This window comes from Nicotiana tabacum, chromosome 22, assembly GCF_000715075.1.
Source record: "Nicotiana tabacum cultivar K326 chromosome 22, ASM71507v2, whole genome shotgun sequence".
Lineage (NCBI taxonomy): Eukaryota > Viridiplantae > Streptophyta > Magnoliopsida > Solanales > Solanaceae > Nicotiana > Nicotiana tabacum.
In genome coordinates, this window is record NC_134101.1 from 172,661,322 (window position 1) to 172,733,410 (window position 72,089).

General features: G+C 40.1%; 3 protein-coding genes across 3 annotated transcripts; 1 reads left to right on the forward strand and 2 right to left on the reverse strand.

Moving 5' to 3' along the window:
* The first annotated feature begins 28,078 nt into the window (after window positions 1-28,078).
* Window positions 28,079-28,510, forward strand: LOC107777452 (uncharacterized). The gene is made up of 2 exons (XM_016597472.2): window positions 28,079-28,194; window positions 28,291-28,510. The coding sequence occupies exons 1-2, from the start codon at window positions 28,079-28,081 to the stop codon at window positions 28,508-28,510; spliced, it is 336 nt and encodes a 111-aa protein (XP_016452958.1).
* Window positions 28,511-29,231: 721 nt separating this feature from the next.
* Window positions 29,232-40,140, reverse strand: LOC107791840 (WD repeat-containing protein WDS homolog). The gene is made up of 5 exons (XM_075244278.1): window positions 39,947-40,140; window positions 38,629-39,362; window positions 37,593-37,694; window positions 30,000-30,635; window positions 29,232-29,684 (listed from the first exon to the last, which is right to left on the reverse strand). The coding sequence occupies exons 2-5, from the start codon at window positions 39,274-39,276 to the stop codon at window positions 29,520-29,522; spliced, it is 1,551 nt and encodes a 516-aa protein (XP_075100379.1). The 5' UTR covers window positions 39,277-39,362; window positions 39,947-40,140; the 3' UTR covers window positions 29,232-29,519.
* A 15,854-nt stretch (window positions 40,141-55,994) lies between these two features.
* On the reverse strand, window positions 55,995-59,276 carry LOC142176159 (uncharacterized). Its single transcript, XM_075243243.1, has 4 exons — window positions 58,388-59,276; window positions 57,487-58,270; window positions 56,588-57,045; window positions 55,995-56,317 (listed from the first exon to the last, which is right to left on the reverse strand). Exons 1-4 carry the CDS (start codon window positions 59,274-59,276, stop codon window positions 55,995-55,997), a joined length of 2,454 nt encoding a protein of 817 aa, XP_075099344.1.
* Window positions 59,277-72,089: the final 12,813 nt, after the last annotated feature.

The following is a 72,089-nucleotide window of genomic DNA, read 5'->3' on the forward strand; positions in this document are numbered from 1 at the left end:
TCGCGAGAAAGGAGCCGCGTTCGCGATGGGCTGGGAAGCGGAGCCTTCGCGTTCGCGAATAAAGGGATGCATTCGCGAAGAAGGAAAAGTGGTCAATGTCAATTTGTGCTTCGCGAATGTGAGGCTTTTACTGCGTTCCCGAAGAAGGATTTACCTGGGTAGATTATAAAATTTCAAAGTCGAGGGTTTAGCCATTTTTATCAAAACTAGAGTTTGAGAGCTCGGATTTGAGCGAGATTTTGAGGGGATTTTTAGACATATCAATTGGATAACGATTCCTTACTCCTTTTTGCTTGTAACCCATTAATCTAAACATGAATTTATCATTTAATTTCGGATTGGAGATGAAAATTGGGGAAAAGTTGGAAGAAAGTTCTTAGACCTAGACTGACTTTTGATTGGGAATTTGACCTTGCATTTGGATAATTTTGGTATACATGAACTCGTGAGAGCGTGAGAATTCTGAAAATATAAATTTTACCAGATTCCGAAACGTGGACCCGAGGGGCGTTTTGGTCATTTTACCTAATTTCGTGTATTAGCTTAGAATTTCTTTGTAGAATCAGTTACTTGAAGTGTTATTTACATTATGCAATTGAATAGATTTGGGTCATTTGGAGTCGAGTACTCGTGGCAAGACTGTGATTTCGGGTTGATTTTGAGCCGTTTCGAGGTAAGTGGCTTGCCTAACCTTGTGTGGGGGACCTTTTCCCTTAGGATTTGGTATATTTGGTAATGGAAATGCCTTGTACGTGAGGTGACAAGTGTATACTTGAGCTAATTGTTGGAAATCCAATTTTCATTAAGTAATTACTAATATGTTTCCTTTCCTGTTTTTATTACTTGCACTATTAAGCCTGTTGTTAGCTTAGGAAAGCATGTTTAAGTGATTTAATTGCTTTTGCTCAAACTGCCTTACCTAAATTCTGTGCAGCATGCTAGGCTAGAATTACTGGTTGCCTTAGTATGAAATTTGCCATTTCTGAATATTTTCCTGTTGCTGCTGTGTATTTACATTGGGACTACGGATGTGGGATTCTGGTAGCTCCTCCCCTTGTCTGCTTATTTGGGACTACGGAAGTGGGATTCTAATAGCTCCCCCCCCCCCTTGTCTGTTTATTTGGGACTACAGATGTGGGATTCCGGTAGCTCCCCCTTGCCTGTTTATTTGGGACTACGGATGTGGGATTCCGGTAAATTCCCCTGCACAGTTATATGGAACTACGGGACCGCACCCGGTAGATTCCCCCAGTACAGGATATTTATATTTGGGACTACGGATCAGGATTCCGGTAGATCCCTGCACACTGATAGTTGGACTACGGGACGGGATTCCGGGAGATCTTTCGGATATATATGATGGACTACGGGACGGTATCCCGGGAGATCCACTGGATAGATGTAATTGGGACTATCGGACGGTATCCTGGAAGGTACCCCGGTTGTTATCTCTGTGTTGAGTTGTATTTCCTTTCCGTGATTATTTAGTCTCTGTTCTAGTTGTTGTTGTTCTTTCTATTCTGTGTTATTTCTTACTGTTGCACTTATTTATACTATTTTATTCCACACTGTCAACCTTTATATTTTATTTAATCTCAGTAGGGCCCTGACCTTCCTCGTCACTGCCCGACTGAGGTTAGGCTTGGCACTTACTGAGTACCGTTGTGGTGTACTCATGCCCTTTCTGCACATGTTTTTCATGTGCAAATCCAGGTACATTCACTTAGTCTTATCATCCTTGAGGCGAGGCGCTTCTGTAGAGACTTCGAGGTATATCTGCCGCGTCCGCAGACCGAGGAGTCCCTTTCTATCTTTCTGTAATAGTATAGCCCTTCAGTGTTTCCCTTTTATTAGACAAATTCTGGAGTTAGAGCTTCTTATATATCTCTTAGCTTGAGATTCATGGGTTTTTGGGTTTTGGGAGAAATATATATTAGATTTGAGAGTTATATTTTGTATGTCGAGCGGCACTTTTAAACGATGTTTTATTATATTATTTCTGTTTTAAATTGCATTCTTCTGCAAATTGGTTTATCTTCCACGTTTTAGGCTTACCTAATCGTAGAGACTAGGTGTCATCGCGATGGTACACGGAGGGCTAACTGGGGTCGTGACAAGTTGGTATCAGAGCCAGGTTCATAGGAGTCATGAATCACAAGCCAGTTTGTTAGAGTCTCGTGGATCCGTACGGAGACGTCTGTACTTATCTGCGAGAGGCTATGTAACCGTTAGGAAATTTCCACTTCATTTGTTTTCCCTGACGTGTGAGATTTTTGACATCACAATCCTAAACCTATGTCTTCCATTCTCTCACAGATGGTAAGAACACGTGCTACCAGATATGATCAGCCACCCGCGCCCCTCTACAAGAGCCATCGGAGGTCGGGGCCGGGGTAGAGACCGAGGATGCGTACGCGGTGCAGCCAGAGTACCCGTACGAGCTGCCACTGAGGAGCCACCGCAGTTCCAGCCAGAGCCCAGGCACCGGATACGCCTACTACTACTACTACTCTAGCACTTCAAGAGACATTAGCACAGTTCTGGAGCATTTTTGGTACATTAGTTCAGGCGGGGTTGATTCAGGTTATACCAACTATTTCACAGATCGGGGAGGGGATCCAGACTTCCGCCACCCCCACTCCAGAGTGGCGAGTTCTCATTAGTCGGGTTCCAGATGTCATAGCGACACAGCCTGTGGTCCTAGTTTAGCTGGTGGTGAGGACCTCTCGCCGAATAGAGGACAGGTGGGTTCGGGAAATAGAGGATAGATGAGGTTAGGAGGGAGAGTATAGGGGAGTGGGTAGACCTCGTAGACTGGAGAGACCCACTGGTCTTTATTTTGGAGGAAGAGTACGACATGGTAGAGGTTTTGTGGGTCAGTCAGCTCAGTTTGCTTCTCAGATTTCACACAGTATTTCAAGTGTTCAGGGGTCTTGGAGTACCCATACCGCACAGTTCCCACTGCCACATCCTCCTAAAGTATGTTTTGAGTGTGGTAACATATGCCATGTGGTGAAGGATTGCCCTAGACTTGGGAGGAGTGCACCTCCACAGACTTCTCAGCCACAGCGTGCCCCGTAGAATTCTCAGGCCATGGTTACAGATCCATTTGCTACCCCACCTACTAAGTCAGCTAGATGTGGAGGTCGGGGAGGTAGAGGTCATCCTAGAGGGGGAGGTCAGGCCTGATACTATGCCCTTCCTGCCCGTATCGAGATTGTTGCCTCCGATTCTGTCATCACAGGTATTATACTGGTTTGTCACAGAGATGCATAGGTTCTATTTGATCTAGGCTCCACTTACTCTTATGTGTCTTCTTATTTTGCTCTGCATTTGGGTGTACCTCGAGATTTTTTGAGCTCTCCTGTTTATGTTTCTACTCTTGTGGGAGATTATCTTATTGTGGACCGCATTTATCGGTCGTGTTTGGTTGTTCTTAGTGGTTTTGAGACCAGAGCCGATTTATTGTTGCTCAGCATGGTAGATTTTGATATTATCTTGGGCATGGACTGGTTGTCGCCCCATTTTGCTATTCTTGATTGTCACGCCAAAACCGTGACGTTGGCTATGCCAGGTGTACCGCATTTTGAGTGGATGGGTACCTTAGATCACACTCCCAGTAGAGCTATTTCTTTCCTTAAGGCTCAGCGTATGGTTGAGAAGGGGTGTGACGCGTATTTTGCTTATGTGAGAGATGCCAGTATTGATACCTCTTTAGTTGATTCAGTCCCCATGGTACGGGATTTTCCCGATGTGTTTTCAGTTGATCTTCCAAGCATGCCGCCTAATAGAGATATTGATTTCGGCATTGATCTGTTGCCGGACACTCAACCCATTTCTATTCCTCCGTATCATATGGCTCCTCCTGAGTGAAGGAGTTGAAGGATCAATTACAGGAATTGCTTGATAAGGGTTTTATTCGGCCCAGTATATCACCTTGGGGTGCTCCTATCTTGTTTGTGAAGAAAAAGGATGGTTCTATGTGTATGTGTATTGATTATCGCTAGTTGAACGAGGTTACAGTGAAGAACCGCTATCCTTTGCCTCGTATTGATGATCTGTTTGACCAGCTTCAGGGCGCACGGATGTTCTCTAAGATTGACTTGCTCTCAGGTTACCATCAATTAAAGATTCGGGAGCCAGATATCCTGAAGACTGCTTTCAAGACTCGGTATGGTCATTACGAGTTCCTTGTTATGTCATTTGGGCTAACCAATGCCCCAACAACCTTTATGTATTTGATGCACAGTGTGTTCCGACCGTATCTTGACTCGTTCGTCATCTTCTTTATTGATGATATTTTGGTTGTATTCCCGGAGTCGGGAAAATCATGAGCAGCACTTGAGGACTGTGCTTCAGACTCTGAGAGAGAAGAAATTATATGCTAAGTTCTCGAAATGTGAGTTTTGGTTGGATTTTGTGGCATTCCTAGGCCACGTGGTATCGAGTGAGGGTATTCAGGTGGATCCGAAGAAAATAGAGGCCGTGTAGAGTTGGCCCAGACCATCCAAAGCTACAGAGATCCGCTGTTTCCTTGGCTTGGCGGGTTACTACCGTCGTTTTGTGGAGGGTTTTTCATCGATTGCAGCCCCTATGGCCAGGTTGACCTAGAAGGGTGCTCTGTTCTAGTGGACGGAGGAGTGTAACGCGAGCTTTCAGAAACTCAAGACAGCTTTGACTATGGCCCCAATTTTGATACTGCCTACAGGTTCAGGGTCTTATACGGTTTATTGTGATGCCTCGAGGATTGGCCTCGGAGGTGGTGTTGATGTAGGACGGTGGGGTGATTGCCTACGCGTCTAGATAGTTAAAGGTCCATGAGAAGAATTATCCGGTTCACGACCTTGAGTTAGCTGACATTATTCACGCCCTGAAGATCTGGCGCCATTATTTATACGGTGTGCCTTGTGAGATCTATACTGATCATCGGAGCTTGTAGCACCTGTTCAAGCAAAAGGATCTAAATTTGCGCCAGAGGAGGTGGTTAGAGTTGCTGAAGGACTATGATATCACTATTTTGTATCACCCAGGCAACGCCAATGTGGTGGTCGATGCTTTGAGTCGCTAGGCGGAGAGTTTGGGGAGTTTGGCTTATTTACCAACATCAGAGAGGCCTATGGCGATGGATGTTCAGGCCTTAGCCAACCAGTTTGTGAGATTGGATCTTTCAGAGCCCAGTCGGGTTCTAGCTTGTGTGGTTTCTCGGTCTTCCTTATTTGATCGTATCAGGGAGCGTCAGTATGATGACCCTCATTTGCTTGTCCTCAAGGACAAGGTTCAGCACGGTGATGCCAGAGATGTGGCTATTGGTTATGATCGTGTATTGGGGATGCAGGGTCAGATTTGTGTACCCAATGTTGATGGGCTTCGGGAGTTGATTCTAGAGGAGGCCCATAGCTCGTGGTATTTTATTCATTTGGGTGTCGCAAAGATGTATCAGGATTTGAGGCAGTACTACTGGTGGAGGCGGATGAAGAAAGATATAGTTGGATTTGTAGCTCGGTGCCTCAACTGTCAGCAGGTGAAGTATAAGCACTAGAGACCGGGTGGGTTGCTTCGGCAGATAGAGATTCCGGAGTGGAAGTGGGAGCGGATCACCATGGACTTTGTAGTTGGGCTCCCACGGACTTTGAGAAAGTTCGATGCTATTTGGGTGATTGTGGATCAACTGACCAAGTCCGCTCACTTTATTCCTGTATGTACTACTTATTCCTTGCAGCGGTTGGTGGAGATCTATATCCGGGAGATTGTTCGTCTGCATGGTATTCCAATTTCCATCATTTCAGATAGAGGTACTCAGTTCACATCACGGTTCTGGAGAGTCGTTCAGCATGAGTTGGGTACTCGGGTGGAGTTGAGTACAATATTTCACCCACAGACGGACGAACAATCCGAGCGCACTATTCAGATTCTTGAGGATATGCTTCGTGCGTGTGTGATTGAGTTTGGAGGGTTTTGGGATCAGTTCTTGCCATTGGCGGAGTTTGCTTACAACAACAGCTATCAGTCTAGCATTCAGATGGCACCGTATGAGGCTTTATATGGTAGACAGTGTAGATCCCCAGTGGGTTGGTTTGAGCCGGGTGATGCCAGATTATTGGGCACAGACTTAGTTCAGGATGCTTTGGAGAAGGTTAAGGCGATTCAGGATAGACTCCGCACAGCCCAGTCCAAACAGAAGAGTTACACGAACCGGAAGGTTCATGATGTTTCCTATATGGTTAGAGAGCGGGTTCTGCTTCGGGTTTCGCTTATGAAGGGCGTTATGAGATTTGGGAAGAAGGGAAAGTTGAGTCCAAGGTTTATTGGCCCTTTTAAGATATTGATGCATGTTAGGGAGGTTGCTTATGATCTTGCCTTACCTCCCAGCTCGGCAGGAGTTCATCCGGTATTTCATGTTTCGATGATCCGGAGGTATCACGATGATCTGTCACACGTGTTGGATTTCAGTTCAGTCTAGTTGGACAAGGATCTATCTTATGTTGAGAAGCTAGTGGCAATATTGGACAGGCAGGTTAGAAAGTTGAGGTCAAAGAACATTGCATCAGTAAAGGTACAGTGGCGGGGTCAGCCGATCGAGGAGGTGACCTGGGAGGCCGAGCAGGATATGCGCAGCCGTTACCCTCATCATTTCACTACTTCAGGTATGTCTCTATTCTCGTTCGAGGACGAACGAATGTTTAAGTGTAGGAGGATGTGACGACCCGGCTAGTCGTTTTAAGAATTTACGCCCCGATCCCCTATTAACTGCTTTCCCTGAGTTTATTTCTGCTATTTTGATTTGTCGGGATGTTCGGTTTTGAGTTTCGAAGAGTTTTGGGATACGTAGTCAATAAATGAGAGCTTAAGTGTTGGAAAGTTGACCGTAGTCGGAACAGTATGAATACGGCCTCGGAATGGAAATTCGATGGTTCTGTTAGCTCTGGTGGGTGATTTTGGGCTTAAGGGCATGTTCGGATTGTGTTTTGGAGGTCCGTAGCTAACTTAGGCTTGAAATGTCGAAAGTTGAATTTTTGAATTTTCGGTTCGATAGTGAGATTTTGATCCGAGGGTCAGAATGGAATTCCGGAAGTTGGAGTAGCTCTGTAGTGTTTAATGTGACGTGTGTGCAAAATTTTAGGTCATTCGGACGAGGTTTGATAGACTTTTTGATCGAAAGTGTATTTTTAGAGTTTTTGGAATTCTTAGGCTTGAATCCGAAGAAAAATAGGTGTTTTGATGTTGTTTTGAGCGTTCCGAAGGTTAGAACAAGTTTGAATGATGTTTTAGGATTGGTTGGCAGGTTTGGTTGATGTCTCGGGGGCCTCGGGTGAGTTTCGGGTGGTCAATCGGACCATTTCATGATGTTTGAAGTTGTAGAAAACTGTTGTGTGTGTTGCAGACCAGTTGTTCTTCGCGTTTGCGAGTGGACCCTCACGTTTGCGAAGGGTTAGGATGTGGAGCTGAAGGTTTGGACTTCGCATTCGCGAGGGAGGTCCTGCGTTCGTGAAGGGCTGGGGTCTTTGAACTACGCGCTCGCGAGAAGGGAACCGCGTTCCCGATGGGCTGGAAAGCGGAGCTTTCACATTTGCGAATAAGGGGACGCGTTCGCGAAGAAGGAAAAGCGGTCAATGTCAATTTGTGCTTCGCGAACGTGTGGCTTTGACCGCGTTCGCAAAGAAGGATTTACCTGGGCAGATTATAAAATTTCAAAGTCGAGGGTTTAGCCATTTTTATCAAACTAGAGTTTGAGAGCTCGAATTTGAGCGGGATTTTGAGGGATTTTCAGAGATATCAATTGGGTAATGATTCCTTACTCTTTTTTGCTTGTAACCCATTAATCTAAACATGAATTCATCATATAATTTCGGATTGGAGATGAAAATTGGGGAAAAGTTGGAAGAAAGTTCTTAGACCTAGAATTCGATTTTTAATTGGGAATTTGACCTTGGATTTGGATAATTTTGGTATGCATGAACTCGTGAGAGCGTGAGGATTCTGAAAATATAAATTTTACTCGATTCTGAGACGTGGGCCCAAGGGGCATTTTTGTTATTTTATCTAATTTCGTGTATTAGCTTAGAATTTCTTTGTAGAATCCGTTACTTAAAGTGTTATTTACATTATGCAATTGAATTGAATAGATTTGGATCATTTGGAGTCGAGTACTCGTGGTAAGAGCGTGGTTTCGGGTTGATTTTGAGCCGGTTCGAGGTAAGTGGCTTGCCTAACCTTGCGTGAGGGACCTTTCCCCTTAGGATTTGGTATATTTGGTAATTGAAATGCCTTGTACGTGAGCTGACGAGTGCGTACTTGTGCTAATTGTTGGAAGTCCGATTTTCATTAAGTAATTACTAGTATGTTTCCTTTCCTATTTTTATTACTCGCACTATTAAGCATGTTGTTAGCTTAGGAAAGCATGTCTAAGTGATTTATTTGCTCAAACTGCCTTACCTGAATTGTGTGAAGCACGCTAGGCTAGAATTACTTGTTGCCCTAATATGAAATTTGTCATTTCTGAATATTTTCATGTTGCTGCTGTGTATTTACATTGGGACTATGGATGTGGGATTCTGGTAGTTTCCACCTTGTCTGTTTATTTGGGATTACGGATGTGGGATTCCGGTAGCTCCCCTCTTATCTGTTTATTTGGGACTACGGATGTGGAATTCCGGTAGCTCCCCCTTGTATGTTTATTTGGGACTACGGTTGTGGGATTCCGGTAGATCCCCCTGCACAGTTATATGGAACTACGGGACTGCACCCGGTAAATTCCCCCAGTACAAGGTATTTATATTTGGGACTACGGATCGGGATTCCGATAGATCCCCGCGCACTGATAGTTGGACTACGGGACGGGATCCCGGGAGATATTTCGGATATATATGATGGACTACAGGACGATATCCTGGGAAATCCACTGGATAGATGTAATTGGTACTACAGGACGGTATCCTGGAAGGTTCCCTGGTTGTTATCTCTGTGTTGAGTTGTATTTCCTTTCCGTGATTATTTTGTCTCTATTCTAGCTGTTGTTGTTCTTTCTATTCTGTGTTATTTCTTACTGTTGCACTTATTTATACTATTTTATTCCACACTGTCAACCCTTATATTTTATTTAATTTCAGTAGGACCCTAACCTTCCTCGTCACTACCCGACGAGGTTAGGCTTGGCACTTACTGAGTACCGTTGTGGTGTACTCATGCCCTTTCTACGCATGTTTTTCATGTGCAGATCCCGGTACTTTCACTCAGTCTTATTATCCTTGAGGCGAGGCGCTTTTGTAGAGACTTCGAGGTATATCTGCCGCGTCCGCAGACCGAGGAGTCCCTTTCTATCTTTCTGTAATAGTATAACCCTTCAGTATTTCCCTTTTGTTCAACAAATTCTGGAGTTAGAGCTTTTTATGTATCTCTTAGCTTGTGATTCATGGGTTTTCGGGTTTTGGGAGAGATATATATATTAGATTTGAGAGTTATATATTGTATGCTGAGCGATACTTTTAAACGTTGTTTTATTATATTATTTCTGTTTTAAATTGCATTCTTCAGCAAATTGATTTATCTTTCGCGTTTTAGGCTTACCTAGTCGTAGAGACTAGGTGTCGTCACGATGGTTCACAGAGGGCGAACCGGGGTTGTGACAAAATCGCTTACCCCGATTAATTTTTTCAAAATCCCTCTCAAAATTTCCACAAACCGAGGTCTCTAGGTCAAAAGAGAAAGAATGAAATTAAACCCTCGAACTCACCCTTTTCTACCGCGTGATCTCGCTGATGCGAACCCTTAGCCGCATCTGCGGCTCCGCACCTGCAGAATTTTCATTGCATGTGCGGCTTTAACTTAAGCCATGAAGATCCACTTCTGCAAACACAAACGTGCATCTACGCTTCTGCTCCAGTGGACATAGGAGTGCTTCTGTGCAGCCGCTCCTGCGGACAATGTTTGCTCCTATGACCACATACCAAACTGGCCCAGTCCGCATCTACGACCAGCTCCTCCGCACCTGCGGGCTGGCAGATTTAGAAATCTCCTCGTATATGCGGTCACAGGCAAACCCACTCAAGGTCGCTTCTGCAATACCCTCTCTGCATCTGCATGTCCGCACCTACTATAGGTGCGATGACACCAGAACAGCAACAGCTTCAACAATCAACTAAGTCCAAAATTATCCCGATTCCAATCTGATTCACACCCGGGTCCCCCAGGACCCCATCCGAATATACCAACAAGTTCCAAAATACATAATGGACCTACTCGAGGCCAAAAATCATATCAAATAACATTGATTCTACGAATCGCAACCCAATTCAAACCTATTGAAACCATAAACATCAAAGTTCCAAAAGTAATGCGGATTCATATCAAACCAACTCCGATTGACCTCAAATTTTCTCACAAATCATAAATGACACAACAGACCTATTCAAAATTCTAGAATCAGAATACGACACTGATATCAATAAAGTCAACTCCCGGTCAAACTTCTCAACCTTCAAAATCTTCAACGTTCTAATTTTCTTCAGTTCGCCAAAACGACCTACGAACCTCCAAATAAATATCCGGATATGCTCCTAAGTACAAGATCACGATACGAAGCTAACAGAGCCGTCAAAACTATATTTTGGAGTAGTATACATCAAAGTCAAACTCCGGTCTACTCTTTCAACTTAAGCTTCCTACTTAGGGACTAAGTGTCCCATTTCACTCTGAAACTCACCCGAAATCAATACCAACCACCCAGACAGGTCACATAACCACATTATAACATAGAAGAGACAATAAATAGGGGAACATCTCTAAAATACTCAAAATGATTGGCCAGGTTGTTACACCATGATACCCATATTAATTGATGCATATTTATAATGGATTTGAGAATGAGTAATTAATATGATAGGTATAATAGAAAAAAAATTTATCTTCTCTTGATATGCTAAAAGTGACAAGTAAAAGTGAACATCTATTTTAGAATACTGGACAAGTAAAAGTGAATGAAGGAAGTACTTTTAATCAGTTAAGCCAAACAGACTCTAAGTACTTTTTTTGAAGATTGTACAAATTGGGTATAGGTTAAAAATTTACAAAAGTACATTCAAGTTAAATAGTAGAGTGAAAATAGGGCGATGCATGAAATATTTACGATGAAATATTTGTCTTCTTGAAATTCGTTAACTACTCTCGCTTCTTAGACTTGGGCTCTTCAACTTCAGGTCCAAACACTTGCTGGGCAGCTACCTATTGCAGTTTATTTAGACATTGGGCTCATAAATAGCATGGACGAACAGCTCATGTTGGCTTAGCTTTTTGGGAAACAGTCAAATATGTCGTTTTATAAGTAGCTTATTACAAAAACTGACTAATTCATAAAATATTACTAATATTAGCTAAATGTTACTAATATTAACTAATTAGCTACTTATAGCCAAAAAAGGTCAAATTTTTACTTTCTTTTGAGTAGGTGTAATTAGAATAGATTGGGCACATCTTAAAGAGTTTGAATCTCAATTTTCGGATGATTTAAGGAGTTTTGATGTGGTTAAATTGAAAATTCAAAGTAGAAGATGAACATGGAAAAAACCAATTATGTATCACATATGTATCAAATGTGTATCACATGTATATTTATGCATACCTATGTGTGAAATACATATGTTATACATGTTTGATACATGTGTTGCAGAATAGTCTTTTTAACTCAATTTTAACCAGGAATTTTGATGCCAAACCAGTCAAAATCACCTCCATTCTTGCTCAAATTTTGTATATTGCCTCATCTATATGCTACCAACTAATTCCAACCATATCCATCGGGAAAACAAAATCCTTTCCCCCCTTTATTTTTAATATTTTATACCATTGGTAATGAATTTTGACTCCAAACTAGTCTAACTCGCCTTCAAGCTTCATCAAATTTTGTATATTGCTCAAATTTTGTATATTTCCTCACATTGAAAAAAAATGTGCCTATATATTTTGAATGCTGTATATTATTGGTAATTCTTTTGGATATTTTTGATAGCATGACTTAAATGGCTAGTTGTTGGTAAATAATGTCTTTCTTTGGTACATTCGCATAAGATTCCCTAGATTTTTTCTGCATTATGAAAGACCAATGAAACATGAAGTTACAATTGCACAGAGTTGCACACCCGCACTAAATTTGGTCCCTCTAATTTTTGACAATCCTACTATCGGAGGGTGATTTTATACATGTTCAATTACACTCAAGTACACATTGATGGAAGGCTAGGAACACTTATTTTAGCTGCATTTTGCACTCTAATTACTGCATTATGAGCATGTTTAAGCTTAAATTATGGTGATTTATACTTATTACGTGCTTTATACTTTGTAGGAGATGATTCCAAGTTAAGAAGATGTTCTGGGGCTAAATTGAATAATTTTGAGCTTTGAGTTATGAGTAAAAGCCCAAGAACCGGGATCGCACCCGGGGCTCGTGGACCGGCGTTGCATACTAAATTTGGAAGAAAGCGTAGGGGCTAGAGAAAAATGTACTGGTGCGTCACATAAAGTGTGGAATTAAGTGTCGCATTAGTACAAAAGTTCGTCAAAAGTTTGAGAAGTTCAGAGACTTGGAGTTTCTGGGTCTGACAAAAAAATACACTAATGCGACGCATGAAGTGTAAAAGTTTACAGGTTTTCCCACTTCGGCTCAAGGATGGTAGTTTGGTCCAGGCACTTTCTGACTTGGTATAAATACACTAGAAGCACATTTTTAGAAAACCTTTGACCTTGGAAGCTTTTGGAGAGCATTGGAGGCTACAAGACACAAGATTTCATCATATGTCCATCAATTCAATACAGGAGTTTGGATTATAACATTTAATTCATGTTTTATTACTCTTTAGTTATATTTGTAATGACTTCCTCCATAATTAAGGAGTAGTTTCCCATAGGGTTTGACGGATATGGTATTTTGATTATTATTTATGGATTTTAACTCTAGTTCTTTGGTTGAATTCGTTTATGGAGCTTTGAATTATTTGCAACTTTATTCACCACTTTATTTAATCAGAAGAGGAATATTGTGGTGATTATCTTGCATTATTTAATTTTGTTTAATTTAGTGATTCTCTTAAGTAATCGAAAAGAGTTTGTTGAATTGACTATTAAGTCATATTAGGAGAATATTCGAGAGACGTTTTCCTGAAGACTAATCCATTAACACATGCTTGCATATTTTCACAATGCTAATATTAGTTCACCTCGTAGAATTAAGATTTAGTCGAGAGAGAAGTCTTGACGACACGTTTGAACTAATCATCGAGTGGATTCGTGAGAGTTAATAGAACATTATAGTGAATTTAACTAGAGTTAGGTCCCAAATAGCTATCTTGCACCTATCCTGGCATGACTCTTATTACTTCCATTGATATTTCAGTGTTGCTCAACTCTTGTCTTCCAGTGATCAATTGTTAATTGTTTAAGTTTTATAGTTAATTTTAGTTATTAATCATCCCAACCAACGTATTAATCATCTTGAATAGCATTAAGCTAGAAATTACTTGAACATTATTTAAATCCAATCCCTATGGAGACGATAATTATAACTATAATATCTTTGGCTAGAAAGCATTAATTTTGTGTTGTGTTTTCGCCCGTCAAACTTTGGCGCCGTAGTCGGAGCAGAGGTACCCAGGTTTCTCTAAGCGTTCACCAGGTGGTAGTGCGAATGCATGGTAGCAGAATACCTCCAGAATCTAAGGACATGGAGCTCCAAGTCTTCTCAATCAGCAGAGGCAACAATATCAACCTCCACAGTCTAGTTAGTCTAGCATGGAAGATATGATAAATGTCTTTATTATTAAGACATATGAGAGGCTTGAAACTCATGGCACATCTATCCAAGAACAAGGCGCAACTATCCGAGAACAGGGCACAACCATTCAAAGCTTGGAAAGATAGGTGGGACAACTTGTTCATCAATTGTATGAGAGGGTTCCTGGAACACTCCTTGCTAATACTGAAAGAAATACAAAAGAGACAATAAATGTGGTGTCTTTAAGGAGTGGGGACGTATTGAAGGACCCCATGGCAAAACAAAAGGATTAGTTCATTGAAGGACAGGTAGAGACTATGTAGGAGCGAGAAAATAACAACATTCACGAAGATGAAGTGATGGTAGATGATGGTCTGGAAAAAAAAAAGGGAAGACTAGAGCTTAGAAGAAGAAGAAAGATGGGAATGCATTAAATGAGGTGAATGAGGAAAGCAAATACATGCTTGCTCTACCTTTCTCTCAGAAGCAGAGAAGAGAGAAGTTGGACAAATAATTTGGGCATTTTCTAGATGTGCTCAAGAAGGTGCATGTTAATCTACCATTCATAGATGTGCTCTCTCAAATTCTAGTTTATGCTAAATTCTTGAAGGAAATATTGTCTAACAAGCGAAAAGTGGAAGAGACATCGGTTGTCAAGCTCACGTAGCATTGCAGTGCCATCTGCAAAACAATCTCCTTCAAAAGTGTGGAGATCCGATGAGTTTTACTATACCTTGCTCTTTAGGAAGTACTAAGTTTGAAAAATCTCTGTGTGATTCGGGTGCTTCTATAAATCTTATGCCTTTGTCTATTTTCAGGAAATTGGAGTGAGAGATTGGAGAAATCCTATCGATACTTGTGTCCTTGCAGCTGGCGGATCAGACCACAATCATACCTGAAGAAATAGTGGAAGATGTGCTAGTTCGGGTGGACAAATTTATCTTCTCTATGGACTTCATTGTGGTAAACATGGAAAAGAATAGGGAGGTCCCTCTGATTTTAGGGAGACCCTTCTTGGCTACTGGCAGAGCTATTATAGACATTCAAGAAAGGCAGTTCATGATCAGAGTGGGAGAAGAAAGGGTGTTCTTTAATTAACACGTACGATTGTGGACATAAATATGTTTTAACTACGTACGAACTCTCGTCACCGTGTATGCACGTAGCACCCACAACTAGTTGCACATAACAATAAATATCACCTAGGGGTAGTTTCCCTCTTACAAGGTTAGACATGAGACTTACCTCGCTCTGAAGTTCCATAACCAGCTCCAACGCCACGTTAACACCTCAAACCATTATTCGTCGCTCCAAAACTAGTCAACCAATATACAAACAATAAAAATATACTCTAATACTCATAATAAATCAATTTATAACAATTCCCAACTCCGCTCAAAAAGTCAATAAAGTCAACCCTCGGGCCCACGTACCCGGATTTCGAAAATTATTGAATATAAATATTACCCATAAATCATATGGTCTATATCCAGAAAATCATCCAATTTTGTCCATCAGTCGACCCTCAAATCAAGAATTTACCATTTCTCAACTTTGGGGCTCAAAATCCCAATTTTTACAATCCAAACACAGATAAAAATAATAAGAAATAGAAATAATCATGGAGAAACATAAAAATAAAGGTAATATATTTACCCCATATTTGAGACGAGAATAACACCGCAAAAATCACCTCAAACGGAGATCTAGAACTCAAGATATGCCCAAAATATTAAAATTCTCGGTTTAAAACACTGTCCAGGCGATTTTTCTTCTTCGCATTTGCGGGAAAACATTCACGTTCATGAAGAGAAATTATTTGTGTTGACCAGTAAACCCAAATTTCCTTCTTTGCATTCATGGGACCTCCCTTGCGTTCGCAAAGAAAAAAGTCTGCACCAGAAACCAGCAATCTTTCCCGACACGGAAATGGGCATAACTTTCTCATACGACATCGGAATTCGATGATTATTGATGATTTGACTCCGTAATTACGATACACATATAATGGTTCAATACAATCACAAATCAAAGGTCATTTACTCAATATGGTACCCTTTATGTCTAAAGAAATGACGTTGAAACATCAAATAAGAGTGTGATACAACCCAAACCCATCCGAAACACACCCGAGGCCCTCGGGACCCCGTCCAATCATACCTAACCGCTGCATAACATAACACGGACCTGCTCGAGGCCTCAAATCATACCAAATAACATCAAAACTACAAATTGCACATCAATTCAAGCCTAATGAATTATTGAACTTTTAAATTCCACATCTGATGCCGAAACCTATCAAATCACGTTGGATTGTCCTCAAATTTTTGCACACAAGTCACATTTGACATTACAGACCTACTCAACTTCCGAAATTGGAATCCGAACCCAATATCAAAAAGTCCACTCCCGGTCAAACTTCCCAAAAACCCTAAAAAATTCCAACTTTCGCCAAATGACCCCGAAATGATCTACGAACCTCCAAATCCACATCAGGACGCGCTCCTAAGATCAGAATCACCTTACGGAGCTATTTCCAGGCTCGGAATCCCAAACGGATATTGATAACATTGAAATGCACTTCAACCCAAATTTATAAAATTCTTCCAAAATGCCAACTTTACACAATAAGCGTCGTAACGCTCCCGGGTCATCCAAAACTCAGTCCGGACATACACCCAAGTCCAAAATCATCATACGAACCTATTGGAATTTTCAAATTCTAATTTCGGGGTCGTTTACTCAAAAGTCAAATCTTAGTCAACTCTTCCAACTTAAAGTTTTCGAAATTAGAGATTTCTTTCTAAATCAACTTCGAACTTCCCGAAATCCAGTTCCGACCATACGTACAAGTCATAATACATTAAGTGGAGCTACTCAGGGCCTCAAACCGTTGAACAACGCGCTAGAGCTCAAAACGACCAGTCGGGTCGTTACATTCTCTCCCACTTAAACATGCGTTCGTCCTCGAACGTGCTAAGAACTACTCCGGAGTTGTCCGAAATTGATGTTTAACCCCTTGAGCACCTACTCGTGCTACCACAACCCAGTTGAGCATATTAGCTCGAGCCAGTCTAAAGATCCTCTTTTTTATTTAGTCAAATAAGCCTTAAAGCCAAATTCCAACATCTAAAATTCTCTACTAGGTCTGTTTCCAACATACGAACATCGTATCAATCACTACACACTATACCAAACATGATTGTATGCCTTTACTGAATCACACCATGCACCGTCGTAACTTACTTGCCCCAGACAATCTCCCTCAAGCACAACAACTGAAATTCCCATTAACCTGAAGCCCGTAGTATACCTTATAACAAATATAAGCCTTGTTCCAACTTTTGCAATAATGCCACGACGAAATAGATGTGTAGAAACTCATAACTACCTGCCAAGTCACAAATTAGGGAGTTTCTGCTCCTGAAAAAACCTTTACCTCATTCTAAACTGAATAATGATATTTGTTCTTTAATATACCTTATATAAATCTGATCGCGTTGATCCTAGGTTCAATAATCTCGCCTCACCCAGTACAAGCTACTCAGGCAATAAGATACTTCAGACACCGCCAAAAGTCTCATATGACACCACAATGTGCCAACAAGCTATAAACTCGAATGTGATACATAAGAAAAACAAACTCTAGAAAGAACTACTCAACCACGTAACTAATTAAACAACCAAAAATATTTTATGAACCTTCCTCAGAAAATGAGAAACAAAATACACAAGAATAGATATGGGGAACTGTACTCAACTTCACACTGTTGCGACGTGCAACCCTATCCACACATGATACCGTTGTGGCGTGCAACCCAATCCAACCATGATACCCGTGGCGGCGTGCCACCCGATCCACACATAATAATCTATAAGGAAATACTTACCGAGCTAGAATGATCATACCTACAAAATACCCCAATGTCGATCACAAGCACACCAAGTGCATAATACCATCCTTGGGGAGGCAGATAACACCATATGCTACAAAACTTAAGCACGACTAATATGCAATAAATGACCTACATCTCGAGACCCATCATGCTCATATAACACCGCAAGCTACACAGGACCATAACACATGTGCGACTAATCAAGTCATCTCACAACCCACATGGCACAATAAAGTATTACAAGGAATTGCTTACGACAAAAATAACATCCAAAGTCTGAAGACTCCTCCATAAACAACGCTATGCTGAAATGAACACATCCGGCCTGATATAGAGCCCATATTCAGATTTAGATCCATCCACAAACCTCAAGCTGATTCTGATCGTACCGCACTGGGCTAATAACCTTTCAAGGATCCACAATAATTCTTTTCCCATGACACACAAGAACATCCGTCAAATTCGGAACAAACTTCCACAGTCCACAACCAAATGAATAGAGCGCCTTCCAGGCCTAAACTCTCACATTAGTAATAGTACTGTAATCTCCATACTTGGTTTCAATCTTCAATCAATCAAGTGAATACATGTCATACTTATACAATCTTCCCGTGGAATACGCTCCCACGACCTTCCGCACCAAGTAACAAAGTCTGCACATCCATACCATCGGCCATACAATGCTGTAAAGCGAATCAAGGATCCGCAAATCAATACACAAAGCCTCTTACACATGACACCGATCAAAGGTGATGTTGAACATAATACCAGCTTACTCTAAACATCTGAATTCTTTCCTGCTCATTTGAGCTCGTAACATTCTTCTCAACACCGAACTGCAACCTTGATCCTCAGCTTCCAATTCCCATGTCGCTCACTGCACCTAGTATACCACAATGCGAGAGTACAAGAATTTTATCATAACTTTTGAACCACTAATATAATAAACACCTCATCACCAAGTAACCTTTCACTTAGCTCATATCTGGAAAACTATTGCAACACGCAACCAAATTCCTATAACCGCAGAAAATAAAACCTCAAGTTGTGGTCTAAACCACCATAACTCTTCCGAGATCCATCTACACATAATAGGCCATAATACTAGAATGCCTCCAAATAAAATTGATTACGGCGTTCGTCAAGCCTCGTACGTACCGTCACAATCACCTGTATAACTTAACACACTGAAGGAACTGATCATTGCCACCATCATGTCGATTCAACCATTGATAACCGAACTAACTTCTTCTGATTTACTCTGGACTTGCCTTAGAAATAATAATAGCTCCATTCAAAATATAATAAACTCAATTCACACTCATCCTAAGCGACCCAATTTACGAGACCCGTTGTCTTAAACCCCATGAACCATCTTGTACCCTCCTTGTGCGCATATTCTCATTAGCTAGTACACCCATTTTGATAATCCCTCTGCGAATCCGAAGTTATTTTCTCCCATTCCTCCAATGTTGCACCACAGACCGATGATAACATAGAATACTCCAAGTCTCTTTCATAATCTACTACAAAAGCTCATACTTAACCACATCGCAGAATCGAAATCTTTAAGCACCGCACTTTAATTTGAACCCACTAGGACCGCTGTTGAGATTCACCAACTCCGACTTGGTACGAAATATAATCAACTCCAAGGCTATGCTAGCACATGAAAACCCTCTCAAAGAAGCACCCAGTTGAATTATTTTCCTTTTACATCACATCTACACGAAGCATAAACTCTAAGTCTTCCCAAAGCCTAAACATGAATTGATAAGACCAAATATAGCACACATTCCTCAAATCCTTTGCTCAAATTACTACAGATGTATTCTTTAATTAGTCGTAATAACCCACCAATATACCGATAACCAGAAACCACACAAGTAGACAACCACGCAATCTAATTGTAGACAGTAGAGCTCCCCCACCTAGCTTGAAGCTACAATTACATAACCCCGGGACCCACCAAAATTTCTTTTTCCCCATTGATATTAACTGAAAGTCCAACAATACATTCCAAACTCAAAGTCATGTTGCATCCAAATAAAATCCATGGACCTAGTCACTGCCCATCATAATTCCCAAATTGCTCTAAACTTTACTCAAAGCGTGTGGCCATCCTACCACAGAACCCATATGTTACTCAACCACTCTCCCACTTTGGTTAAACCCTCTCCTTTAAGCAACTCCTCGACTTCTGCTTTTCATACTTGAACTTCTAGCAATTCAACCACCGTAAAACACCTCCCATATGCCCTTTCTCATCCTTTGCTGACCAGTTATTCCCTCAAATTCGAATCCATCTCTGTAACACTTGCGCTAATAAATTGTCACCAACTCCAAGCCTCCTAGAAGATCATCCATCTCGAGCCATCAACATTAGAAATACCCATTGGATTCCAAAATTGCTACACTCCGCTATCTCTGACAACCGCTTCTCTGACACCATTTTACACTACCCTTCCCCAAAGGCAAATTGATGAAGACTATAACATTGGTGAACCTTAACGTGTTCAACAAGGACGATAACACCGCATCATACTTGAGAATTCCACCACGCTCGAAAATACCAAGCCTCATTACTCCATTATCCCAAACCTGAACATTCATAGTCCGATTGCCTTTCCTCCCCTGGAAATAAAATGTTGAACCTCTAAATCATGCACTGAGAAAAACCTCCTTTCAAGTCATTCACTGCCTCGACACATAAACAAGCACCATACCATTACACCAACACAGTGTGATAACAACGTCTGAACATCATAGCAATCTGCGCGTAGCCTCGAAACTATTAAAACACAGCTACTGAGCCAAAATGACAGAACATCCTTCTGTAAGAAGACGATAGTGACTTGCTCGAATGCGCATGGAGAAACATCCTGCCCATGTCTATAGTACCACTATAACTCCTCGATGCCCAATTGGCACGAGTGTTGAACATCGTATAAGAATGAGTAGGAAGGATATAAAGGCATAAGCCTCAAATGAATCAAATCGCACGATGAGGAATCAAGAAAGGGAAGTGCTCCTAAAAGTCATGTAGCCTCTCGAAGATAAGTACAGATGTCTCTGTACCGATCTGCAAGACTCTATTAGACTTGTTCATGACTCATGAGACCTAAATGAACCTAACGCTCTGATACCAAACTGTCACAACCCAAAATCCACTATAGGTCATGATGGCGCCTAACGCCGCTGTTAGGCAAGCCAATGTTGATTTATCAATTTATTTACTCATTTTATTACTTTCAAAATCACAATCTTCATTAATTCAATGATATAAAATAGAATTTATAAGGTAAATGATGATAATTACGTGACCTTTAATAATAAACAACTAGTAGCAACTCCCAAAGTCCGATGTCACAAGTGCATGAATATTTGCTAAGGAGTACAATAATAATACAACATCTGTCCTGAATGTAATAAGACAGAATAAAATAAATAATACAATGGAGACTCGATGAACTACGGAGCGTAGCCTGGAATGCAACTCACATAAAATCTCCTCAACATGGGCATTAACGCGCCTAGATGATCACCAAATGACCTGTGAGATCCTTCACATTTAGTACAAAAGTGCAGCATGAGTACGTAAATCAATGCGTACCCAGTAAGTATCTTGCCTAGCCCCGGAGAAATAGTGACGAGGGGTCGACATCGACACTTACTAGAGGTTCGAATAAAATAATATGATAATTCATAAAAGATATGAAGTGCACAGCAATAGTGAGGTAAAATCTAAAATTTCAAAAAAATTCGATTATTCCCTTTAAAGCATACGTTTCTCGATCTTGCATTCTACCTTAATATCTCAGAAAATGTCAAGGGTCAATACTAAAAAAATAAGAAATACTGTAAAGTACCGGGCATCAGTAGGAAGATTAGCCTGTGAATATTCGAAATACTAGCGATATAACACACGATTCTGCCGAGGTCGTTTGGACCGATCCAGAATAATGTGTACACTGCCGAGGGTCTAGCGGCACGAACCATAGATGCATCTATATAATGTCGAGGCGTTCGGCCCACTCCAGAAGAAAGAAAGGAAGTTATGAAATTTCAAAACACGTGTTCGCAATACAGTACATCAGCACAATAATAGGTACATCTCTATACATTTATCAAATATCTTGGCAACCACTCAAGGTGATAAAGCTTGGCCATATATATATTTATTTCTAAATCAACTTCAGGTATAAATTTAATTAATTAAGCCAGCAGAACTCATTCAAATAATTTAATTATTACATGATAAAATCCTAAGTCTACCCGGACATAAACATGATTTAGTTATGTACGGACTCTCGTTACCTCGGACACATGTAACACCAACAACTAGTTGCACATAACAATAAATATCACCTAGGGGTAGTTTTCCCACACAAGGTTAGACATGAGACTTACTTTGCTCCGAAATTCTATAACCGGCTCCAACGCCACTCTAACACCTCAAACCGATGTCCGTCGCTCCAAAATTACTCAAGCAATGTGCAAACAATAAAAATATACTCTAATACTCATAATAAATAAATTTATAATAATTTCCAACTCCGCTCGAAATGTTAATAAAGTCAGCCTTCGGGCCCACGTGCCCGGATTCTAAAAATTATTTAAAATAAATATTACTCATAACTCATATGGTCTATATCCAGAAAATTATCCAATTTTGTCTATGAATCGACCCTCAAATCAAGAATATACCATTTCTCAACTTTTGAGCTCAAAATCCCAATTTCTTCAATCCAAATACGGATAAAAATAATAACAAATGGAAATAATCATGGAGAAGCATCAAAATAAAAGTCATATATTTACCCCTTGTTGAGACAAGAACAACGCCACGAAAATCACCTCAAACGAAGCTCTAGAACTCAAGATATGCCCAAAATACTAAAATTCTCAGTGTAAAACACTGTCCAGACGATTTTTCTTCTTCGTGCGTTGACCGGTCAACCCAAATTTCCTGCTTCGCATTCGCAAGACCTACCTCTCATTCGCAAGGAACAAAGTCTGCACCAGAAATCAGTAATCTTTCCCGACACGGAAATGGACATAACTCTCTCAAACAGCATCAGAATTCGATGATTCTTGTTGATATGACTCCGTAATTACAATATGGATCTAATGGTTCAATACAATCATAAATCAAAGGTATATTTCTCAATATTGTACCCTTTATTTCAAAAGAAACGATGTTGAAACATCAAATAAGAGCGCGATACAACCCAAACACATCCGAAACACACCCAAAGCCCCCGGGACCCCGTCCAATCACACCGACCTGCTGCATAACATAACACGGGCCTGCTTGAGGCCTCAAATCATACCAAATAACATCCAAACTATGAATTACACATCGATTCAAGCTTAATAAACTATTAAACTTCTAACTTCCACATCTGATGCCGAAACCTATCAAATCGTGTCCGATTGACCTCAAATTTTGCACACAAGTCACAATTGACATTACGGACCTACCCCAACTTCTGAAATAGGAATCCAAACCTGATATCAAAAAGTCCACTCCCTATCAAATTTCCCAAAAACCCACAAATTTCCAACTTTCGTCAAATGACCCCGAAATGATCTACAAACCTCCAAATCCACATCCGGATGCGCTCCTAAGGCCAAAATACCATACGGAGCTATTTCCATGCTCGAAATCTCAAACGGACATTGATAATATTGAAATACACTTTAACCCAAATTTATGAAATTCTTCCAAAATGCCAACTTTCCATAATAAGCGTTGTAATGCTTCCGGATCATCCAAAACCCGGTTTGAACATACGCCCAAGTCCAAAATCATCATACGAACCTGTTGGAACTTTCAAATCCCGATTTTGAGGTTGTTTACTCAAAAGTCAAATCCTAGTCAATTCTTCCAATTTAAAGTTTCCGAAATTAGAGATTTCTTTCTAAATCAACTCCGAACTTCCGTGAATCCAGTTCCGACCATACGTACAAGTCATAATACATTAAGTGGAGCTACTCAGGGCCTCAAATCGTTGAACGACGCGCTAGAGCTCAAAACGATCGGTCGGATCGTTACATTAAAAGAGCGAGTTGGAAAGAGTAAGCATGATAAGTGTGGGGTATACCCAAAGAAGGCAGATAAAAAACTTTCTACATGATGTGTGTATTGGGTCGGTCGTGCAAAGAAGATAACGACTTCGATTCCTACCCCGAATAGATGATTCAAGGAAGTTTCCTTTACCTCTTATTTTAATTATATGTCATAGGGACATGTCACAATTTAAAGTGCGGAGTGGGGGGTATAAACTATATACATGTGCATTTGTTTTCTTTTGTTTTGTTTGAAAAGAAAAAAAAATTAACTTTTCCCGTCAATGAATTTCCTCGACTGTCTTCTTGAGGGATCAAAGTCGAAGAGAAAAAAATACTTTTTTTAGCTTAGGTAGTGTAACAATCCCCCCTTGGTTTTTCTTTGTGTCGTGGTTCTTTTCCAAGGGTTTTGCTTGAACCGGATGTAATTAGTTTTTTTTGTTAGGAATAGGTTAGTCTTGTGCTCTGGTGGTAAATAGAGATAATTTTTCTTAACTTTGTTGTGCCTTGAGAGTAGTAAGTTCCTTAATCGTGATGCCTAGGCTTTGTTCTTGACTCTTGGATAAGTGTATGAAATTATTTGAGTTTGATGTTGCTTAACTGCTTTGACTAGGGAGTCGGGTTAGATCTGGTCTTAAGTGAGTTATATGCCAATATGTGTGTGAGGTATTTGTTGATATTCTTTTCATGTCAGTTGATATCTAGAACTTGCCATGTGTGTTTGCAAAGCGAAATGGCAGTCTTGTTCAGTCTAAGAAGGGATATAGGCATTTCTTTATTCAGCCAAATATATGTTTTTACCTACCTAATTGTGATGTATCTTATTTAGCCCCGTTGATCTTGTAATCATATGTCTTTGACAACACACTACAAGTCCGACCCCTTTTGTTTGAATTGACTATTTATTTGAACTTTTTACCTCTTTTTAGCACTTGAATTTGTATGAGCTTGTTAAAAGCTAAGTTGAGGTATGGTTAGGTATTTGAGTAAAACTATTGATAAAGGAGAAATGTGCATTATTTGAAAAATTGTGAGAGCCACTTATAGGGGATTGAAAAAAAATTGAGTTTGCTTGGGGAAAAAAAAAAAAGAAAAATCAAAACTTTAAAGTGAAAAAAAGAGAGAGTTTGTATATTTATTAGAGTATATGTATTATAAAGAAGAAAAATATTGATTCCTTGCTAGTGGTAGTGCTCATCTTGTTTGCGCTTAAAGAATTGGGAGCTTGATGCTATTATGTGTGAAGGTTGGGGTTTGGTTCAACACAAGTATGGGGTTTAAATTATTTATGTATATGTATTACACTCTTATATCTAAATGTATCTTGCCCGTCCCGTAGCCTACATTACAACCAAATAAAGTCCTACTTGATCGTTGACTGAATGAGCTCAATTAGTAGAGTATTACACTATGGGCAAGCAAATGGTGTGTCTTATGTGGTACATGAATTTTAATTCTGAGAGTGAGTGACATCCGGGGCTCGTGGACCGGCGTTGCATATGAAAGTTGGAAGAAAGTGCATGGGCTGGAGCAAAATATACCAGTGCGTCCATAAGGCATGGCATTAAATGTAGCACTAGTATAAAAGTTCGTCAGAAGTTCAGAGACTTGGAGCTTTTGGGTCTAACGGAAAAATACAAAAATGTGACGCAGGGCGCGTGGTATAGTGCGACGCATTAGTATAAAAGTTTATCAAACAAGCTAAGTTCAAAGAGTTTACAACCGAGAAAATTACACTAATTTTTCGATGTAGGGTGCGTAGTACTGTGCGACACATAAAGTGTAAAAGTTTACAGGTTTTCCCACTTCGGCTCAAGGAAGGTAATTTTGTCCACGCACATTCCGACTTAGTATGAATACACTAGAAATACGTTTTTAGAGGACTTTTGACCTTGGAAGCTTTTGGAGAGCATTGGAGGCTACAAGACACAAGATTTCATCATCTTTCCATCAATTCAATACGGAAGTTTGGATTATAACTTTAGATTCATATTTTCTTTCTCTTTAGTTATATTTGTGATGACTTCCTCCATGATTATGGAGTAGTTTCCCATAGGGTTTGACGGATATAGTATTTTGATTTCTATTTGTGAATTTTAACTCTAGTTCTTTGCTTGAATTTGTTTATGGAGCTTTGAATTGTTTGCAACTTTATTCACCACTTTATTTAATCGGAAGAGGAATATTGTGGTGATTATCTTGCATCATTTTATTTGGTTTAATTCAGTGATTCTCTTAAGTAATCGAAAAAACTTGTTGAATTGATGATTAAATCATGTTAGAAAAATATTCGTCAGACGTTTTCCTGAAAACTAATCCATTAACGCATGCTTGCATATTTTCACAATGCTGATATTAGTTCACCTCGTAAAGTTAAGATTTAATCGAGAGAGGAGTCTTGACTACACGTTTGAACTAATCATCGAGTGAATTCGTGAGAATCATTAGAGTTGGGTCCCAAAGAGCTATCTTGCGCCTATCTTGTCACGACTCTTATTTCTCCCATCGATATTACGGGGTTAGTCAAACATTGTCTTCCAGTGATCAATTGTTAATTGTTTTAGTTTTATAGTTAATTTTAGTTATTAATCATCCCAACCAACGTGTTAATCATCATGAATAGCATTAAGCTAGAAATTATTTGAACATTATTTCAATCTAATCTATGTGAAAACGATAATCATAATTATACTATCTTTGGCTAGCGAGCATTAATTTTATTTGGGCACGTCACACATCCAAATTTACATAACAATTTTTAATGTAGAAAGTCTCGAAATCTGTATATCCCTAGTTATAATTACGTGAAGGATTTCAAGAAGCAGTCCACAAAAGAAAAAGTTTGAACATAATTTTAACTTAATTGAACTAAAAAGCGTTGATGTTGAAATAAACAATTAAAAACTAATGGATGTAAATTAATACTGTAACTTTTAAGATCATGATACCCTGGTCAAACGGATGTTTGCATCGTCTACTATAATGTTGCCACGTTTCCTGCCAATTAAGATAATTCTCTGGTCTTTGCACAACAAAAAAAAACGTTATTTCTCTGGTCAACTTTTTGACCAGGTGAATCCTATACTCGATCTATCAGTTTTTACTGATCTGTTAACGAGCGACGGAGGCAGGATTTCCCTAAGAAATTAAAAATATATATATATATAACTAGTGAGAATTGAATCAATAATCTTACAACGGTTTTGAACTCCTTGACCATTAAATTATGCTTTGGACTAGGTCACGAGAATTCATAACATAGTATATAAAAGTAAAAACAGATTTTGTCTTATATATAGAGTATAATTTTTCGGCGAAAGGGGTTCGTCTCTAATTTTTCTATTCTAATTTTTATCTTACCAGATCATGCTAAAAATAGAAAGAAAAAGAGCGAGAGAATAGTTTTAAGATTATCAGACTCCGTTTAAGAGACGATATTTTGTTCGTTGGAACGTTGTCATTTTCTTTCTTTTTCTCAAACTAGAATGTATCACCGTGAATTTAAGAAATGGACGTAATTAGTTGTCATGATGATAATTCCAATAGGATGACCATGACAACTGTAAATAGTAGTAGTAGCTTATGGCTTGAATCTAGCACTACGGCTGGTAATAGGGAGCCAGTTAGGCCCCGACTCTCTGTACGTATTCACTAGTAATATATGTTATCTTTCTGAACCAAAAAAAAAAACAAATTGAATCATATTTGTAGAACTAGTACAAATTATACTACCACCAGGGACAAAGCTATGTATGGTCAAGGGTAGTCAACTGAACACCCTACATCGAAAAATTATACTTTATATAAGATAAAATAGTACGTGTTATTGAGTAAAAAATAGGCTTTGAACACTTTGCATAGCTAACTGGCAAAGGATATTCAAAATTTGAACACCCTTATTGAATTTCGTTGCTTCCCCACTGACTATCACAAGTACAAGCCAATTTAAGTTTTCAAATCAAAAATTACAAGTGACACAACAACAAGAACAACAATAATAATACATAATAATAATAATAATAATAATAATAATAATAATAATAATAATAATAATAATAATAATAATAATAATAATAATAATAATAATAATAATAATAATAATAATAATAATAATAATCATAATAATAATAACAATACCAACGATGCAAGAATTAAGCAGCTAAAAATTCCAATTATTTTTCTGAGCCCGACAGGCGACATGGTTGGATGTAATAAGTCAAAGAATGTTACTACTCCTACATTACAAGGAAGTAGGTAGTATATAAAACCGAACAAAGCACCCATCCCTTTTTAAAAGATTCTTCCTTTACCTTACAAATAACTTTATAAGATTACGCATAGTTTTTCCATGGATGCTGATCAGTCCAACTCAGACTCTTTTTCATCATCAAATCTAAGAATCATTGTCCAGAAAAACCCTTCAGAAGCCCAACTCTCTGAATTAGGCATAAAATCTTGGCCAAAGTGAGTACTTTTGTATATTCTTTGGTTTATAACTTTCATTAAACAAGTAATTTATTAGTCTAATGAGTTTTTCTTTTGATGTTTATATATAAACAGATGGGGTTGTTCACCAGGGAAATACCAATTAAAACTTGATGCAGAAGAGACATGTTATTTGTTGAGAGGGAAAGTCAAAGTGTACCCAAAGAACTCAACAGAAACATCAGTGGAGTTTGGAGGAGGAGATCTTGTGATTATTCCAAAAGGACTTAGTTGCACTTGGGATGTGTCCCTTGCTGTTGATAAACACTACAAGTTTGATTCTTCTTCTTCCTAAAACCATTACTATTACTGTTTCGGATTTAAGTTATAGTATGTACTAATAGTATAAATTATAATTTCTATTATTTTTTGGTTTGCTCTCATCAAACTACAGCTGAAATAATTTAACTTAAAGAGATTGTTATCATTTAATGTATTATTTCACCATCTTGGTTTTTTTTTCTATTTTCTTTTTTTTTCTATTTCAAGTAGTAGTAGTAGTAGTAGTAAGTTTTACGTTTTGATTATTTGGCAATTAATCTTTAATGGGTAGTGAAAAGAAAAAAAAACTTTAAAATATTTCTTTGACTGGTCAACTCCTTCATATTTATATCACGTAAGCACATTACATTTTGTCAGCAATGATGATTTTTGCTTGAATTAGGTGTATGGTTCAGGTGGTGAATCAAAGTAATATTTAATTGATGGGCTTGAGTTTGCTACTATAGAATATATTTTATTGTTTTAAATTGCTGCATGAACATACCTCTCACCTAGTCATATAATTGTCTGAATTTCAAATCAAGTGCAAGATGTTACAACAAACTCAGTCAACAAGATGTTACAATTTAAAGAACACTTTAAAGAAATGGGGATGCAGTTTCGCCACTTCTTCCTCAAATAAAACTACAATTTACAAACTTCAATTGAGACAGAAAAATAGCCTCCAGATGGTTCATTCCATGAAAGTGAAGCGAAGAGGGAAAAAAAAGGAGAATTTTCCCCAGCATTTCATAGGCTAAGCAACGTCTTCATACTCTTCATTATAAAAGTGAAACTTATTAGCATCCAAAATGGAGCAGGGTGGGAAATCAACCCTGCCCTTGTACAAATACAAGGAGTCAAAATTCTTCTCACTACCTACCCTGTGGAAGGGATCGGGAAAAAATCAACAGTGGCAATTTACAGGGGATCGACACGCCAAAATTTGGAAAAATATCGAGCGGAAAACTATCAGATTTACATGGCAAACGAAAATCTTAACTGAGAAAAATTCCCATTTACATACAACAGCTTACTCATTACTATCTACTTTGAACGTTAGGCCCCCATATGCGAATAGTTTGATCATCACTCGCTGAAGCTAACATATGAGGCCTTTTAGGATTCCAGCTCACACAGTTCACAGTCATTGTATGGCCACACAAGATCTCAATAGGCTTTGAACCTCGACGATTCCATATATACACCTGTTACAACTCAAACATCATTTCCTTGCATCGATATACAAAATGAAGGAATTGGCTCTACCAAATATCGGCATGAAAAATAATATGCTGAATCATGCATAGATATGATGTATAGATATGATGTAGCTACTTTGCAAACAGATGCAGTCTAAGACAAACAACCAACATATGAAATGAGACTATTAAGCTTAAAGAAAAGTAGTGTCCAACAAATCATTCACATTAAAGTTTGAAGTTCTGGAATTTCATGCTTATTTGTAGTATTATTTTTTTCTTTTTCTTCTTTTGATGGTGGGGATTAAAGAACAAGCATACCTTTGAATCTTCACTACCACTGGCAATGAAAGTGCTATCCAATCCTCCGAAACAGGAGCGTATCACGTACTTATGTTGTCTGTGGCCTTTATATTTCATGGGACTAAGCCACTCGCCTGCAACATCCCACATATGGATCTCTTGACTATTAAGGTTTACTATGAAGAATTTACCATCCCCTGATAACGAAAGGGATGTGATTGGATGCTCCTCTGGAATCACACGTTCAGCACCTGTCCCCACATTCAATATTCGGATATCTTTGTCAGAAAATATGCTGATAAGTTTTTCTCCATCAGGTGTAACAGCAAGATCTAAAACCTTCGGCATCCGCTGCCCTCTCCACGATTTGATCTCCTTACCCTCACAGTCCCACATGTATATGCCTTTTTCAGGGTCCGAACTGCCACAGACGAATCGCTTAGAATCAGGAAACCAAGCACAAGAGCTGACAATGAAACCATCACCGCCATATGTGTGCTTGCATGTACCTGTTTCCACGTCCCAGAGCTTGAGCACTTCCATGTTCCCGCAGGTTAGCAACATTGTATCATCAGGACTCCATGCTACAAAAGAAACTGGCTTTTTGTGGCTCTGCAGCACATGTCTCTGGGTCAGGTTCCCATCATCCAGTACCTGAAAGTAATTATCAATCCAACTTAGGAAATAATGGTCAATCAAAATCTCGTAGCCTTGAGAATATGAGCTAATAGTTATGTTGTACACGATGATTAACCCTCATCCCAGAAACCTGCTGATGCCCCGTGAAATCAAATCATTTTTAAACGCAAATTGGACAAAGAGTTAGACGAGTGAATGACAGATTGATGGCGATTAAGGTAGTAGTTGGAGGGAGCACTCTGAATGTCATTAGCGCTTACGCGCCGCAAACAAGCTTGGACGAGGAGCTTCTGGGAGGTGCTAGATGAGGTGGTGCGGGGTATTCCGCCTACGGAGAAGCTATTCATAGGAGGGGATTTCAATGGTCATATTGGGTCGTCTACTAGTGGCTATGGTGAGGTGCACGGTGGCTTCGGCTTTGGTGATAGGAACGGGGGTGGTACCTCACTATTGGATTTCGCTAGAGCTTTTGAGTTGGTGATAGTGAACTCTATGTTCCCGAAGAGGGAGGAACATCTGATTGCTTTCCGGAGTATGGTGGCTAAGACTCAGATTGACTATCTCCTCCTCAGGAGGGGTGACAGGGGTTTGTGCGAGGATTGCAAGGTGATCCCGAGCGAGAACCTCGCAACTCAACATAGGATCCTGGTGATGGACGTCGGTATCTTGTTGAAGAGGAAGAAGAGATTTGTAAGGGGTCAGTCGAGGATCAGGTGGGGAGCTTTGTCTAAGGATAATGTAGGAGTTGGAGGGGCGGCTGATGAATATGGGTGCCTGGAAGAGTGGTGGGGAAGCTAGCGTTATGTGGACGGCGACGACGAACTGTATAAGGGAGGCAGCAAGAGAGGTGCTGGGAGTTTTGAAAGGTTACTCTGGCGGGCACCGAGACGACTGGTGGCGGAATGACGTGGTCCAAGGTAAAGTGGAAGCCAAGAAAGCGGCTTACATTAAGTTAGTTGAGAGCACCGACGAGGACCAGAGGAGAGCAAACAGAGAAAGATATAAAGAGGCTAGGAAGGAGGCGAAATTAGCGGTCACAGAGGCCAAGACTGCTGCTTTTGGTCGGCTTTATGAGGAACTTGGGGGCAAAGGTGGGGACAAGAAGTTATTTCGGTTGGCCAAAGCGAGGGAGAAGAAGGCTCGCGACCTGGATCAAGTGAGGTGCATCAAAGACGAAGATGGTCGAATATTGATGGAAGAGGCCCAGATTAGGCAAAGATGGCAATCGTACTTTCATAAACTTCTGAACGAAGAGGGCAATGGAAACATCGTGTTAGGGCATTTGGGGTACTCAGAGAGTCATCGAGACTTTAGGTATTGTAGGCGCATTAAGGTTGAGGAGGTCATGGGTGCAATGGGTAAGATGAGTCGGGGCAAAGCGACCGGACCAGATGAGATTCCAGTAGAGTTTTGGAGATATGCGGGTAGAGCAGGCTTGGAGTGGCTGACTGGGTTGTTTAATGTTATCTCCAGGACAAAGAGGATGCCTGGTGAGTGGCGGTGGAGTACAATGGTTCCGGTGTACAAGAACAAATGGGATATCCAGAATTGTAACTATAGGGGTATCAAGATACTAAGTCATACCATGAAAGTTTGGGAGAGGGTGGTGGAAGGGAGGATAAGAAGGGCGGTGTCTATATCGGAAAACCAGTTCGGATTCACGCCGGGTCATTCTACCACGGAAGCTATCCACTTTATCAGGAGGTTGGTGGAACTATACAGGGATAGGAAGAGGGATTTGCATATGGTGTTTATTTACCTAGAGAAGGCGTATGACAAGGTCCCTAGAGACGTCCTTTGGAGGGGTCCCTAGAGACGTCCTTTGGAGGTGCCTGGAGGTGAAAAGTGTGTCGGTGGCTTACATTAGGGTGATAAAGGATATGTATGATGGAGTTATGACTCGGGTTAGGGCTGTAGGAGGTGACTCAGAGTCTTTCTCGGTTGTTATGGGGTTACACCAAGGATCGGCGCTCAGCCCGTTCTTATTTGCTCTGGCGATGGACGCACTAACACACCATATCCAATAAGAGGTGCCATGGTGTATGTTGTTCGCTGATGATATAGTTTTGATTGATGAGACGCGAGACGGCGTTAATGGGAGACTGGAGGTATGGAGGCAGGCCCTGGAGTCTAAAGGTTTCAAGTTAAGTAGGACTAAAACGGAATATGTGGAATGTAAGTTCAGTGACGTGACGGGGGAAGCGGATGTGGAAGTCAGGCTTGACTCACAGGTCATCCTCAAGAGAGAGTTTTAAGTACTTAGGGTCAATTATCCAGCGAGATGGGGAGATCGACGGGGATGTTACGCACCGTATTGGGGTGGGGTGGATGAAATGGAGGTTAGCGCCTGGAGTTCTGTGTGACAAGAATGTGCCACCGAAACTCAAAAGGTAAATTCTATAGAGCGGTGGTTAGACCAGCCATGTTGTATGGAGCTTATCCAGAAGATGAAAGTAGCAGAAATGAGGATGTTGAGATGGATGTATGGGCACACTAGGCTGGATAAGATTAGGAATGAAGATATTCGGGAGAGGGTGGGCGTGGCTCCCGTGGACGACAAGATGCGGGAAGCGCAGCTTAGATGGTTCGGACACGTGAGGAGGAGAAGCCTAGATGCACCGGTTAGGAGGTGTGAGCGGTTGACTTTGGCGGGTACGAGAAGAGGCAGAGGGCGGCCAAAGAAGTATTGGGGCGAGGTGATTACGCAGGACATGGCGCGGCTTCAGATTTCCGAGGACATGGCTCTTGATAGGAACATGTGGAGGTCGAGCATTAGGGTGGTGGGCTAGGGGGTAGTCGAGAGTTCTTCCCTCTTTGTACCGGGTAGACTGATAGAGTTCTGTTTAGGGTTGTTAGCGGTCTATGCTGTGTTCACATGGTTGGTTGCATAGTTTTGTGTTATTGTCCTTTCCCTTATTCGTGGTTGTTATTTTCTTTCTAGCATCTTTTGTTGTTACATGCCTTTTCTTTTGTTTCTTTTCTGATATTATTGTCTCTCTTGTTGAGCCGAGAGTCTCCTGGAAACAGCCTCTCTACCCTTTTCAGGGTAGGGGTAAAGTCTGCGTACACTCTACTCTCCCCAGATCCCACTGGTGGGATTTTACTGGGTATGTTGTTGTTGTTGTTGAAAAGTACCAAAAGAAATCCGTCAGTTTGAAATTAAAAATATAAAAAATCTAATTTAGTACAATAAAAATGCAACTAACTTTAGCATCTAATATACATTAACGCTGATATTAATCCAACTCCAAAAAAGTTGATGATTCAAAGAAAGTGACGGATTCTCTTTGAATCATTTTGTGCTATGTTATTTGAAGCGCAAACTTCTCTAAATCGCATGGCTTCACCCATGAAGCAATAACCCCTCGTTTCGCATTGTTTCATCACTTATCAGAATCTAAGAGAAATTATCTATGGTTTAAGACAAAATATCTTGACCAAGCCATACGTACACAATCACCAAGGATACTTATAAACCAAATGCTTAGTTACTGTCAGAAATATCAAAACTAGATGTCATGTCTCCCAAAATCTGTTCGGATCAGTCACATGACTAGATGTGACATCTGACAATGTTACAAAGTACATGCACTAAGAAAAGGTTGAGAAGTCTACTTATTCCCGATGAAGGTCTTCATGGAATCACAAGCTCAATTTTATTGTTTCTGCTTAAAATTAATGTTAATGGTTATTATTCTTATAATAACAACGACAAGATCTAAAATATTTTAGCCTTAATGATGTCTTTCCAATGTCTTTTGGGTCCATCCCTTTACGAAGCACATGACGGTCAACATTCTTTGACCCATTTGTATTGGTTGCTACATTTGTCCTTAACAATTTCCGTTAAGCTAACCCGGCCAACCAATTTATGGTAGAGGGACGGGATAGAGGAACCATCTAACACTAATTTCAACCTTAGTGCCTAGGATTGTTATATGGCACAAAAGGAATATAATCATACATAAATCAAAGTTTAGCTTCATAATGCTGGTAATGCTTGACCACTTTAAGATTGATCCTAAGACTTATCTCTGCCTTTCCACTGGCCACATGACTGCTGTCAAGCTTTACTTGAAAATTAGAATACAACGGGAACACTTAGCTCTAACACCTCAAAATTTCAGGACAACAGATTGACCAGCTATGAGTATTGAGTACACCAAAGTAGCCTTATTTAGGCAACTTGAGAGCACGAATTTGCTGGAAAAGTTGCACTTTATTGCTTGACAAAATGCTAATTCTGCAGCTTAGTTGTCGCAATTCAAGATACACCTATGAGATGAAATCCCCCCCCCCCCCAAACACAAAAGAATCTTTATCGAAAGAAATAAGTTCTAAGGAGACATACAATTAAAAATTTATTGCCAAGTATCATTTACGTGTTCTCTAAAATATTTCCTCATGAGTATGCTAGCAAAATTTGAAGGCAGACTTTAACATTTAGCTAGGTGGGAAACTAAATTGTGGCAGCTACCTTTAGATTGGATGACACTGAACCTACTATCCAACGCAAGATTCAGAACTTCCCCTCTCCCTCCTGAGATTTAGTTATAAGCCTATGTGCACCCAGATTGTGATCTAGCGGTCAATAATGTGGAATATAAACTATGGGGAACCAGGGTCCAAATCCTAGCAGAGGCAAAAAACGCTAGGTATAATATCACTGTTCAGGAGCTAACTCTTCTTTTTGGTGGTTCACCAACATGTAACCTTCAGCACCTACTGGATGAAATTTAAGTGGAATTCCATCTTACCTGATTAAAAAAACGCTAGGTATGATTTCTTCTCACATACATAAACCTTGGTAAGTAGAGTACCAGGTACCTGTGTCGGTGGGAGATAGGAGGTAATAGGTGGAATAGTCAAATTATAAGCCTATGTTGCTGATAACTAGGGATGGCAATGGGGCGGTGCAGGGGCGGGGCGGGTTGCGGGTTTAATGCGGGTTCAATGCGGGGCAACTTTAAATTTTAACTTTTTTGAAACAAAGCAATCATTTCAACTACAATTTCACATTCTTCTTTACTAGCACGAATACTATTTTGATTCATAATTAACCAATTTGCATAAGTTTCACCAAAATGATATTACATAAGTCAAGATATCATATTAGTAATAGGAAATGATAATAACTCATTTATTTTGGAAGATCAGCGTAATACTCTCTCAGTTTTATATTTATGTGATTCTATTAAACTCTCCATTTTAAATGTAAAAGTTAAACTTATTAGTCATCAATTGATTAACCATTTTCTAAGTGGAAAATATAGTTCCCATCCATATTTGACTCAGTTTTGAAAAGTTAATTATCCAACCAATTTTTTAATGGATAATATAGGTAAATAAATATTTTCTTTTAACCATTTTGCCACCCTAGTAATCACTTTCCCATGCATTTACGGTTTACCATAAAATTAATACATCAGCTAATTAAAACATAATATCCTACGTAAAAGGGTTTAACAGTGTAAAAATATTATATAGTCTTCTAAGATGGTTTTTCGTGAAAAATATAATGTAGTCCATGAAAAAATTTCAAACACATAATACTCTCTCAACGAGTATTACTTTCCTGGAATTTAATAATTTTAATATTGTAACATCTCTGTCCGAATTTGCTCTAATTGCAAGTAATTTAATTGAAGCTTGTTCTTGGGGGATTATCTCAAGTCATTTTAATTTAGCTTTACCATCCATGAATTTTAGAGTCATTTACTAATCTCTTGTAAACTACGAGCGTTCGACGCTCTACCAAAAAAATTAAAGAAAAATTAAGTGAGGCGGGGCGGGGTGGGGCGGGTCCAAGCAGAGCGGGTTGAAAACTGAAAAAATAACTATGCGCGGGGCGGGTTGAAATTTTTGTGGGTTTTGCTAAACCCGCATCCGCCCCGCCCCGCCCCATTGCCATCCCTATTGATAACTACCACCTTTGGATTTTCATCCTACTAGATAGTTTTAAGGCTATATCGAAGTTACAGGATACTTCTCATTTTCCGGTGATAATTGCTAAGTAAATGAGTGCGTAATCTTTTTTTTAGTTAATACTTATTCAGTCTTCCAACTTCAGTCTCTTTAATTTTGTACTTACCATCATAAATTATCATTCAATTTGAAGCTATAATTGATACACCATTAGGGGTATGGAATAACCACTCCACCATATTCACAGCCCGTGCCCATTAAGCTATTAAAGAAATAAGGCTTTATTTTCTTTATAAGAAAGTTATAGCTGCAAAATCCTAAATGAACACCATCTATCAAATAAACAACACACACACACACATATAGAGAGAGAGAACTAACTTCTTTTTGATAGATGGTGTTCATTTAGGATTTTGCGGCTATATTTTTTTTAAAAGAATTATAGCTGAGGACAGGTAAATTCTTCAACCGAAGCATAAACCTGGAAACCACTTCCCTACCTTTCTCCTCAGAAAAAGAATCTTGACTGGATTATTTCCTGCTAGTAACAGTCAAGTGAACAACCTAAATTCACTTAGAGCACAATTTCTTGATAAAAGATTCAATTGACCAAAGGAAAAAAAGTTTCTTATATAGGCTTTTAAGAATGCATAAAGGACCTGCAACTAAGACATGGATTTCTTGGTAGCATTTATCCAGAAAGCAGAATAAGTAACTTTTTCTGTTTAATTTGGTTTCATCCAATCTTATTACTCTAATTCTAATTCATCTTGCAAAAAGACATGAATAAATTTCTCCTGCTTATTCCATGAAAGCACTTACTCAAACAACGTAAATAGGTTAACTCTGACAAATTCCTAGCTTATGGAGTTTCAAAGCTGCAGGGGAGTGATCCTTAACAAGTATCCCCTCTATCCATGATTTAGGTCTATTTTTCAACAGCACAACTAATCAATTTACCGGAATAACCCAAATTAGCAGTAGGAGTAAACTCCTGGAGTTTTAAGACTTGCATAGCAAACTTAATTGTGATATTATGAAACACACCTTCCATATGATGGCCGTGCAGTCACTTGATGATGATGCCAAGTAGTTTCCGTTGTTAGAGAACTGCACATACCAGACCTCATTCCTGTGGTTAGTCAGAATCTGCAACAGTGTTAAAGACATTAAACACGTCTCTCCTAGAGAGAAGCTAGACGAACAATGACAACAAATTAGTAACGAGAGAAATTACTCATGATCACGGAGTGATAAGTCCAATCTTCATTAACTCCACACAGATTAAACGATTCTATAATAGAAAACCATTCCTTATCAAATAAATTTAAAAAAAAAAAAAAAAACTATAATAGAAAACCATTAATAGCATTTGCAATTTCATTGTGACTAGATCATTAGCAAATCATAAAGCAATATTTGCCATAGAATTGCGAGGCTACTAGCATTCTACAAATTTGCCTATATGTCAGAAGCTTATTTCAGACCATGATCCGACATTCACAACAAAAGATAGTCAAATTAATGAAATAAGTAAATGGCCTTTTCAGGATACACAGTACTGCTGGGAATGTGGCTTCTTTAGTCTTGGATCTTTCCAAACTTATCTAAAGTGACAAATTATAACACTAGAAAAAGAAATTCATTACGAGCTAAGTTGCACCTTAGATACACTGTGTTATCCCTCTGTCAAGCCCTTTCAGGTCAACAGAGAAAGGAGCCCAAAGGTAAGGCAAACTAGTTCAAATATCCTAGTGTATCACTTGGGAATTAATGAAATTATCCCATATAACAGTCCTACTTTCCTTTTCAATTTTGGTATTCTGCAAAACAATTTTTCCAAGATTAGCAAAAAGGTAGCAGTAGAACCACTTTTGAGCTATTGACAGTTTACTTCCAGGGTTAAAATGGTAAGTGAAAATTAAGCTATTGAACTGTAAGTCGATAAGCGTGACAATCTGATATCCTATTGAGCAAAAAAATTAATGGATCAAAATGAAAGTAATTTAAGATAACATTAGACTTCTAAGATCAGATGCAATCTTCAAAAACAATGGCAATACATGGTCCTCTCAGTGCTCACCTGAGTGGTCTTAGTTGGAAACTGACTTCCATCACAATGGTGATCTTTGTAGAGTGAAATTGCATCAACTGAATTATGATACACACAGTTATCTATCTGCGACCATACAGCCATTTCAACCAAGTACTCTAATCTTCGTTCGGGCAATGTAATGGGTGGCGGCAGTACTTTTTCAAGTTCCATCAGCAAAAAATTTCGCAAATTAGAAATAACATCAAGATCTGCCTTACCCAACCCCAACTCCTTCAAGGAGAGAAATCCAAAAGCAAGCTTATGAACCTTCTCTTTCTCCACTTGTAAACCAGATATCTGTTTCTGTAAGATTTCCAAAGCTGAAGAGTCGTCCCCACGATTCAAATACTCTGATAAGCACTGTTTGAGAACAAGAAACAAAGCCGGCACTCTTGTCTCATTGGTCAAGCCATTAAGTCTATTAAGGCGGTCAATACACGCATCCCAATTAGCATCAAGAATATGCGACTCAAGGGACTTAAGTTCAACAGATTTGTAGGCAATCCCAGATTCTGATTCCAAAGAAACAGCAGACTTTCTGTAGCCTAAAGAATAGAGACACTGAATAATGATCCTCACAAATTCATGCTTCTTTATTAGGTGTTTTGACCCAAGATTCTCCAATGGATTCTCCATGATTGGAACAGCCTCAACAACTAGTTACATTCTAAAAGATTACCCTAATTTCCACTTGTAACCCGCTGAAAACTCGAGAAAATGCTCTGCCACCAATTTAGAAACCCAAATCAGAAATGAACCACTAAAGTTAGCCTGAGATAAATGGAATAAGGTAAACAAAGAATCTTCAACTAAGTATGCCATCAAATTGTTGAATAGCAACTGAGGTTAAGTTCATCCAAGAACAAGAATATATGATCCAGTAATCCAAAAAACACTACAGAAGATGCAGAAAAGCGTAATAAGTAATGGAAAGAACAGAACAAGATTGATTACAATTAACTAACACCCAAGAAACTAACATTCAATTTCTAAAGCTACCCTTTTTTCCAGTTGTAGACCAGCTGCAAACCCATTATGACGCAAACTTCTGCCCATCATTTTACAAACCCAATTCAAAAGTAAAGTAAACGAAGACATTTCCAACTTAGTATGTCATTAAGTTGTTGAATAGCAACTGGGGGCATGAAAAATATGATGCAAAAATCCAAGAAAATATGCAAAGAGACTACAAGAAGATACAGGAAAGCGTAATAAGCTACTGAAAGAACAAACAACAACGATTTACAAACAATTAACAGCGAAGAAACGGAGACATTGAAGGGGAAAAAGAAAACAAAATATGTACCTGATGAAAATTCAAACACTGCAACTGCTTAACTGGAATCAGTAATGACGAGACGATAATAAGAATTACAGGCTAAGAATGGGGAATCTAGTCTAGTGAATCTAGAGAGACGATTAATTGAAGGCGAAAAGATTAAATCGTAATTAAAGAAGACGAGCAAAGCAAAGACAAGAGATCACTGAAGCAGGGGAACACGTGGATGGATGGTAGCTACTTCCAGAGTTTATCAACGGCGTCGTAATATACTTTTTTGTCCTACTGGACTCACGGGTCTGTGAATTGGGCCTACCAAGACATGGGCTCATAGTACTACTTCTTGGACCGACTACAAGTGGGCCATAAACAAGAAGGTGCACAAATAACCCTTTTTAGGACCCCTATTTCAAGAAAAAATGACCGAAAACTACAAAAAAAATTAGAGTTTGGCCTGAAATTTTAAATTTCAGATATCCGAATATGAAGTCAGGTTGAATGCAATTCAAGGTCTAAATTTGGTCTCTAACAAAGTCTAAAGTTTCAATGAAATGCACAAAATGACCTTCTTTAGTAGTCCGGAAAAAAAATTATATTCAACCATTTTTATAGATAAAAATTAACCTGCTAGGCTATCCGGGGACAAAATTGGAGTGTCCTTAAGAAAGGCAATGTGGTGCAAATAATCGGGATCCAAAATATCATTATTTTTTCCTTTTTCGCAGTTTATTGGGGGAAAATGTTTTAACTGTTATGAAAATATTATATTAGATGTTCATTTAATAATCTGTATTATCCATTTAGTAATCCATTAAAGTTTATCTACAACCAACTGATGCAGGCAGGTTGCAAGCAACTCAATGAAATGATTAACAGCTTCTTATTAAACAGGCAGGTTGCAAGCAGCTCATGCAGACAGCTTACAAGTAGCTCAAGAAAAGCTTCGCAGCTGCTTCCTGAAAAGCCTTGTAGCTGCTTCCTGAAACTCGCAACTACTTCCTTTCTTCTATAAATAGAGGAATTTTCAGTTTATTATGAACATCAGTTTGAAGTTGAATAATATCAATCTCTCTCTATACTTGTCTTCCGTTTATTGCATTTACAATCTTTATTTTATAACATGTTATCAGCACGAGACTCTGCCTTGAGCACTTACCTTGTCACGGCCCAAAATCCACTAAGGGTTGTAATGGCGCCGGACACCGCTGTCAGGCAAGCCAACCAAAATACTTAATTAAATTCTCGTTTTAAATATTTCCGAAATCACTTCTTTTATACGTTTAAACAGTACATAGTAAATTCCTCTGATTAAATAATGAAATATTTAACAACTTTTAAAATATCTGAATAAACCCATAGACATCTCAGAACTCAGTATCACAAGTGCATGAGCAATTTCTAAGAAATAATGTAATACAAAAACCGTCCGGAATACAATATTGGACGAAAAATAAATACAGTAATCTGAAAGAGACTTGCTGGCTACAGGTCGTCTCGGGAAATGTAGCTCACCTAAGTCTCCGAATCAACCATGCTGCTACGTTCACTAGGCCACTAGAGATGCATGTGTCTGTGCAACAAAAAATGCACAGAAGTGTAGTATGAGTACGAAAATAACGTGTACCCAATGAGTATCCCGTCTAATCTCGAAGAAGTAGAGACGAGAGGTCGACTTCGACACTTACTAGTGGTCCAATAATGTTATATCAATAATATATTAAATCGTGGATTTTTATAAACATGATTGTAATTCGATAGGTTGAAGCAAGTAAATAATTCTTTCTTTTATAAGAAATTTTCAAATTCCTTTTCATAATTTATACATATATTCTTAAGCCGGGAAGAGGCAATAACAACTTCAATAAGTTTCAAGGCAAGCAATACAAGCATACGCAAATCATGCCGAGGTCGTACGGCCCGATCCAACAGAAATGTAAAATGTGCACTGCCGAGGGTCGAACGACGCGAACCATAGATGCATCTATTACCTCGCACGCGAATCCTCCATGCGACGCGGTCAACATAAAATAAACAAACACCCTGCTCGCGAATCATACATGCGACACAGGTACACATAGAATCACATATTCAAATAGTTAATCTAGACTTCATTAGGGAACAACTATCTAAGGAAAATCCAAATCCTCCTTTTTTAAAACGATTTAAGAAAAAATAAGTTTAATCCTTTTAGAAATTCATTTACCAATTCGATAGAATTTAAGCAAGTCAAACCATCAATAGGATTACAAATATTTCCAAGTACAGCATGCTTTTGGGTCCTAGACTACCCGGACAATAGCATAATAGTAGCTACGCACGGACTCTCGTCACCTTGTGCATACGTAACCCCCACAAATAGGAGCACATAACCAATTAACTCACCCATGGGGACAATTCCCTCTTACAAGATTAGAAAGGAGACTCACCTCGCTCAGAAGATCCATAACCGGCATTCCACGCTCTTTTGAAGACTCGAATCGATGCACAATGCTACCAAAACTAGCCAATAATTATGCAAATCCATTAATATATGTTCAATTACTCATTACAATCCAATTTATAACAATTCCTAACTCCGATCGAAAAGTTAACAAAAATACCCTCGGGCCCACGTGCTCGGACTCCAAAATTTTTTGAAGGATAGGTTTACCCATAACCTCACGAACTCAAATATATAATTTACTCTAAATTTCATACCCAAAATTGCGGTCAAATTCCAAGAATATCAATTTTCTAGGTTTTCCCTCAAACCCCAAGTTTCTACCAATTTTCATGATCAAATCCGAAGCGAAATCATGTATTTAACGTCTAATGAGTGGAAACAACATACCTTGATATAGATGAAGAAAATCTCTCTTCCAAAAGTTCCAAATCGTCCAACCTGAAGTGAAAATGGGTGGAAATGAACCAAAACTTGATTTTTAAAGAAACCTCACTGACTCCAGTCCTTTCGCACCTGCGGTCTCTTGGCCGCTTCTGCGGTCCCGCAGGTGCGGACCAAATGCCGCTTCTGTGGTCCGGGGCTCCCAGCCCATTTTCGCTTCTACGTTCCTCCTTCTTCCACAGGTGCGGTCCCACTTCTGCAGTGACCTGACCGCATCTGCGGTCCCAGCCTTCACCCTTCATTACCGCATTTGCGCCCCTTCGGCCGCTTCTGCAACTCCGCACCTGCGAGACTTGGGCCGCAGGTGCGGTTATACCAGCAACCAGCAACTTCAGCTCTTCCTCCAAGTTTTAATTCGATCCGTTAACCACCCGGAATCCACCCGAAGTCCCCCGGGACCCCAACCAATCATGCCAACCAGTCCCAAAATACATTATGGACTTGCTCGAGGCCTCAAATCATATCAAACAACTCTAAAACTATGAATCACACTCCAATTCAAGCTTTATGAACATTGAAATTTCAAACTTCTACATTCGATGCTGAAACCTGTCAAATCACGCCCAATTGACCTCAAATTTTGCACACAAGTCATATTTGATATTACGGACCTACTCCAACTTCCGGAATCGGAATCCGACCCCGATATCAAAAAGTCTGTTTCCGGTCAAACTTCTCAAAAACCTTCAAATTTCTATCTTTACCCAAATGACTTCAAAATGATCTACGGACCTCCGAATTCACTTCCGATCGCGCTCCCAACTCCAGAATCACCATACGGAGCTACTCCCAGACTCGGAATCCCAAACGGACATCGATAACACTAAAATACACTTCAACCCAAACTTATGAAATTTCTTCCAAAATGCTAACTTCCACAATAGGCGCCAAAACACTCCCGGGTCATCCAAAACCCAATCCGGGCATACGCCCAAGTCCGAAATCATCATACGAACCTGCTGGAACCTTTGAATCCCGATTCTGAGGTTGTTTCCTCAAAAATCCAATCTTAGCTAATTCTTTCAACTTAAAGCTTTCGAAATAAGAATTCTCTTTCCAAATCAACTCCGAACTTCCCAGAATTCAATTCCGACCATGCGTACAAGTCATAATACCTGAAGTGAAGCTGCTCATGGCCTCAAACTGTTGAACGACGCGCTAGAGCTCAAAACTACCGGTCGGGTCATTACATTCTCTCTCACTTAAACATGCGTTCGTCCTCGAACGTGCTAAGAACTACAGCGAAGTTGTCCGAAATCACTGTTTAACACCTCGTGCACCTACCCGTGCTACCACAACTCAATTGAGCACCCTAGCTCGATCAATCTGAAGATATCCTTTTTCACTTAAGCAAATAAGCCTTAGAGCCCAATTCCAATATCCGGAATTCTTTGTCAGGCATGTTCCAACATACGTTCACCATATCAATAGCTACACGCAGCACCAAAATATGACTACATACCTTAGCTGAATTCACACCTTACACCACTTTACTCACAGGGCCATAATAACATTCTCTGATCCATTTAGTCGAAATTCCATGAATCTGATGCTCCCATTACACCTCATGACATACATAGGTCTTGCTCCAACTCTTACAATACCGCCACGATGGAAGAGATGTGTAGAAATTCATAATCAACTACCGAATCGACAAATCATTGGGTCTATACTTCTGATAAGAGCCATCAGCTCATTCTGAACCAAATAATGGTCTTAGCTCCGTAATATACTTCATATAATCAGATTGCGCTGATCCTAAATCCAATCATCTCATATCACCCAGTACGAACTGCTCAGGCAATAAGCCACCTAGACATGACCAAAAGTCTCATATGATGCCACAATGCGTTAATAGGCTACCAATTCGAACGCGATACAAAAGGAAAACGAACTCTGAAAAGGAAATCCAATTACCCCACTCGCGAATCATACATGCGACGCGGTCAACATAATTGAACAGACACCCCGCTCACGAATCATACATGCGATGCGGGCACACAGCTAACATGAGCTTTTCTCAAAAAAATAGGAAACAAAACACACAAAAAAAAAAACAGATACGGGGAACTGTACTCAACATCACACTGTTGCAACGCGCAACCCGATCCAAATAACATACCCATGGCGGCATGCTACCCGATCCACACATAAAATTCACATAAGGAGATACGCACCGAGCTAGATTGCTCATTACATCAAAATACCAAATGTCAGTCATCAGTATGTCAAGTGCATAGAACCATCCCTAGGGAGACATATAGCGCTATAAGCTACAAACTCAAGCACAACTGAGGTGCGATAATTGATCTGAATCTCAAGAGCCATTCTGCTTATATAACATCATCTCTACGCAGAACCTCAACATATAAGAAATTCACCAAGTTGTCTCACGACTAACACGGTGCAATACATCATTACATGAAATAGCTGACGACGAAATAACACCCCGACTACTCTTTCATAAGGAGCGCATTGTTGAAATGAACACATCTGGCCTGATATAGAGCCCACATTCACATTTAGATCCATCCACAGACCTCAAGCTGATTCTGATTGCACTGAACTAAGCTAATAACCTTTCAAAGGTCCATAATAACTCCCCTTTTCTCATAACACACAAGATCAACCATCATAACCGGAGTAATCCTCCACAGTCCACAACCCAATAAACCGAGTGCCCTCCAGGCATCAATTCTCAATTTAACGTCATCGCCCCAATCTTCATACTTGGTTTAACTCTTCAATCAATCAAGTGACTACCTGCCACACTTATACAACCTTTCCGTGGGGCACACTCCCACAATCTTCCGTAACAGATGACAGGTCTGTATATCTAAACCACCAACCGCACTAACGCTGGAAAACGATTAAGAATCCTTAACCAGGATGTAAAGCTTTTTTCACAAAACACCGATCTCAGGTGAAGCTGAAGACAATACCAACTTACCTTAAACATCGAAACTCTTTTCCTGCTCATCCGAGCTCGTGACATCCTTGTTAACACCAAACTGCAACCTTGATCCTCACTTCCAATTCCATACCACTCACCACACCCAACATGTCAGTATACGATAGAACACGTTTTTCATCATAACTTCGAAACCACTAATAGATTAACACTTCATCATATAAAAACTTTCCACTTAACTCACTTCAAGAGAACTATAGCAACACACAAGTGAACTCTCATAACCGTAGAATATGCAAATCTCTAAGTAGTGGTCTAAGCCACAATAACCCTTCCAGGATCCGCCTATACATAACAGGCCATAACAGTAGAATACTTCTGAATAATATCAATTACGGCGGCCGACAAGCCTCACACGTACCATCACAAATCACTTGCATAGCTTGATCACACCGAAGGAACTGATCACTACCGCCAATATGCCAATTCAACTATGGCTAACCAATCTATCTTCTTCCAATTTATCCTTGATTGTCTTGGAAATAATGATGACTCCATTTAACACATAACACACTCCATCCACACTCATCTCGAGTGACCTTGAATCACGAGACCATGTTGTCTCAAATCCCACAAACTATTTCATACCTCCCAAATGCTACACTACAAGTTAAAATATCATAGAACATCCTGGGCCTCTTCTCATAAGCTGCTGCAAAAGCTTGATTCTTAACTGTACCTATAGGCTCGAAATCATTAGGTACCACACTTTAACCTTTGAATCCACTAGGACTGTTGTTGAGAGCCACCCGCTCTGACTTGGTCCCGAATATAATCAACTCCATGAATCTTTTAGCATATGAGTACCCTCTCGGTGAAGCACCCGACAGAATCACTTTCCTTGAAACCCGTATCTATACAAGGCATAAATTTTGAATCCTTCCCCAAGTTTGAACATGAGCCAATAAGGCCAACCATAGCACACCTTTAACAATCCCTTTGCTCAAATTACCACTTATGTTCTTTTTCCATAGCTGAAATAACCCATCAATATGCTAATAACCACAAACCTCGCAAGTAGTTAACCGTGCAACCCAATCATAGGCGGTGGGACTCTCCCACTTAGCTTGAAGCCACTATTACATAATTCTAGAATTCACCAGGATTCCTTATCTCTTCTTGACATAACCCTGCGTAATCGACCACCAAAATTCTCGGAATCTTTCTGTATAACCCCTTCTTATACTTTGAATCATCAAGCACATTCGCACGACCAATCTTTTTGTTGTATAACCAATAGAATTCTTCGCAGAAGCCTCGCCAACCACGCGACCGCTAATCTGCTCACAGGGAATAACCCACATGTGGGAATCACTTCCCGACATCTTCCAGCGCTGCTACACGGGGCACAATCACTATGACATCAATAACCCATCCTGAGTCTGAGCTCACTCTCTAGCTGCATAAGTCCATTCACATATCGTGGACATCAATTAGATGTGCGGCAACATCCTGCCAATTCAAAGTTATCCTTCTTCGTTTCAAGTAGCTCCCTTCTGTTATATCAAATCTCTTACCGCATAATAGTCCATGCTCCAAATTAAATCCGTAGGCCCCAATCACCAATCTCTAAAATTCCCAAATCATTCCAAACTCTCCTTAAGGTGCGCGACCACCCTACCGCAAAGCCCATATGCAACTCCGCCACTCTCCCAATTTGGCGGAACTCACCCCTTTAATCGACTACTCGACCTTTGCTTCTTATACCTGGCCTTCTAGAAGGTTTAACCACCGCCTGACACTCCCTACATGTCCTTCCTCATCCTTTGCTGCTCAGTTGTTGCCTTAATAAAATCTATCTTCGTAGCATTTGAACCCATAAATTGCTACTAACTTTAAACCTTTCTTGAGATCATCTTTCTCGAGCCGTCGACATTAGAAACACTGATTTAATCCTGAACCACCACACCCTGTGATATCCAACAGTCGCTTCTCCAATTTTATTTCAAAATATCCTACCCCAAGGGCGAATTGTAGAAGATCATAACACCAGCGAACTTAGTACATTCAATAGGGACAATTACACCTCATCGTAGAAGAAAACTCTACCACGCTCGCAAATACCAAGTTTCATTACTCCATCAACCCAAATCGGAACATTCTTAATCCGATTGTATTTCCCCTGCCGGGAATAAAATACCGAATCTCTAGATCGTGCACTAAGTAAACCTCCCTTCAAGTCATTCACTGCCTCGACACGTAGGCAAATATCCTACCATCATATCAATACTGTGGAACAATCGTTCATAGCATAATTGCATCTTGTGCCTAGCCTCAGAGCTCTCAGAAGTACCGCTACTGAGCTGAAATGATAGAATATCCTTCTACAAGGCGACGATAATAGCCCAACCAACCCCGCAGGGAGAAATGCCCGCACCACATTCGTAGTGCCATTACAATCCTTCTATTCTCGACTTATAACCAGCGGTTCGCGTCGCGTAAGATTGAGTAGGAAGGAAACAAGGGCATAACCCTCAAGGAATCAAATCGCACGATGAAGAATCAAGAAGGGAAGTACTCCTAACAGCCCTGTAGCCTCCCAAAGATAAGTACAGACGTCTTCGTACCGATCCGCGAGACTCTACTAGACTTGCTTATGACTCGTGAGACCTAGGGAACCTAGAGCTCTAATACCATGTTGTCACGACCCAAAATTCACTAAGGGTCGTGATGGTGCCGGACACCGCTGTCAGGAAAGCCAACCAAAATATTTAATTAAATTCTCGTTTTAAATATTTCCAAAATTACTTCTTTTATACGTTTAAACAGTACATAGTAAATTCCTCTGAATAAATAATGAAACATCTAACAACTTTTAAAATTTCTGAATAAACCCATAGACATCCCAGAACTGGTGTCACTAGTGCATGAGCAATTTCTAAGAAATAATGTAATACAACAACCGTTCGGTCATCTCGAGAAATGCAGCTCACTTAAGTCTCCGTATCAACCATGCTACTACGCTCACTAGGCCACTAGAGATGCATGTGCATGTGCAACAAAAATGCACAGAAGTGTAGTATGAGTACGAAAACAACGTGTACCCAATGAGTATCCCGTCTAATCTCGAAGAAGTAGAGACGAGAGGTCGACTTCAACACTTACTAATGGTCCAATAATGTTATATCAATAATATATTAAATCGTGGATTTTTATAAACATGATTGTAATTCGATAGGTTGAAGCAAGTAAACAATTCTTTCTTTTATAGAAAATTTCCAAATTTCTTTTCATCATTTATACATATATTCTTAAGCCGGGAAGAGGCAATAACAACTTCAATAAGTTTCAAGGCAAGCAATACAAGCATGCGCAAATCATGCTGAGGTCGTACGGCCCGATACAACATAAATGTAAAATGTGCACTGCCGAGGGTCGAACGGCGCGAACCATTAATGCATATATTACCCCGCTCGATAATCCTCCATGCGATGCGGTCAACATAAAATAAACAAACACCCTGCTCACGAATCATATATGCGACGCAGGTACACATAGAATCACATATTCAAACAGTTAATCCAGACTTCATTAGGGAACAACTATCTAAGGAAAATCCAAATCCTCCTTTTTAACGATTTAAGAAAAAAAAAGTTTAATCCTTTTAGAAATTCATTTACCAATTCGATAGAATTTAAGCAAGTCAAACCGTCAATATGATTACAAATATTTCCAAGTACAACATGCTTTTGGGTGCTAGACTATACGGACAATAGCATAATAGTAGCTACACACGAACTCTCGTCACCTCGTGCGTACGTAGCCCCCACAAATAGGAGCACATAACCAATTAACTCACTTATGGGGACAATTCCCTCTTACAAGGTTAGAAAGGAGACTCACCTCGCTCCGAAGATCCATAACCGGCATTCCACGCCCTTCCGAAGACTCGAATCGATGCACAACGCTCCAAAAACTAGCCAATAATTATGCAAATCCATTAATATATGTTTAATTACTCATTACAATCCAATTTATAACAATTTCTAACCCCGATCGAAAAGTTGACAAACGCCCTCGGGCCCACATGCCCGGATTCCAAAATTTTTTGAAGGATAGGTTTACCCATAACCTCACGAACTCAAATATATAATTTACTCTAAATTTCATGCACAAAATCACGGTTAAATTCCAAGAATATCAATTTTCTAGGTTTTCCCTCGAACCCCAAGTTTCTACCAATTTTCATGCTCAAATCCAAAACAAAACCATGTATTTAACGTCTAATGGGTGGGAACAACTTACCTTGACATAGATGAAGAAAATCTCTCTTCCAAAAGCTCCAAAATCGTCCAACTCGAAGTGAAAATGAACCAAAACTCGATTTTTAAAGAGACCTCACTGTCTTCAGTCCTTTCGCACCTGCGATCTCTTGACCGCTTCTACAGTCCCGCAGGTGCGGACCAAATGCCGCTTCTACGGTCTGGGGCTCCCAGCCCATTTTCGCTTCTGCGTTCCTTCTTCCACAGGTGCGGTCCCGCTTTTACGGTGACCTGAACGCATCTGCGGTCTCAGCCTTCACCATTCATGACCGCATATGTGCCCTTCGGCCGTTTTTGAGGCTCCGCACTTGCGAGACTTGGGTCGCAGGTGCAGTTATACCAGCAACTTCAGCTTTTCCTCCAAGTTCCAATTCAATCTGTTAACCACCTAGAATCCACCCGAGGCCCCCGGGACCTTAACCAATCATGCCAACCAGTCCCAAAACATATTACGGACTTGCTCGAGGCCTCAAATCATATCAAGCAACGCTAAAACCATGAATCACACTCCAATTCAAGCTTTATGAACTTTAAAATTTCAAACTTCTACATTTGATGCTGAAACCCGTCAAATCACACCCGATTGGCCTCAAATTTTGCGCACAAGTCATATTTGACATTACGGACCTACTCCAACTTCTGGAATCAGAATCTGACCCCGATATCAATAAGTCCACTTCCGGTCAAACTTCTCAAAAACCTTCAAATTTCTATCTTTACCCAAATGACTTCAAAATGATCTACGGACCTCCGAATTCACTTCCGATCACGCTCCCAACTCTATAATCACCATACGGAGCTACTCACAGACTTGGAATCCCAAAGAACATCGATAACATTGAAATTCACTTCAACCCAAACTTATGAAATTTCTTCCATAATGCTAACTTCCAAAATAGGCGCCAAAACGCTCCCGGGTCATCCAAAACCCGATCCGGGCATACGCCCAAGTCCAAAATCATCATACGAACCTGCTGGAACCTTCGAATCCCGATTCTGAGGTCGTTTACTCAAAAATCTAATCTTAGCTAATTCTTTCAACTTAAAGCTTCCGAAATGAGAATTCTCTTTCCAAATCAACTCCGAACTTACCGGAATTCAATTCCGACCATGCGTACACGTCATAATACCTGAAGTAAAACTGCTCATGGCCTCAAACTACTAAACGACGCGCTATAGCTCAAAATGACCGATCGGATCGTTACATACCTTGAAAGATGTATTACTATAGTTATCCTTGTCCAAAGGCATCAGTTCTCACTGTAAGTAAGATCAAACTGTTGTATTTATGGATTTTTACCCTTTTTACAATGGGTTGAACGATTGATATTTCTTTGGTTTTAGTATTTTATAATATTAGCAAAGTAAGCATGGAAATGATTCCATATTTGGTTTAAAGGTTTTACTATATCACTTTGTCTTTACGAACGACAAATTATTTTCCCTTGCTACTTTGGTATCTTGAAGTAAGTTTGTAGCAAAGGACTTATGACATTAATTTTTGCACTTTCATATATTGCTTAACACTAACTATTTGTTGAGTTGAGTTAGCAAAAATCTATGGATATAAGTCAGATCCAATCACCATAATTAAGAGTTCTACTCAAAAGGTTAGTACTTTCTTCATATCAGACATTCCTGGTTTTTTCTACTAACAATATGATTTTTGTTCATTGGTCCTAAGGAGTCTAATTGGTTCACTTATTAGTTCATGCCATAAATTTGTTCCTAGAGAAAATATTACGAGAAGGGACCATGATTTATTATTTTCATCTCTATTGATGGCTAAGTAAGGGAATTTTCAAGAAATATTTAGCCACCAGTAGTGGCAATATTTCCTAAGTCTTGTTATGGCTTAATTTATGGTTCACTTGAACTCTAACAGAGTACGACCACCAGAAGTGGTAATGTTTCGTGTATCTCATTGTAACTAAATTTTGTTAACCACCAGAAGTGGTATATGCATATGACCACCAGAAGTGATAATTTAGGTTTTCTATGGTTACAATTGAAGATAAGTTTTTTTGAAATTTTTTCTATATTACTAGCATGCCCCGATTTGCTCCTGAAGTAGCATTGCCTTAAAAGAGGTTCTAAGCTATCACACGATTTGGTGTGATTAATGCACTTTCAGATAATTATGTTCCGTTCCCTGAAGGATGAGAACTTTTGATAAATATTAATCCATTCCCTGAAGTGAATGTGATAATATTAATAAAGCTCCTAATATGAACGCGCTTTTGATGTAAATGTATTACAATTCACCTCTAGAAGAGGTAATATGATTGAGAGAATATATACTCAATTTTTCGTATTTTAAATTTGCTCCCGAAGAAGTAACACAATTGAAATTTTCTCCTGAAGTAGGAAAATATTATGAAATTGTGTTTGTCTGTGCTTAAATAAAATAATAAGCTATTCAAAGTTATTTTTGAAGCACATTTTCATTCCCCGTAGTGAATGAAGAAATACCACAACTCACCTCCTAAAGAGGTAGAATGTCATGCCCCGAACCTGGGCCTAGACGTAACACGACACTCGGTGCCTGACTACATGTGATCGAGCGAACCAACTGGCTGGCTGAATCAACATGTGGTGTAACTATGAGCTAGAGATAAATATAAAACATGATAATCTACTAAAGAGTCTGACTGAAATATCATAGATGCGGAAAATACTAAAAGATCTGCAAGTATAAACAAGTAGCCGACAAGGCTAACACATGAAATCCTGCTAAGATCTAACTGACTGGGTTATAGTCTGCGAAGCCTCTAAAGAATACTGAAAATGCTAACTGTTTACCGGAACAAGGTCCCCGGTATACCTTATTAACTGAAATACTAGAATGACTAAAACAAAAGAGAAATAAGGCCCCGGAAGACTGGGGCTCACCAATAGCTGATACGAGATGTCGTAGCAAGCAGAATCGTCAACCTACAAATCATTACCTGCATCGCGAGATACAGGCCCCGGGCAAAAGGGACGTCAGTACATTTGAATTGTACTGGTATGTAAAATAGCTGAACAAAAGAACTGTCAATACTGAAACTGAAACTGAACTGCTAGCTGATAAACTGATAACTGAACAAGGAAGTAAGGATGTGAATACTCCCTTTTTTTGAATGATGAACAACCTGTTTAACTGAATATTAAAACTGCGGCCTCAGGCCCAATATATATATGTGCACAACTGCGGCCTCGGGCCCAAGTATACGTATATATAACTGCGACCTCAGGTCCAAAATGCATAAAGCATAAACTGCGGCCTCAGGCCCAAATGCAGGTGTTCAACATTCAGGAATTTAAATCAGGAACTGAGAATCATACTGTAATATGTGATACTGAAATAATGAGCCATACCAGCTTACATGATACTGGTATAGTGAATAGGATTAAACTGAGATGAGTATTCGTAATAAGTTGATTTGTCATAACTGAAACTCATAAAATATCGAATGATCATGAAACTATGTCATCTAGAGAATATAAGTTCTACTTCTATTCATGGAACCAAGGCATAATTACTTTCTGAGGAAACTAGTAATGTTCATGATGAATGGGACGTAGGGAGAATCAAAGATATTCCCTAACGTAAAGAATTAGCCTTACATACCTCAATTTGCCCCTTAGTGATACTACAATTATCCAAACTACTACGAACCTTCAATCTACAGCAACAACATCCAATGGAACCCAATATTAGTAATAAATTCCATAACTTATGCTATTTCGGCATATTATCAAACACCTTGAATGCATAGATATTTACACCTCATAACTATAGTGTTGGTTCATCCAACTATCACCATTAACCAACAATTCATTCCACCATCATTCCTAACAAATTTATAACTTCCAACAACATATGTATGACCATCCATTCACATCCAACCAACAAATCCTATCAAATAATCACCTTTAAATCCCTACCATGATCATGCATTTAAATTGGGAATTTATAACTTCCAATCACCATACCATAAGTTGTAATACTTGATTCATACTCATAATTCCATAATAACACCATATATGTAAGTCTAAGGGTGTAGGATTACCTCTTGTAGACCAAATCTTGAAAGACAACTTTTGGGGTGTTCTTGAGATTTTGAAGAAATCCTATGAAACCCAATCAAAATCATGTTGTAACTAGTGATCAAGAAGTGAAATCACCATGAAAACACACTTAAAAACTCACCTTAGGTGTGCAATTGGATGCCTTGGTCGAGTTGGGGTGTAGAGGAAACCCTAAGCTTGAGAAGTGACTCAATTTCTATTATTTCCAGCCTTTAAAGTATTTAAAACTTTCCAGATGCGAGAGTTCGCGCACTTGTTTGCGCGCTTGTTCGCGCGCGAGGCAGAATGCTCACGCTTATTAACATAACCACTCAATTACCATCACGATAATGCTCGTTTAATGCATCCACAACTATTCAAATTACGGGGTGTTACATTATCTCCCCCTTGGGATCATTCGTCCTCGAATGATGGTCCTGGCTGCAACTACGGCTATCTATGGTCATTAAATGGGTGTTATGGAGATATGAGAATACTAAAATATTATGAATATATGTATATCAAACTGAACGAGCACGTGATCACTAAATACTAAGCTAAGTAGATATTGTAGGACACAGAGATTATAATATAAGACCTGAATGGAAAGGTTAATTACCTTCCACATTTTCCTTTTGCTCTTCAAAGAGATGGGGATATATAGACTTCATGTCTTCCTCGGCTTCCCATGTAGCCTCTTCAACCTTTTGATTTCTCCAAAGCACTTTTACTGAAGCAATTTCCTTAGTTCTGAGCTTGCGGATTTGTCGATCAAGAATAGCTACTGGAATTTCCTCATAAGACAGGTTGTCCTTAACCCCTATAATCTCCGTAGGAACCACAAGTGACGGGTCTCCCATGACTTTCTTCAACATGGACACATGAAACACTGGGTGTACAACAGCTAGTTCTTGTGGCAATTCTAACTCATAAGCCACCTGTCCGATCCTTCGCAGGATTCTATATGGACCAATATAGCGGGGGATAAGTTTCCCCTTCTTTCTAAATCTCATAACGCCTTTCATGGGAGATACCTTCAGAAATACCCCAATCATCAACTTGGAACTCTAAGTCTCTACGTCGTACGTCCGAATAGGACTTTTGGCGACTTTGAGCTGTCTTCAAATTTTTTTGTATCAAATTAACTTTCTCCATGGCCTGATAGACCAAATCGGGTCCTAACAACTTCGCTTCTCCGACTTCGAACCAACCAATTGGTGATCTACACCTTCGCCCATACACAACTTCATACGGTGCCATCTTGATACTAGAGTGATAACTGTTATTATAAGAAAACTCTACAAGAGGTAGATGATCGTCCCATTTACCTTTACAATCAATAACACATGCCCTCAACATATCCTCAAGGGTCTGAATGGTGCGTTCCGCCTGGCCATCTGTTTGAGGATGAAAAGCGGTGCTAAGATTCACCCTTGTGCCCAATCCCTTCTGAAAGGATTTCCAAAAGTTTGCTGTGAACTGAGCACCACGATCTGAGATAATGGACAAAGGAGTCCCATGCAATTGGACAATTTCTTTGATATACAACTTGGCATAATCCTCGGCCGAATCTATAGTCTTCACTGGCAAGAAGTGAGCTGACTTGGTAAGTCAGTCTACAATCACCCAAATTGAATCATGCTTCCGGAACGAGCGAGGTAGACCTGTTATGAAGTCCATGTTTATCATCTCCCATTTCCAAATGGGAATTTCTATATTCTGAGTTAAACCGCTAGGCCTCTGGTGTTCGACTTTCACCTGCTGGCAATTTGGACACTTAGCCACGAAATTTGCTATATTCTTTTTCATATCATTCCACCAATAAACCTCCTTAAGATCATGATACATCTTTGTGGAACCTGGGTGAATAGAATACCTGGAATTGTGGGCCTCTAACATAATCCGCTATCTGAGCCCATTTACATCTGGAACGCATAGTCTGCCTCTGTATCTCAAAGTGCCATCATCTCCCCCTTGTTCAAAAGCCATAGTCTTGTGTTTGCGAATTCCTTCCTTCAGCTGCAATAAGTAAGGATCACTGAACTGTTTTTCTTTTACTTCGGCTACTAAGGAGGATTCAGCCCTGTTCTGGAGAACAACGCCACCATCTTTGGAGTCCAAAAGTCGAACTCCTAGATTTGCTAAGCGGTGGACTTCCTTCATCATAGTTCGCTTGTCTGCCTCAACATGAGCTAAGCTCCCCATAGAACACTGACTGAGAGCATCGGCTACAACATTTGCTTTCCCCGGATGATAGAGGATATCAACATCATAATCCTTAAGTAATTCGAGCCACCTTCTCTGACGTAGATTTAATTCTCTTTGCTTGAAGATGTACTGGAGACTCTTGTGATCTGTAAAAATGTCAACATGTACCCCATACAAATAATGGCGCCAAATCTTAAGCGCGAACACCACAACTGCTAATTCAAGGTCATGAGTCGGATAATTATTCTCGTGAGCCTTGAGCTGTCTCGACGCGTAGGCTATGACTTTACCGTGATACATTAGTACACACCCCAGACCAACCCCTGAAGCATCACAATAAATAACGAACCCTTCGTTTCCTTCTGGTAGTGTCAAGACTGGAGCTGAAGTCAATCTCTTCTTTAACTCCTCAAAACTTTTCTCGCACGCGTCCGACCATTGAAACTTGACTTTCTTCTGAGTTAATCTAGTCAAAGGGGACGAGATAGAAGAAAATCCCTCTACAAAACGCCTATAATATCCTGCTAGGCCCAAGAAACTTCTTATATCGGATACTGAGGTGGGTCTAGGCCAATTCTTCACTGCCTCTATTTTCTGAGAGTCCACCTTCTCGCCTTCCCCTGAGATGATATGGCCCAAAAATGCTACTGATTTTAACCAGAATTCACACTTAGAAAATTTGGCATATAGCTTGTGATCCTGCAGTGTTTGCAACACAATTCTGAGATGTTCGGCATGGTCAGTCTCGCTGCGGGAATAAATCAAGATGTCATCAATAAACACGATAACAAACAAATCAAGATAAGGCTTGAAGACCCTATTCATAAAGTCCATGAAAGCTGCTGGTGCATTCGTTAAACCGAATGACATTACCAAAAATTCAAAATGCCCATATCGAGTCCTAAAAGCTGTTTTAGGAATATCAACTTCCTTAACCTTCAACTAATGGTATCCCGATCTGAGGTCAATCTTGGAATAATACTGGGCGCCCTGAAGTTGATCAAATAAATCATCTATTCTGGGAAGAGGGTACTTGTTCTTGATGGTGACTTTATTCAACTGACGATAGTCAATGCACATGCGCAACGACCCATCCTTCTTTCGGACAAACAAGACCGGTGTGCCCCAAGGTGAGACACTTGGCCTTATAAATCCCTTATCTAGCAGGTCCTTCAACTGGACTTTTAACTCTCTCAACTCTACTGGGGCCATTCTGTAAGGCGGAATGGATATTGGCTTAGTGCCTGGAAGTAGATCAATTCCAAAGTCAATCTCTCTATCAGGAGGAATTCCAGGGAGATCTTCGGGAAACACTCCTGGAAACTCATTTACAATTGGTACCGACTGGAGAGTAGGGATCTGAGCATCTGCATCCTTAACTCGAACCAGGTGATAGATATATCCCTTGGAGATCATCTTTCTGGCTTTAAGATAGGAAATAAACCTACCCCTAGGTGCTACTGCATCACCCTTCCATTCTAAGACTGGTTCACCGGGAAACTCAAAACTTACTATTTTGGTTCTACAACCCACTTTGGCATAACATGACTCTAACCAATCCATGCCCATGATCACATCGAAGTCTAACATCTCCAATTCTACTAAGTCTGCTACAGTAAGACGATGACGCACTTTAACTGGACATCCCTTATAGATATACCTTGCTATAACTGATTCTCCAACTATAGTGGACACTTCAAAGGGTTCACAAAACTTTTCTGGTTCTATCCCAAATTTCTTTGCAATATATGGGGTTACATAAGATAGGGTGGATCCTGGATCTATAAGAGCATAGACATCAAAAGTGAATATTGTTAGCGTACCTGTGACAACATCTCCACGAGCCTCTATATTCTGACGGTCTGCCAGTGCATACAAGCGGTTTCGACCACCGCCTACATCATTAAACTTTGCTGCACCGCGCCCTTGTTGGGCCTGAGAGTTATGATGGGTTGCTGAATTAGTGGACTGAGCTGCATTGCCTCCATTGTTCTATTTTGCCGATGGACAATCCCTCAAGAAGTGGCCCTGTTGACCGCACCCAAAGCAACCATTTGTGCCCAAACGACACAACCCTGGGTGCCTCTTACCACACGTGTTGCAAATAGGGTAACCAGGGACTCTATAGCCCACACTAGCCTGTGACTGCGAATCTGCTGTTCTGAAATTCTGGTTTTTCTTGTTAAACTTCGACCTCGGAACCGGTGCACTAGCTGAAGATGGAGCAGGTCCTGATTTTGATTTCTTGAAAAACTGGCGATTGCCTCCTGCTTGAGATCCCCCATGGTTGAAATTTCCTGCAAACTTAGCTCTCTTGCTGAATTCCCTCTCCTTCTCTCTCCGTAGCCGCTCTTCTTCCTCCAACCTGTCTTCGTTCCCTTGAACAAAGACAACCATCTTAGTGATGGTCATGTCATTATTCTGAGCAGCTATATTAGCATCAGCAAACAATTCATCTGAGAGCCCCAACACAAACCGCATAACGCTGGCCCTCATTTCACGTACCATTTCCGGAGCATACTTGGCCAGAGAGACGAACTTGAGGTAGTACTCATTCACACTCATATCATTCTGTCTGAGTCTCTCAAACTCCAAAGCCTTAGATTCCAAGACCTCAATGGGTAGAAAGTGCTCAAGGAACGCATCTGCAAAATCCTTCCAAGTCGCAGGATCTGCATCCTCCCCTCGGGACTCTTCCCATGTTTCATACCACGTGTTGGCAACATCCTTCAGCTGGTACGCAGCAAGCTCTGCTGCCTCAGTGTCTATAGCATGCATCACTCGAAATATCTTCTGAACCTCATCAATGAAGTTTTGCGGATCCTCATCCTTTTTAGACCCTATAAAGATGGGAGGTTTCATGTTGAGGAATTCCCTAGACCTGGAACTACCCGTCTCACGAACATCACTTGTTCCCTGCCTTTGAGCCTGATTAGCAACAATCTGGGTGAGCAACTGGATAGCTCCCCTGACATCCATGTCTGAAGCATTGGGCACTGAGCCCGATGCAACTCCCTGGGCTGGAGTGTCCTCCTCCTGAGCAACATTAATTGTGGCCCCTGGCTAGTAGCTGAGGCCCTCCTGGTGTACTTTCTTTTTGTAGGCATTTTTCTGAAATATGCAATTCGCACGGGTTAGAAAGATTCCTGAAAGCAAATCTCTAACTGCACGATCTAGAGTATGAAAGAAATGGAACAATCCTAGATGTTTTGGTGGTCAACTACTTACATGTGTGGCGCGCACACACACATAAAAGAGACCCCACTAGACACGGCTTCGTAGACTTCCTAGGACTTTTGAACCCAGGGCTCTGATACCAAGCTTTGTCACACCCCGAACCTGGGCCTAGACGTAACACGGCACTCGGTGCCTGACTACATGTGACCGAGCGAACCAACTGGCTGGCTGAATCAACATGTGGTGTAACTATGAGCTAGAGATAAATATAAAACATGATAATCTACTAAAGAGTCTGACTGAAATATCATAGATGCGGAAAATACTAAAAGATCTGCAAGTATAAACAAGTAGCCGACAAGGCTAACACATGAAATCCTGCTAAGATCTGACTGACTGGGTTATAGTCTGCGAAGCCTCTAAAGAATACTGAAAATGCTAACTGTTTACCGGAACAAGGTCCCCGGTATACCTTATTAACTGAAATACTAGAATGACTAAAACAAAAGAGAAATAAGGCCCCGGAAGACTGGGGCTCACCAATAGCTGATACGAGATGTCGTAGCAAGCAGAATCGTCAACCTACAAATCGTTACCTGCATCGCGAGATACAGGCCCCGGGCAAAAGGGACGTCAGTACATTTGAATTGTACTGGTATGTAAAATAGCTGAACAAAAGAACTGTCAATACTGAAACTGAAACTGAACTGCTAGCTGATAAACTGATAACTGAACAAGGAAGTAAGGATGTGAATACTCCCTTTTTTTTGAATGATGAACAACCTGTTTAACTGAATATTAAAACTGCGGCCTCAGGCCCAATATATATATGTGCACAACTGCGGCCTCGGGCCCAAGTATACATATACATAACTGCGACCTCAAGTCCAAAATGCATAAAGCATAAACTGCGGCCTCAGGCCCAAATGCAGGTGTTCAACATTCAGGAATTTAAATCAGGAACTGAGAATCATACTGTAATATGTGATACTGAAATAATGAGCCATACCAACTTACATGATACTGGTATAGTGAATAGGATTAAACTGAGATGAGTATTCATAATAAGTTGATTTGTCATAACTGAAACTCATAGAATATCGAATGATCATGAAACTATGTCATCTAGAGAATATAAGTTCTACTTCTATTCATGGAACCAAGGCATAATTACTTTCTGAGGAAACTAGTAATGTTCATGATGAATGGGACGTAGGGAGAATCATAGATATTCCCTAATGTAAAGAGTTAGCCTTACATACCTCAATTTGCCCCTTAGTGATACTACAATGATCCAAACTACTACGAACCTTCAATCTACAACAACAACTTCCAATGGAACCCAATATTAGTAATAAATTCCATAACTTATACCATTTCGGCATATTATCAAACACCTTGAAGGCATAGATATTTACACCTCATAACTATAGTGTTGGTTCATCCAACTATCACCATTAACCAACAATTCATTCCACCATCATTCCTAACAAATTTATAACTTCCAACAACATATGTATGACCATCCATTCACATCCAACCAACAAATCCTATCAAATAATCACCTTTAAATCCCTACCATGATCATGCATTTAAATTGGGAATTTATGACTTCCAATCACCATACCATAAGTTGTAATACTTGATTCATACTCATAATTCCATAATAACACCATATATGTAAGTCTAAGGGTGTAGGATTACCTCTTGTAGACCAAATCTTGAAAGACAACTTTTGGGGTGTTCTTGAGATTTTGAAGAAATCCTATGAAACCCAATCAAAATCATGTTGTAACTAGTGATCGAGAAGTGAAATCACCATGAAAACACACTTAAAAACTCACCTTAGGTATGCAATTGGATACCTTGGTCGAGTTGGGGTGTAGAGGAAACCCTAAGATTGAGAAGTGACTCAATTTCTATTATTTCCAGCCTTTAAAGTATTTAAAACTTTCCAGATGCGAGAGTTCGCGCACTTGTTCGCGCGCGAGGCAGAATGCTCAGCAAAAACGTGCGACTTCGCGCTAGTGACACCTGCCCAGTAAAATAGTCATAACTTTCTGTATACACCTCCAAATGATGAACGGTTTGTTGCGTTGGAAACTAGACTCAAAGGGCTTTAATTTGATAGGTTATGAATCACAACTCGTTATATAACCGGAGATATGATCGTTCAAAGTGAGGTTTTGTGCGCACTCATTTACAGATTTGTCTAATATGAAACTTTTCCAACTTGGCTTAGACTTAGGCCTTTCCTTAGACCCCAATTCACCTCTAATATGCTTATACACTTATTAACATAACCACTCAATTACCATCACGATAATGCTCGTTTAATGCATCCACAACCGATTCAAATTACGGGGTGTTACATAGAATAACAAAGGATATAAATCTTGTTTTGTAGCATAAAGATCATTGCTGCACGTACCAGTTGTACGTAAAATATCTTGAATAATTTTACTAAATATCATTCTAAGGCAAAAACATTCTTGTAGAATGCTTTGTACTACAACCACATTAATATTTTATGGTTAGTTATCGAGTTCCCCGAAGGAAATAACAACTCATGTATCTTTCCCTGAAGGATGTAATGATTATGTGGTTGCCGCTTTGATATAAAATATTCAGATGTTAATGGCGTTTCTCCCTGAAGGAGATATTTGTCACAAAGTTGGTGGTAAAAATACTGAAATTCTTAATTTCTTACATTTATAAATTTAGAATTGTCTTTATAATGTTCATTTTATTATGATTTTCTCTCATGATACCAGAAGTATCTGAGCAATATTTGATAGTACAAAATATATCAACAACTCTTGAAGAGCTAACTATTTGTCTAGAAGACACATGACACCAGTAGTGTCTGATAAATATTAGACTGTGGATAATAAATGAAGGCTCTCGAAGAGTTTATATACAAATATGTCATTCATATTATATGATAATGGTCGAAACATTTGTTGTAGTAAACCTGAAATTTACTAATACAAATGACTATCATATTGAGACTACAAATGATTAGAAGAATGAAAATCTCCATGTTTCCACAATCATAGGGGGTAAAATAATATGTATGTGAGAAGTTACCCGCCTTATTCTTCAATTTTGTACTATATCATGTATCAGAGTAAACCATAAGTTTACTAATGCAAAAACAGTCACAGTAAATTAGAAGTTTACTAATGCAAAAGTTTATGCCACAGTAAACCAGAAGTTTACTAAGAGATAGCACATGTCATGATAAACTTGAAGTTTTCATTTCCCATTTTTAAATGAGCTATTTGAGAATTCAGATAAGCATATATTGAAGAACTAGAAGATTCTTCAAGAATTCTCCTGTGTTGCTTGTTCTCATAATAAATTGATTATACCAGCTAAAGTTGGGACTAAGATCCCTAATTTTGAAATATATAAAAGGTGAATATGGGCCCATTCACCTATCATGTGAACCACTTATAAATGCATATATGAGATGGTTACATGTGTGTTTATTGTCAACATGTTGTTTGGCATTTGAAAATGCTTTTATCAATTAAGAGCATAATTTTCAGGATTATGAAATCAAGATAGTTCATCTTGATAATGCTGGTTTATATCCAAGCTGGTTTAGCATTGAATACCTCCTATTAATGGCTAAATCATTGCTTATGAGAACAAAGCCTCGTGTATTGGTCTAAGATTTTCTAAATTGCATATAGCAGCACTTGTATGCATCAGACCAACAATATATGATAAGTCCTTCCCCTCACAATTGGTTTAGGATTAGAAACCAAATATTTTTACTATCTTTTGATGTGTGGTATATAATTAATTTCTCTACCACAATGCACAAAGATATGTTTCCCAAAGAAGAATTGGGGATATATGTTAGTTTTTCTAACATTTGGGGGATGAAATAAACAGTTGAAAAATATGCTATATGAATCGAATTATCATTAATATGATCCTCACTTAGAAGATAATTCAAGTCAAATGCCAGAAGCATTTGCTAATCCAAAATTAAATATCATATTTCAGCTGCAAATGCTCCTATTAAAATTAAAGTCTCTGAAGGATAGAGTTTATTGTACGCATGAAGCGTGGTAGACCAATCGGTTCCAAAGGTAACAATCCTTGAAAAATGATAGGAGCTAATGATTAAAATAATCATAATGAGGAGCAAATGAGCTCTAGAAGAGCCCACGACATAACATTTCATGAAACTCCAGAAGAAGTTCAAGTACCTGAAAATAAAGAAAGTGATGAGATCTCAACAAGTTATGTCACTTAGGAACCGATACAAAATAATCGTCGACGATATATTTGATACAATATAGTGCACAATACTGTGAAATATTGTGAAGATCAGACCAGTAGTCCAGACACTTGAAGATGTCATGCTGTTTAATGCAAGTCATAACCTATATGACTCATTTGATTAAATCTCTATAAAGATCCCTAAAGGATTTAAAATGCATGAAACATATGGTTCAAAGTCTTGAGAAATGTACTTGATCAGATTACAAAGGTCATTGTACCGTTTAAAATAATTTGGGTGCATGTGGTATAATCGCCTCAATGAATATTTGCTAAAAGAAGGTTACAAGAGCTCCAGAAGGCAATTAAATATCTTTCGAAAGAATTTGAGATGAAAGATCTTGGAAAGACAAAACTTTGTCTTGGTCTGCAAATTGAACATTGAGCAGACGTGATCTTTATCCATCAATCTGCCTATACAGAAAGGGTGTTAAAACGCTTTTACATGGGCAAAGCGCACCCATTGAGTACACCAATGGTTGTTCGATCACTTGAAGTGAATAAGGATATGTTCCGACCTCTAGAAGAGGATGAGCAACTCATTGGTCCCGAAATACCTTATCTTAATGCAATTGGTGCACTTATGTATCTTGCTAATGCTACAAGGCCTGGCATAGCATTTTCTATTAATTTACTAGCAAGATATAGCTCTTCTCCTACAAGGAGATATTAGAACGAGATTAAGCATATATTGTGATATTTAAAGGGAACTCCTGATATGGGGTTTGATTTATGCTAGCAAAGGTAGTACAGATCTTTTTGGTTATGCAGATGCGAGTTATTTATCTAATCCCTATAAAGTTTGATCTCAAACCGGGTACAATTTACATGTGGAGGTACTGTCATATCATGGCACTCCACAAAGCAATCTTTGTTGCTACTTCTACAAATCATGCTGAGATAATAGCTATTTATGGAGCAAGTAGGGAATGCATATGGTGGATATCGATGATTCATTTTATTCGAGAAAAATATGGTCTGGAATGTGATAAAAGATCCATAATTTTATACGAAGACAATGCTGCATTGCCACGACTCCGGTTCGCCCTCCGTGAACCATCGTGACGGCACCTAGTCCCTACGACTAGGTAAGCCTAAATTGCAAAAAATAAACCAATTTGCAAAAGTAAATCAATTTAAAACAGAATTAGAGTAATAAGACAGTGTTTAAAAGTGCCGCTCGGCATACACAATATTTAACTCTCAAAAACCAATAGATATCTCCAAAACCCGAAAACCCATGAATCACAAACTAAGGATCACTACACAGTACTCTAACTATAGAATATCTAACAAAGAAAATAAATACAAAAGGGAAAATGTTTAAAAACTAGAATAGAAAGGGACTCCTCGGTCTGCGGACGCGGCAGATATACCTCGAAGTCGCTGGAGTAGTCGTCTCGCCTTAAGGGTGATAGGACTGAGTCGCAGTACCTGGATCTGCACATAAAAAACATGTGCAAATGGGGCATGAGTACACCACGGTGATACTCAGTAAGTGTCAAGCCTAACCTCGGTTGGGTAGTGACGGGGAAGGTCAGGGCCCTACTGAGGTTAAATACAATACAAAGTATAACAGTGTAGAACAAAACATTATAATTAAGTGCAACAGTAAGAAATAACATAGAATAGAAAGAGCAACAACAACTAGAACAGAGGTAAAATAATCACGGAAAGGAAATACAACTCAACACAGAGATAACAACCGGGGTACCTTCCAGGATACCGTTCTGTAGTCCCAGGTACATCTATCTAGTGGATCTCCCAAGATACTATCCCGTAGTCCATCATATATATCCGAAGGATCTCCCGGGATCCCGTCCCGTAGTCCAACTATCAGTGCGTGGGGATCTACCGAAATCCTGATCCGTAGTCCCAAATATAAATACTCAGTATTGGGAGAATCTACCGGGTGTAGTCCCGTAGTTCCATACAATTGTGCAGGGGGATCTACTGGTATCCCATATCCGTAGTCCCAAATATAACTATGCAGGGGGATATACCGGAATCCCACATCCGTAGTCCCAATGTAAATCCATAGCAACAACCGGAAAAAAATACTCAAAAATGGCAAATTTCATATTAAGGCAACAAGTAATTCTAGCCTAGCATGCTGCACAGAATTCAGGTAAGGCAGTTTGAGCAAATAAAGTAATTAAAACACTTAGACATTCTTTCCTAAGCTAACAACAGGCTTAGTAGTGCAAGTAATAAAACAGGAAAGGAAACATTACTAGTAACTACTTAATGAAAACCGGATTTTCAACAATTAGCACAAGTACACACTCGTCACCTCACGTACAAGGCATTTCAATTACCAAATATACCAAATCCTAAGGGGAAAGGTCCCCCGCACAAGGTTAGGCAAGCCACTCACCTCTAACCGGCTCAAAATCAACTCTAAACCACGCTCTTGCCACTAGTACTCGACTCTAAATGGCCCAAATCTACTCAATTCAATTGCATAATGTAAATAACACTTCAAGTAACTGATTCTACAAAGAAATTCTAAGTTAATACGCAAAATTAGGTAAAATAACCAAAACTCCCCTCGGGCCCACATCTTGAAATCAGGTAAAATTTATATTTTCAGAATTCTCAAACACTCACGAGTTCATACATACCAAAATTATCCAAATCTAAGGTCAATTCCCACTCAAAAGTCAAATTTTAGGTCTAAGAACTTTCTTCCAACTTTCCTTCCAATTTTCATCTCCAATCCAAAATTAAATGATGAATTCATGTTTGGATTAATGGGTTACAAGAAAAAAGAGTTAAGAATCGTTACCCAATCGATATCTCTGAAAATCCCTTAAAACCTCGCTCAAATTCGAGCTCCCAAGCTTTAGTTTTCACAAAAATGGCTAACCCTCGACTTTGAAATTTTATATTCTACCCAGACGCGTTCCTCTTCGCGAACGCGAGACTACTATCGCGAACGCGATGCACAAAGAAATCTACTGGCAACTTCCTCTTTCACGAATGTGAGGTCCACTCGCAAACGCGTAGCTCTCACTGGCAGACCCTACGCGAACGCGAGGATGATGTCGCGAACGCGAAGACCAACGGGTCCATACTTTCGCGAATGCGGGACCTTATCGCGAAAGCGAAACATGATTTAGATGCTTCACCCAGATGCTCTGTACGAACGCGAGACCCTCTCACGAATGCGATTAATGTTTCCTCTGCAACACAACAGCACAAAATCTGCAATCTTTCCAAGTCCAAAAATGGTCTGTTGAGCATCCAAAACATACCTGAGGCCCCTGGGACCTCAACCAACCCTGTCAACCAATCCTAAATCATAATTCAAACTTGTTCCAACCTTCGGAACGCTTAAAACAACATCAAAACACCTATTTTTCATTGGATTCAAGCCTAAGAATTTCAAAAACTTTAAAAATACGCTTTCGATCAAAAAGTCTATCAAACCTCATCTGAATGACATGAAATTTTGCACACACATCACATTAAACATTACGGAGCCACTCCAACTTCTAGAATTCCATTCCGACCCTCGGATCAAAATCTCACTATCAAATCGGAAACTTCAAAAATTCAACTTTCGGCATTTCAAGCCTAAATTAGCTACGGACCTCCAAAATACAATCCTAACACGCGCCTATGCCCGAAATCACCCAATGGAGCTAAAGGAACCATCGGATTTCCATTCCGAGGCCATCTTCACACTGTTCTGACGATGGTCAACTTTCCAACACTTAAGCTCTCATTTAGGGACTAAGTGTCCCAAAACTCTCCGAAACTCAAAACCGAACATCCCGGCAAATCAAAATAGCAGAAATAAACTTGGGGAAGGCAGTTAATAGGGGATCGGGGCATTAATTCTTAAGACGACCGGTCGGGTCGTCACATCCTCCTACACTTAAATATTCGTTCGTCCTCGAACGAGCATAAAGACATACCTGAAGTAGTGAAAAGATGAGGGTAACAGCTGCGCATATCCTGCTCGGTCTCCCAGGTCACCTCCTCGATCGGCTGATCCCGCCACTAAACCTTCACGGATGCAATGTTCTTTGACCTCAGCTTTCTAACCTACCTGTCCAATATTGCCACTGGCTCCTCAACATAGGATAGATCCTTGTCCAACTAGACTGAACTAAAATCCAACACGTGTGATGGATCACCATGATACCTCCGGAGCATCGAAACATGAAATACCGGATGAACTCCTGCCAAGCTGGGAGGTAAAGCAAGCTCATAAGCAACCTCCCCAACACGCCTCAATATCTCAAAAGGACCAATAAACCTCAGACTCAACTTCCCTTTCTTCCCAAATCTCATAACGCCCTTCATAGGCGAAACCCGAAATAGAACCCGCTCTCCAACCATATAGGAAACATCACGAACCTTCCGGTCTGCGTAACTCTTCTGTCTGGATTGGGCTGTACAGAGTCTATCCTGAATCACCTTAACCTTCTCTAAAGTATCCTTAATCAAGTCTGTGCCAAATAGTTTAGCCTCACCCAGCTCAAACCAACCCACCGAGGGTCTACACCGCCTACCATATAAAGCCTCATACGGTGCCATCTGAATGTTGTACTGATAGCTGTTGTTGTAAGCAAACTCCGCCAATGGCAAGAACTAATCCCAAGACCCTCCAAACTCAATCACACACGCACGGAGCATATCCTCAAGAATCTGAATAGTGCTCTCGGACTGTCCGTCTATCTGAGGGTGAAATGCTGTACTCAACTCTACCCGAGTACCCAACTCATGCTGAACGGCCCTCTAGAACCGCAATGTGAACTGAGTACCTCTATCTGAAATGATGGACACTGGAATACCATGCAGACAAATAATCTCCCGGATATAAATCTCCGCCAATCGCTCCGAAGAATAAGTAGTACACACAGGAATGAAATGAGCGGACTTGGTCAACCGATCCACAATCACCCAAATAGCATCGAAGTTTCTCAAAGTCCGTGGGAGCCCAACTACAAAGTCCATGGTGATCCGCTCCCACTTCCACTCCGGAATCTCTATCTGCTGAAGCAATTCACCCATCCTTTGGTGCTCATACTTCACCTGCTGACAGTTGAGGCACCGAGCTACAAACCCAACTATATCTCTTCATCCGTATCCACTAGTAGTGCTGTCTCAAATCCTGATACATCTTTGCGGCACCCGGATGGATGGAATAACGCGAACTATGGGCTTCCTCTAGAATCAACTCTCGAAGCCCATCGACATTGGGTACACAAATCCGACCCTGCATCCTCAACACCCCATCATCACCAATAGTCACATCTCTGGCATCACCGTGATGGACCTTGTCCTTGAGGACAAGCAAATGAGGGTCATCATACTGACGCTCCCTGATACGATCAAATAAGGAAGACCGAGAAACCACGCAAGCTAGAACCCGACTGGGCTCTGAAAGATCCAATCTCACAAACTGGCTGGCTAAGGCCTGAACATCCATCACTATAGGCCTCTCCGATGCTGGTAAATAAGCCAAACTCCCTAAACTCTCTGCCTGGTGACTCAAAGCATCGGCACCACATTGGCATTGCCCGAGTGATACAAAATAGTGATGTCATAGTCCTTCAGCAACTCTAACCACCTCATCTGGCGCAAATTTAGATCCTTTTGCTTAAACAGGTGTTGCAAACTCCAATGGTCAGTATAAATCTCACAGGGAACCCCGTATAAATAATGGCACCAAATCTTCAGGGCGTGAACAATGGCAGCTAACTCAAGGTCATCAACAAGGTAGTTTTTCTCATGTATCTTCAATTGTCTGGATGCGTAGGCGATCACCCTACTGTCCTGCATCAACAGCGCTCTAAGGCCAATACTCGAGGCATCACAATAGATGGTATAAGACCCCGAACCTGTAGGTAATATCAAAACTGGGGTTGTAGTCAAAGTTGTCTTAAGCTTCTGAAAGCTCGCCTCACACTCCTCCGTCCACTGAAACGGAGTACCCTTTTGGGTCAACCTGGTCATAGGGGCTGCAATCGATGAAAACCCCTCCATAAAACGACAGTAGTAACCTGCCAGGCCAAGGAAACTACGGATCTCAGTAGCTGAGGATGGTCTGAGCCAACCCTACACGACCTCTATCTTCTTCTGATCCACCTGAATACCCTCACTCGATACCACGTGGCCTAAGAATGCCACTAAATCCAACCAAAACTCACATTTCAAGAACTTAGCATATAACTTCTTCTCTCTCAGAGTCTGAAGCACAGTCCTCAGGTGCTTCTTATGATCTTCCCGACTCTGGGAATACACCAGAATATCATCAATAAAGACAGTGACGAACGAGTAAAGCTACGACCGGAACACACTGTGCATCAAATGCATAAAGGCTGTTGGGGCATTGGTTAGCCCAAATGACATAACAAAGAACTCGTAATGACCATACCGAGTCCTAAAAGCAGCCTTCGAGATATCTGGCTCCCGTATCTTTAGCTGATGGTAACCTGAGCGTAAATTGATCTTAGAAAACACCTGCGCGCCCTGAAGCTGGTCAAACAAATCATCAATACGATGCAAAGGATAACGGTTCTTCACTGTAACCTTGTTCAACTGGCGATAATCAATACACATACTCATAGAACCATCCTTTTTCTTCACAAACAAGACAAGAGCACTCCAAGGTGATACACTAGACCGAATAAAACCCTTATCAAGCAATTTCTGTAACTGATCCTTCAACTCAGGAGGAGCCATACGATATAGAGGAATAGAAATGGGCTGAGTGCCAGGCAACAAATCAATGCCAAAATCAATATCTTTATCAGGCGGCATGCCTGGAAGATCAGCTGGAAACACATCGAGAAAATCTCGTACTACTGGAACTGAAACAACTGAAGGGGTATCAATACGGACATCTCTCACATAAGCTAAATACGCGTCACACCCCTTCTCAAGCATACACTGAGCTTTAAGAAAATAAATAACTCTACTGGGAGTGTGATTAAAAGTACCCCTCCACTCAACACGCGGTACACCTGGCATAGCCAGAATCACGGTTTTAGCGTGACAATCAAGAATAGCATAATGGTACGGCAACCAGTCCATGCCCAATATAATATCAAAATCTACTATGCTGAGCAACGATAAATCAGCTCTGGTCTCAAAACCACTAAAAGCAACCAAACATGACCGATAAACGCGGTCCACAATAAGAGAATCTCCCACATGAGTAGAAACATAAATATGAGAACTCAAAGAATCCCAAGATACACCCAAATGCAGAGCAAAATAAGAAGACAAATAAGAATAAGTGGAGCCTGGATCGAATAGAACTGATGCATCTTTGTGACAAACCAGTATAATACCTGTGATGATAGAATCGGAGGCAACAGCCTCGGTACGGGTAGGAAGGGCATAATATCGGGCCTGGCCTCCCCCTCTAGGGCAACCTCTACCTCCCCGACCTCCACCTCTGGCTGGATGAGCAGATGGGGTAGCAACTGGAGTTGTAACCATAGCCTGAGAACTCTGCAGGGCACGCTGTGGCTGAGAAATCTGTGGAGGTGCACCCCTCCCAATTCTGGGGAAATCCCTCACCATATGATGTGTGTTACCATACTCAAAACAAGCTCTGGGAGGGCGTGGTAGCTATGATTGGCTCGGGCCAGGTCTGCTGGACTGGCATCTGAAAGCACCCCGCGCAGGAGGCGCGCTAGATGCCGGTGGCACATAATAAGGCTCCTAAGGTCTAGGAGGAGCTGGAATACCACTGGCTGCTGGAAGAGCTGAATGAATAGGGCGACTCATATAACCCCTACCATGACGACCTGCAGTTGGGGCACGGGCACCAGAGAAATGGCCCGACTCTCGAGACCTCTTGGCCTCTCTCTTCTCTCTCTCTCTAGCATACATACCCTCAATTCTCCTAGCAATGCTCACCACCTGCTGATAAGAAATATCCATCTCCAACTCACGAGCCATGCTAGACTTGATGCTGGAAATAAGGCCCTCAATAAACTGGCGAACCCTCTTACAAACAGTAGAAACCAAGGCTGGTGCATGCCTAGCCAAACTAGTGTAACAGACAACATACTCTGAGACAGTCATAGCACCCTGGCACAAATGCTCAAACTTTGCGTGCCATGCGTCCCTGAGGCTCTGAGGAACATACTATCTGAGGAACAGATCTGAAAACTGAGTCCAAGTCAGCAAAGTAGCCTCATCCGGACTGTCTAACTCATAGGTGCGCCACCACTCATAGGCGACTCCTCGAAGCTGGAAGGTAGTGAAGGAAACCTCGCTCGATCTTGATTTACCCATGGTACGGAGAATGCGGTAACTCTTATCTAGAAATTTCAGAGCATCCTCCGA

Bases quoted from the DNA above. Each gene is read 5' to 3' on its own strand.
- LOC142176159 (XM_075243243.1), bottom strand. From the start codon at position 59,276: ATGGATGTCAGGGGAGCTATCCAGTTGCTCACCCAGATTGTTGCTAAT. The intron at 58,271-58,387 runs GTAAGAGGCACC...GAGGCAATGCAG, and splicing joins CCCTATTTGCAACACGTGTG to CTCAGTCCACTAATTCAGCA. The intron at 56,318-56,587 runs GTAAAGTCATAG...CAAATGTTGTAG, and splicing joins GTGTGTACTAATGTATCACG to CCGATGCTCTCAGTCAGTGT.
- LOC107777452 (XM_016597472.2), top strand. From the start codon at position 28,079: ATGGATGCTGATCAGTCCAACTCAGACTCTTTTTCATCATCAAATCTA. The intron at 28,195-28,290 runs GTGAGTACTTTT...ATATATAAACAG, and splicing joins GGCATAAAATCTTGGCCAAA to ATGGGGTTGTTCACCAGGGA.
- LOC107791840 (XM_075244278.1), bottom strand. From the start codon at position 39,276: ATGGAGAATCCATTGGAGAATCTTGGGTCAAAACACCTAATAAAGAAG. The intron at 37,695-38,628 runs GTGAGCACTGAG...ACACTGTTGCAG, and splicing joins TTCCAACTAAGACCACTCAG to ATTCTGACTAACCACAGGAA. The intron at 30,636-37,592 runs GTGTGTTTCATA...AATTACTTTCAG, and splicing joins GCACGGCCATCATATGGAAG to GTACTGGATGATGGGAACCT.